The sequence below is a fragment of the Lepeophtheirus salmonis genome, chromosome Z (assembly GCF_016086655.4).
Source record: "Lepeophtheirus salmonis chromosome Z, UVic_Lsal_1.4, whole genome shotgun sequence".
In the NCBI taxonomy this organism is placed as follows: Eukaryota; Metazoa; Arthropoda; class Copepoda; order Siphonostomatoida; family Caligidae; genus Lepeophtheirus; species Lepeophtheirus salmonis.
In genome coordinates, this window is record NC_092584.1 from 8,703,119 (window position 1) to 8,775,207 (window position 72,089).

Here is a 72,089-nt window from a genome sequence, read left to right on the forward strand (position 1 = left end):
TTTTATTCCCACATGAGGCAAAAATATAAGGAATGATTGGATGAAAAAAAGAAAGAAAGGAGAAACATCATTTTTACTCCATTCCTTCAAGTAGTGTTGCCTCAGTCCTTATTCATTCAGTCCAGTTTAAGACTGGTCCTATCAGCCCTTATGACCGGTTCTTAGGACTGTAAGTAGTAGAACTGATTGAAAAATGAATGAATGAATAAGTTGATGTACGTCATCAGGGATGGACCTTCATAAATTTTTGGGACTGATATGCAGGACTGAACTGGACGTGACTCTGGTCTTCATTACTAATGAAGGACCGATACAACACTACCTTCAAGTGGTGGAATAAAATAAGAACAAACCAAGGTGCATGTATGATTATTCCATGTGTCTAGAATTCATACCTTAGTCTGACCAGGTCTAATCCTTATAACTCCCCACAGGGGCGTTAGTTTATTCAATGGTCTTCTTTAAGATAAGAAATCCTTCATTTTTTCTTCCATGTTTTCTCATGATCATTTATTCTTTCACGTCAGTAATTTTTCAAAAGTTCTGTTCCTTGATTTGCCTATTCCCGGGTTAATATTTTTGGGGGAGCACTCATTGTTACTCTCTCATCAGCTAACGGAATTGGTACTTTGATGTTCTGAAAAATGATATTGCCAACTTTGGAAAGTAAAATCCCTGTTTAGATTGCAACTACAAGAAATACTTTTTACAAGTAAACAGAGTCTTTTGTCTCTTTTTTAAGTATACTACAACCTACGACATTTTGGAATGAGAGATTCATTCTTCTTCATCTGTTTGAAGAAGAGCAAACAAACACCATCAGGAAAAGATCCTGGCGACATACTTTTCGCACAAATAAGGAAATGAGAGCGGAAATAACTCTATCTCTCGCTTTATTTCACATACTCTCCATTCATCAGAGGTAGAAAAACAACATCTCATATTGTTGTACAACATATGACCTTTAACTCCTTATTTTTTCCTTAAAAAATGACCAATAATAAGATGAACCCACCAGAAAAGAGCCGACGTAACTTTTGTCGTAGATAATCTATTCAGAAATAATTTCCACACTAAAATAATTTCCAATCAATTCAGAGGAATCCCTAGGTTTATATTTTTGGTAGAGCTTGGTTTATGGAAAATGAATCCATAAATTAAAATTTTTGGGGAAAAATTTCAAAAATCCATAATTATTTTCAAAAAATAACTTTTTGAAAAAAAAGTTCAAAAATAAATTTTCAAAATATTACATTTTTTGAATTTTTTTTTCAAAAGTCCAAAGCTATCTACCAAAAAAATAATTTTTTTTTGAAAAAAAAATCAAAAAATTAATTTTCAAATATTATATTTTATAAAAAAAATTCAAATATTAAATTTTTGGAAGAAAAAATCAAAAATCTATAGCTTTATACGAAAAATTTAATTTTTTTGAAAAAAAAAATCAAAAATGAAATTCTCAAATATTACATTTTTTGAAATTTTTTTCAAAAATCCATAGCTATCTACCAAAAAAATAATTTTTTTTTGAAAAAAAAATCAAAAAATTAATTTTCAAATATTATATTTTATAAAAAAAAAATCAAATATTAAATTTTTAGAAGAAAAAATCAAAAATCCATAGCTTTATACAAAAAATTTCATTTTTTGAAAAAAAAAATCAAAAATGAAATTTTGTAATATTATATTTTTGGAAAAAAAAAATTCAAAAATCCACATTTATTTCCATCAAATTAAATTTTGTGGAAATAAATTTCAAAAATTCATGGCTATTCACCATGCACACACCCTTGCGTCACCTTTGTATTTTACGTAATTTGGCTTTTAATTCTAGTGAAAAAGAATGTTCTTATTTGTAGGAATAAGAATTTCTGATTCTTTCAAATAATTTGCTTTTTTTTAATTCCTCAAAATCGAAGATGCTCATGAAAAATCCATCATGAACCTTCTAAAACATTGGCTAAAATGTCCAGAGCTTAACAAAGAAGTCATGTTTTTTTTGTTCAAAATTTGAATTTTTAAAATGATTATTATTATTTATTTTATCCGCTTGATGGAGTAAAGCCCCATAACCCTTTTCAATCCATTTCTTAGCTTGAAGAATGTTTTTTACCATCAAGAAGCAATGCCAAATCAAAAGACGAGATTGTTTTTGACGCATTGTTTGGGGAAAAAGTAGCGTATCACTAAACACAATATCTCACAAGCTAAAGAACAAATTGTCATGTAATCTTTGACAACTGTCTTTTGAAGGTTGGTACTAACTGAAAATGATGTGAATAAAAAAAGCGCCATCTATGTGTGAATCACGGGACTTTTCAGCCCATTTGTTATATTATTAAAGTAAAGTTTATCCGTTCGTCAACCCCAAATAACTCCAGACAATTTTGGGTACTATTACCAGTCTAAAGAACATACCATTATCTATTAGTTTGTATTACAAAACCTTTTCTGATGAATAATTTGCTCGTAATTCAAGGTTTTAATTTATAATATGTTTAGAGAGTTGTGACTCATAGCTTGAAACTTAGCATGACTAAATTAAGAAAAACGTGATTTTTTATCACATCATGAAAAAAACATCTTTAAACAAAAATGTGATATGTTCAAGTACTATATTCAGCTATATTTTCTATTCAATATGTCCTCCTTTACAAGCAATAAGAGTCTCAACACCCCGGCAAACGGATTGGTATCCCTTGACAATGAAGGCCGTGTCTATTACGTACTACTCTGTCATGATGACGTCACAGAGCAAAACCAAATTTGGATGAGAGATGTGACAGACATTCTTTTCCAAGACTCCTACATTTGTTAAGTCCAGTGGGTGAAGTCAGAATTGGAAGAGAACAACGTAAAGACATGCCAGAAGATAGGCATAATGTTGATGCATAAGTTTTGGTTCTTCTTAGCTGTGTGGGGTTATAATAGACTAGTTGATGTTCCAGAGAGTCTGGATGGAGATATCAATGGTATATGCAGCCTTTTCGACACTGACACTGGTGCAGAGGATATCGCAGACGTGTTTTCCGTTTTGTTGTTTCTCCAACATTTGTACACTTAGAGTCTTGGGATAAAAACACAACTGGTATAAGATCATAATTAAATCCTATTCCAAGTTTTGAGTCTCCAGTCAAAAAAATTCGCGGCCTCACGAGGAAAAATCTGTTTAATCTGATCCTGTTAAGCAGGTTGATGAACCTAATAACAATCACTTAATAAATATTACTTATTAGATCATTTTTTCTACTCTTTAAGAATGTTATCCCTTTAAAAACTATTATTATTATACAATATGCATTTATATTAATAAGGATCAGTGCTGCTAAAAAAATATTGGTTATAATACATTTATATGATTATGACAATGATTCAAATGAGTTAAACCAGCTTTTAAGTTTATCTGCTAAACGTAAATGATGAGGGGGGAGGAAATTTAAATGATAGGTTTTGCATAATTCTTTTAAAACTATGATTTTTTAGCAGATAAGTTTTTTATAGAGCAAAAAGGGTTAGAACGAGTTACGAGTATAGTTCATAATTCCTCGAGTATTTCTTTAGAAGCTCGAAAAATCTCAATATGAAAAATTTACTTACGGCACATTACTAACAAAGATCAACAACTACCTATAATGTACTTGAGGCTGAATATCTATCTATATATATATTTTTGAATCATTTAAACTATTTAAATAAACATACAATATACCTAAAACAAATATTTCATTACAAGCAGCTGTGTTCCCTTGGAGACAAATATATATATATATATCTGTTTGTTAATACAAGGTCCGGCAAATAAATTGTAATAAAAAATCATCAACTCAATCGAAATAATTTCCTTCGGAGTTAATGGCCTTCTCAATCCTGTTTTTTAAATGAAACACCAGCCTTCTTTGCAAGGCTTCTACAAAAGGGGGCCTTGGCCCCTTTAGTTCCGCCACTAGTGCTCAAATTCCTCCTTGTTAATCAAAATTTAGATCAAGGTGTATTTGCATTCTTGCACATTGAATTGAATTTCTTTTAGCTCTTTATATGTTACCAATACCATCGTGACAAACTAAATATCCTTAACTAAGGACCTTTGGAACCTACACTTTTTGACGGCATAATAGTTGGATGTCTACTATTTACATTCTAATATCCAATTTCGCCGCCGGACCCTGTAGCTAAGTAAAAAAAAAAAAAAATTCAACCAAAATCCAAAGGATTTAAATAAATGTATATATTTTTTAATTTCCGTATCTTATTGTACCTACAGTTTTTACTTTTAATCCCTCATAAGACAAAGCATTTTATAAAAAAAAAAAGACTAGAAGAAAATATAAGAAAGATTAGGTGGACCCTTGAGTCTTGACGTTATGAATAGAAAAATAACAAAAGCAGGTGATCATCTGTTGTTTTATTTCCCCCTGACTGTCTTAAGAGTTTTCTCTCCTATGTGTAGGTCTATTTAGATTCTTTTGTACATATGTTATGTACCTTGGCACGTGGTGGGTCAATTTACATATTACGTATAGAGTCTATATATCTATGTACAATGCATGGGTTTCCGCTTTTAAAACCAAAGATTTTGAGACAAGATTTTTAACTTTAACTTGTATCAACAAAGTCTTATTATTCATCCTTTAGAGTACCCTAAATTGCATTAAAAGTAGCCTCAAAGTATCTTCACAATGATAAAATTAGAAATTGATGGATTTTAATTGAATAGGGCCACATGGGGTCCATATTAAGTCTCATAAACATAGTTTGGGGACTCGAGACTGGCGACTCGACTTGATCTTATGATTAAAACCCAAACAACTTGACTTGGATTCGATAGCTACGACTCACTACTACACTTGGACTTGAAAGCTATTTTATATGGAATTGAAGAAACGCTTAAACACTATAGATCCTATGTTCTAATTGTGGACTCGAAATGAGCTCAAAAGTCATCTGATGACTCGAACTCGGACTTGATGACTTCTTTCCATCCTGCTCATAAATAAGTTTTTAAGCAACTTTCTTTTTGGGGGATTTAAATTTTATAGAGAAATTTGACAATAGAGACTATAATTCACCGGAATAGCGTGCTGATGAAATATTTGGCTGTACCAGTTAGAAATACGTTTAGAAAGATTGGTTTTAGTAGATACATTCAATATAAATTTATGAAATGAAATAAAATTTTGTGAAAATGATCAAATTGTAAAATAAATAAATAAAATAAAAAAACCTATTCTTCAAAATAGCCACCCTTTTCCCCTTTTACATTGCTGAGATGAAGAGGCCATTGAGCAGAGGCAGCACGAACAATGTTGTTCACCGTGAGTCCATCCACAAAACCTATAATGACTTTTTTTTAAACAAGACCATTGACTGCATCCCTTATGAGCACTGCATCATTACCAGGTGCCAGAAGCCTAGTGTGCAATTCCCTGGCCGAGTATTGTATCAGGTGGGAAGAAAATACCCTTCGTTTTCATTAAAGAAGGTGTTAAGATCAAGCAACACCTCTACAAGAACCTTCACTGGCTTCAGGACGCAGCAAAGACGGGCACCCTCTCACACTCTTAAAATTGTGCAGGACTGGTAAAAAACCTTTTTCTAGGGATTTTGGAAAAATAATTGGGATATTCCTAGAAGCTCTGGCCTTAATTCCATGGACTTTTCTATATGATTTATACTTCCGTCCAGGGCTTGTATCAAGCACCACTTCACTAAAGACACTCTGAAGTGGTCCCTTATCCAGGAATAGCCAGGAAAGGGGTGTATATCTCTAAAGGAGCTGTCCGTGCTATGTGTGTATATTTGTCTCCGCTTTGCAATCCTGGCAAAGGGTTTCGAACAAAAGTTTAATTTAATTACTTTTCATGATAATATTATCATTTTCACATAAATTTACGCTAATTCATAAATTTATAAAATTAAACATATCTTCACACTGTATGTATACAGGAAGTCCACACATAAGACGGTGTCAAACACCTCAGATTTTTCAAAACTGGAATTATTCTGACTCCCAGTATAGTGCGATATATCCTATCATATTGCGTTTTTTAGACTATAATCATAAGTTATAAAATAATATATTGTGGCAAATAGAATTTTCCTTCATACTATGGCTATATATATATATATAATAAAGTATATAATTTAGCATAGAGAGAAAGGGAAGTGCCTTGTATATATTTGAATTGATTTTCCAGACATTAAACCATTGTGTATTACACAAACTTACAATTAAAGGCTAATGAATAAAAAATGATTTAGTTTTGATTTTTTAAATATTACAGAATTGAAATTAACAAATTAAAAAGTACATCAATAAATTATTTAATTTTACTAGTATCTTGCCTGTCATACATTATTTTAAATAATTTCTGTTTCCATAAAATCTTTTTATCGTCCTAAAAACACTCAAAAACAAAAGAAAATAGTAAAAAGTGGACTTTGAATGATAATTTATCCCATTGGACGGATTTCAGTACTCAAAAAGTCCCTGTAAAACACTGATTTTTCTTGGCTGCAAAACTGCTATAAGAGACTGCAAAAAAACCAAAAAAAAAAAAAAAAACATTTCTTCTTTTATTGATTTCTTTTCATGATTGTGTATGAGTTAATTCACCATCACCTATTTGATTCTATATTTTCAAAGTTTCACATCGTAGATATGTTTATAAAAGTCGTCAAATCCTAAAAAGCCTATATTTAAAGCTCTAATCTTCTACATACCTACGTAGAGAGAAGTGAGGCAATTCCTTCACTCCCTACCTATGTAAGCACATATCTCATTAGGGGAAACGTTTTCTACCACCACCACGATTTGTAGTTGCTCAAGTAGCAACCTCACCTCTCCTAAGAAAGGTCGCTAAGAAAGTCTTACACACACACTCGAAAAGCCGGCGAGTCATTCAGGTTAATATTAATATATAATTATTTTTCCCCTTGAGTGAGCGCGTTTTCCCCCTGTGAAGATGCAGGTGAGATAGAAGCAGTAACTCCTTCTTCCACAAAGATAGGCACCCACCCACCCACCCACCACCACTACCACCACCTATGATGATGTATGGTGCAGGAGCTACATACACAGTAGCAAGAAGTCAAAGAAAAAGTAAGAAAATCCCCCCTGTAAGACTTTTTTCCCCTTAGATTTTAAATACTCATAATTATCAGAAGGAGCAGTACTCATTCTGCTGAGGAAAAAGGCACAACTCAAAAAATCTCTTCTTCGAGCTCTCCTTCCGTCTCAAGACACAACTATTTCTCATAACCATTTGTTAATAAATAGTTCAGCGCAAGTGGTTACATTTTTTGATGATGCCCAAGGCACATTTGCTCAAGTATCAAAAGGAGCAACAATTGGAGATGTCCCACGGTAAGGGATTTGAATTTTAAATATCATTTATATACATTTATTCCGAGTTTTTTTGTTTGTAAAGCTTTAATTATTCTGCAGTAGCCTTTTAGGAATAATATTAACAATATTAATGTTCATTCCCGGCCCAAAAATTTGGTCATCCCTTGCTCTACACTTGGCCTTAAAACCAAAATCAAAGTAGCTTTCAAACTTTTAACATTATACCAAATTTATCCACTAACATTTCAAATGTTCCGGCGCCCCCTAGCAATGGGTCTATCGATGCCCATGTCATGCTCTAAACCCTTTATCAAAACGACCAAGATCAAAGGAGCTATTAAATCTTAATTTCTGAACTAAACGAAAACCTACTTTTTTACCTTGACCTTCCCTCCTCAAAGTCTGAATCTCGGACAACGTAGGTAGATACAATAGATTTTATCTTGACCCCCAGTTTTGTCTCGAATGTTATTTTTTTATGTGTGTATGTGTGAGGAGGTACAAACTCATGGTGATTTTTTTTATTCATAAAGTACATTAAAATATATTTTCTTAGAACAAGTCGATTTTCTAAATTGTCTTTTGCACAAAATATTACAAAATTTCTTTTTATTACATAAAATTTACCTACTCTCATTTCAAATGGGGATGAAGGTCTTCCACCTTTTCAAAACATTGATTTTGACTTGCTCTCACCCGGTGTCAAAATGAATATGATCAAATAAGCTATTAAACTTTACTTTCCGTCAGAAAACAAAAACTTTTTCTTTTACCTTCTCCATGCCTTGATCCCAGATAAGGATTTCTAGATCCATTCAATCATGGACACATGGAATAATCATGTATGTAACTTTATTTCCTCTCTGGAAGAAATTGATTAACAATAGACGTCAAGTCTTTTGTATCCTTTTTTCCCCCCCGACCAATCCCTGCTTTTATATTCCCTACAATTCCCAATGCTTGATCATGCCGCTGCAATAATATATTAACCCTTGTATTTCATACAGTTCACGGATCCTTATAATTAATTATTAGCTAGACATTTCACAGTCATCTGTTACACTTATTTATTAGACATCAATTGCTTTTTGCAGCAAGTTGTCAATCGTAAGAATAAACAGTATAGTTGCCTTAAGGCACCCCCTTACAACTATCTATCAGGATCTATCAATTTATGATGTAACTTTTATTTGTAAAGTAAAAAAAAACAGGGACTCTTAAATAAAAGTTACAAATATATATTTTTTTTATGTAAGGAAATGTTCAAATAATAATAAAATAAAAGTTTATAATATTTCTTCTTTTTCGAATGTGGCTTAAGGGAAGATTCACCTTATTATAAATATATATATATGTGTATAAAGTTATAGGAATAAAAATAATTTGTATGTGGATCTGAGAGAGATTAAAGATCCAAGCAAGTGGTCTTCAGGCATTGAAAGACGTGTGAGTTCTTTATTCTCCCCTGCAGAGAGATTCGTGGACTCATATAATTATTAGTGATGTGCTTATTATATAAACAAAGTTTTTATTTTATTTTCTGCAAACCCCAAGCAACATTTGTCAAATAATAGTTCAATCAATCTATAGATATTCCATATCTATCTAAGTAGATAGATTATAGAAAATGTCCTTGAGTATGCACAGGTATTTTGAGGCAACATGTGCTCCATTTCTGAACTCTACTTTGTATGTGAAGAAAAAGAAGGAAAAAGAAAAAAAAAACTTTTTTATTTAAGAAAAAAAAAAGTGTAATAAATTGGGGAAAAAAAAAAAATATATAAAAAAATTACAATTCATTTCCGTACATCTTATATTTCATATATAGGTATATATTTTGATTATTTTTCCGATATGAAATAAAATAATATAATATGTTTTATTATTGGGGCAAATGGGAGTTGGAAAATTTTCTCTAAATTATTTTTTTTTACAAAAAAAAAAAAAAATTAAACAAGAATTTTTTTAAACAATATATAGATATAACATGTATAACATTGTTGCCTTCATTGTCTTGAACAAACCTTCCTCCTTAAAAAAAGAAAAGACTTATAATCAATTGTTAGTAGTTGCCAATAATGTTGCTTCAATCCTTTTTTAGGACCGCCCAGCTCAGTCTTGATAAGGTCCCGTTCAGTCCTGCATATCTCTACTAAAAACTTGAGGCCTTGATGATGTACCTAACCTTTTTTTTATTTATGAGTTTTATTATTGACAGTACGAAAGATCAGCTCAAAGAACTGATAAGACCAGTTTTAAGACTGAAACGAATAATTAGGTACTCCCACAACACTAGTTTTCCATTTCTTCAGTCGAGCTATGGAACTATTTTTTAAAAATAATTAAAGAAATTGTTGGAAAAGGATAATACGGAAGTGTATCATTTAGCTCAATATTTATTCAATATCTTGAACACCTATGAATGTCAGAAATGCTTCTCCAAAATATTTAATATTTTGTTTTCTTCCCAAAAATTAAATATTGGAAATTTTTTATGAATAGATGTCAAGTTTTGAATTTTTTAATGGAAAAGCTTAATATTGGGTATAATTTAGCTGTAGATTTTTGAAATTTGTTTTGGAAAAAAATAATTTCGTCTAATAGCTATGGATTAAAAAAAAAAATACAATAAATTTAATTTTTCAAAGTAAATTTTTTTTTTTAAATAAAAAAAAAAACTATAATAATTTTCAAATTTAAAAGAATTTTGTTATTAAAACCTAAATATATAATCTTGTGGACGCCACTGTATTTTGAAAAGAAACATGGAGCCCCGTCCAGTCAAGTCCTAAAACTGATAGAGTTTGTTCTTTTATGATGACAGTCAACTATATATATTTTTTTAAATCAGTTCTACTAATGACATCCCAAGGGACTGACAATCTTAAGGACCGTTCATAAAGGCTGATAAGACATTTCCTAGGACAAGGCCTAAGAAATGAGAACTGAAACATCACTAGTCATGACCTTCATTCTATATATTCCCTGGTACATCCAAAGTATGACCATAAAAGCTCCTAAAAATTTAATAGTCAGTGATATTGATTTTTTATTTAGTACGGCGTACAAAAAAGGTGTCTTCCAATCTTTTCTGCTAGGAGATAAGGCCCCAAATCAGTTGATAGTTACTAATTAGCCAACTCTACCTACTCAACTATGGAGTTATTGTTCTATAATGTTTTTTGTTCATAAATATTTACAGCATAACAACAAATCATCAACTTGACGGAATTAATATTTATTTATTTGGACAATGATTGACATGATTTTATACTTTATTTTATTATATATCAATACATTTTTGATATGTTTTGGTCATAGTACATTAATATAAGGGACTATTTTGACACTTTTTATTAATAATTTTTGGTAAAAAAAAAAAAAATAACATGACCTAATATTATTTTGACCTTTTTTTTCAAGAATACATTCTACGCATCACTATTTTGTGTAAGCTTTTTTTGAAGTATCTTTTTTTAATAAGTTATAAAAGGTTTTAGAGTGTGACAATCTACGGGAGAGATATTTTTTCCCCAAACACACCAGAGAGAGACCCACAGTAACATTCGTATGGGATTTTCTTCTTCTTCTTTTTTAATCCAATGGTACATTTAACTTCTTAAAAAATAAAATAATAAAGATACTTGTGTAAAAAAAAAACTACTGCTCACTGTTATTTTCATAACGAATTTTTGACATTTGTTAACTCACGTCATCTCATACAATTCATCATTTTTTTAATGACAATTCATTTTAACCCACTTTTCTTTCATCATTTCTATATATGGAGTATATCATACATTAATGTTTTAAAAAATATATATATATATATATATGACGTGTACTAGTTGTAACTTTGTACAAGTTGAGATAAAAAAAAAAGAGGCTTTCAATCCTCGTGTACCCCAAATATAATATAAGAAGTAAAAAAAAATATAAATGGGGATTTTTTCTTTTTCTCATTTTTGTGTTAGATTGTTTGTATGTTGACGCAACATTTCTTTCTAAATAAATAGACAATCTATTGATGGAAGACCTACTCACAAATATGACCCTGATTTGAATGATTATATGACATATATGGTATATAAATATGAAATATATTATAAAAAAGTGGGGTTTTTTTGAGGTTGTTCTTTGTGGTTTTTTAGTTTAAGAGTACAATAAAAAAACAAAGTGTGAATTCCATCACTTCTTGCTCTCTCTATATTTTTTGATTGTTACTCCATCACTCACTTTACCTATTTATAAATAAATTAATTTCTCATCTATTTAATGAGAAATATTTCTTTATGTGTGTATACCCACCAGGCTGATGTGTTAAGGAAGAAGTTATTAAAACGTTATTGGAAAAGCAGTTATCATGGAATGATTCAAGTAATAACCATACTATAAATATATATGTAAAAACAAATAAGTTTTATTAAGGTGGGAAGAATCAGGGGGAGATGGTTCAAGATGGATTCAATCATTGTGTATGTATGTTAGGGTGTCACATATAGACAGACAATTACAAATCCTTGTTTCTCATATCTACTCTCCTAAAAAAAAAGGGTTTTCAAAGAATCTAACGATTTTTGTAGATTACTGCTATATTTTATAGCTATATTCAAATGAGACATTGGCTAAAGAAGACACATAAAATTCTAAAAACCTTTTATAAAAACCCTATCACAAATATATTTCACGAAAATATTTTACGAACACAAAAAAATTACGGTTTATTTTGAGGTCTGCTCCTTCATTTCCCTTAAAAGAAATGTTTTTTGAACTTTGAGTCGTGGAATTATAAATGTCTCTTGTTAAGCTGACTACAATATACCTCAATTATTGAATAATAAATACATATTTCGGCGGAATGGACTTTAAAATAGCTACAAACTGATTTTTGCCCTTCTCCGCTTCACCAACCCCCTTTGTTTCTTTGTGGAGGAAAGATTGCGAGCTAACTTATTAGGCCGGACTCATTTAACGGATGGCTTTGGATAGAGCTATTTTTTAAAGGTACTGCTACTATGTGTACGTACAGATTGGGGCCCAGAACTTGCAGAAGGATGACGTAATTACAAAAACATGATTTTTATCAAATCAAGAAAAAAACCGTTCTCAAAAGTAATTTAGGATTTCTTTATCTATATTTTGTATTCAGTATGTCATCTTTCACTCCTTTGACAGCTCTATACTATAAAAAACGTGTCCATGACCACTGTCATGGTGGCATCTAGCACAAAATTTAAATTTGAAAGTCGATGTTTTTCCCACTTAGAGAGTTTGTGATCTAAACAAAACTTGTCTAATTATGAAACAGCTCTCGTTGTGATGCGTATTGTGTAAACTTAGCAACCCAAAATAACTGGGATGCATCCGTAATTAAATTCTACTGCAAGCTTTGGGTTAACACTCTGAATATGTTCAGTTCGTGTTGAAATTTGTTCAAGGGTTGTTTTTAATGACAATGGAACAGGGGTTAATTATTGAGAATAAACGTTTGATATTTTTTTTTGCATATTGGGATGGGGGTCAAGTCCCCCTGACCCTCAAGATTTATTATATGAAGATGCATATTTTACATACATTGTACCTCTTAGAATCAATGTCAATCTCTGAATGATTGAATCACCCTAATGTATATTTTACAAATATACATATGTACATTGTTAGTTGAAGGGGTGAAACAGATTTTTAATGAGACATGTTTCAAACGTTTGTATGTATAAAGGTATACATAAATATATTTGATTTGATTTCAATTTAAAGAGTTGAGTATCTCAAAAATTCAAAAACCTTAATACATCTCATATACCTATATAATAACAATGGAATTGAGATGAACAAAAATTTCATATAATATGACGGGGGAATGAAGGTTTTTCCTTTCAATGCAACGAAATGTCTAAAGAGAGAGAAAAAGATGAAAAAAGTCACGAAGCTTTAAGACGGCGAATGTTTTTTTTCTAAAAAGAATTTTTTTTTTTCATTTTTTCTCCGAACTTAATGTGTGTGCCTAAGTATATGTTTATTAGAGTGATCACTATTTTTGCAATTAAATAGTATGAAGGTGCCATATCTAAGGAATAATTTTGCCTTCAATCAAAGTCTTTCCAAAATGTACATGGGCAATTGATTTGCAGAGGCGTCCGCAGGGTGTGAGCTGGAGCACCCCAAATGAAGGAATTTGCCAAAAAATGTAGTATTTGAATTTTTGTTCCCAAAAGTTTACTATTTGAAAATGAATTTTTGACTTTTTTTTTTTTTAAAGTTGATTTTTTTGTGAAAAACTGTGGAATTTAGAACTTTTTTTCCAAATTTTTTCATTTTTTCTGAATAGATCTAGAGCTTAGATATTTTTTCTTGAAAAAATTTAATACTGAAAATTTATATATATATAAAAATGAATCTTAGAAATTATATTTCGTAATTTTTATCCAAAGTTTTATTTTCTGTGAATAGCTATAAATATTAGAAATTTTTTTCCTAAAAATTTAATTTTTTTTTTGGATAGTAATGGATTTTAGAATTTTTGTATTTTTTTTCAAAAAATAAAATTTACACCTCGAACGTCACTGAGGATTTTTATTTTTTAAATTATTGTGTCATATAATAGAATAAGTTATTTGATTAGTAAAAATAAAAGATGTTTTATTTATAGTGCATAATTTTTTTTGCAAATATATCTGCAATGTCAGGGCCGTTCTCAGATTTATATTTGCAGGATTAGGTGGGAGGGCTTAGCTAATTTTTTCTTCACTTCTGTGTTTAATATACGACTTTTTTTACCATTTTTCCCATTGAATTTTTTTCTTATAACCGATAATTCTTCCTTGATCAAGACCAAAATTACTTTCTTTGGGGAGGGGGGCTACAGCCCAAGAATGTTCTTAATAAAATCTGATATATCTTATTTGGTTGCAAGAGTATATGAACCGATTCCTTATGAGCATCACTAAGAAACTGTCAACAAACGATAATGTGCTACACATTATCAAAAATTCAATCATAAACCTTGAAAATGTCTAAATAAAGAAACATTTTGTGTATGTGGTTCAAATAAGATTGAAAAAGGGTTAGTGATCAATATTTTCCGATAAAATTGAGGATTGGGTGACCATTTGACAATGATTGACATAGTTAAATATCTACAATCAATATATCTTAATAATCTCATACTTAAATGTACCAAAATTTGTAATATGGGTCTGATCAGTTTTGGAAAGACTTTAAGTAAAGTCCAAACATTTCTTGTAGTTCTTTTAGATGGCACATTTATGTTTTAAATTTTCATTTCAAAAATAATGACCACCCTAATATATATATATAGATCTATTGTGCGGTAATTATATGGGTCCTAAGTCCCAGGTGAGTTCCACTCTTCTCCTCATCAAAAAACCTATTGACAAATAAGTTTTGAATGAGTGTAAAATTGATTTTTTTAATATATTTTATTTAAAAAAATTTTATGAGGGTGGGGGGATTTATTAAAGATAGTGATTTAAAAAATAAAAGAAATGCCCCTCCTTGGGGAAAATTGTGAATCGATAACTCTTTTAATCCACACACATAGGTAGATGGTTTATTTAATATTTTTGGTCTTATCCTCTACATAATTTGACTTATTGGTAAAAGTATGTGGACGTCATTAACTAAGAAATTGTCTCCCTCCTCCGCCCGACCCCTTGTTATATTAGCGGATCTTTTTTTTTCTTACTAAAAAAAATCATGTTCAAGAACCTGATTGGCTATATAGAAAAAGGCCTGCGCAAAAAAAAAAAAAAAGAATTATACTTACTTCTTAATAAAATAAAAAAAGGCCTTTCTCTTTGCGAATTTTGTTTAAAATTTCATACTTTTTAATTTTCATGTAGGTATAGAATCCGGTTTCAAAATGGAGAACCCTGGACCTTTGGACATGTTTATTAAATCCGAGCCGGTAGATATGCAGTCATGGAATCCCCTCACAACTCTAGCCGATATTAGTCTCGCTCTACTCCGTAATCCCTCTTGGATTCCCTCTGGAAGTAGACATAGACTCCTGACTCCAAGTCCTAGTCCTCCTCTAGCTCACAATCTTCCCATGAATCTGAGCCTTTCTTCTTCTAACATCATCAACTCTGCTTCCTCTCCCCAAGGCACCCCCTTTCCTCCCCCTGCTCATGAGAACTTACCCGCTTCTCGATTAACTTCACGTCGTAGCAGTGGAGGGTCCTCAGATGAAGAGGAAGAGAATAAATTCTATTACTCCTCCGAAGAAGAAGAGAAAGGGGGAATGAGAAGCCCTCATTACAAAAATCATCCTCAGAACAATTTTTTATTTAACGCGCGAAGAGATCTCCTTCTTTACTCTGTATTCCCTTCAGAGGCATTTGAACCTCAGAGCCTTCCACAAGATCTCCGAATACCATCAAAGAAAAGGGACTCTGACTGTATATCTGTTACTTCAACATCATCAAGTAGTAGCATCTGTGAATCCTCCATTTCCACGGATGGTAGTGGTTGTAACAGTAACAAGTCCAAAGTAGGACTTCAATGTCCAGACTGTGGAAAGTCTTACAGTACTTCGAGTAATCTTGCAAGACATCGACAAACCCATAGGTAAGGACGAAAATAAATCTTTAAAAAACACCTTTCCTAAATTAATAAACAAATGTAGTCAGTCCACTAATCCTCTGATCCTTCTTTAGATCTATCGAAGACAAGAAAGCTCGAAAATGTCCTCATTGCGACAAGACCTACGTCTCCATGCCAGCGTATTCTATGCATATCCGAACTCATAATCAGGGATGCAAATGCCCCTTTTGTGGAAAATGTTTTTCCCGTCCATGGCTTCTCCAAGGGCACATCCGTACCCATACAGGTAAGACTCAACTCCACTCCTCATGCCATAATTTACAAACCTAAATATCTTCATTCACACATCAATAGGGGAAAAACCATTCACTTGCAACATCTGCGAAAAAGCATTTGCTGACAAATCCAATCTCCGGGCTCACATCCAAACCCACTCCAATACAAAACCCTATGTCTGCTCCAAATGTAACAAGGCCTTTGCTCTCAAATCCTACTTGTACAAGCATGAAGAGTCTAGCTGCATGAAAGTAAATCGTAAAGGAACGAAAGTACGGAATAACGAAGGGCCTAAAGTAACTACTGATGTGAACATCAGTGATCTATCCCCCCCTCCTTCTTCCCCTCCTCCGTCTCTCCCACCCCAACAAATGTTTCTTGAAACATGGAGGCAAGTGGCACTCCTGAGTAATAAAGAGAGTCGAAACTAATCCATCCAATTGCCTGCCTTATTACGTATATATTTATCACATTATTATGTACATATATTTTTGTAAAAAAATATTGTTGAAACAACATAAAACAGCGGTTCTGTTCTAGTCCTTTAACTATTAATAACCCCCTCCCCCCCAACTCCTATTGTAATTAATTCATTGTTTTTTACACCCCCAAAAAAAAAATCATTTTATATTGCTACAACATAATTATTTATGTGGTCATTTCCATATACCAAATAATACTCAAAAAATCATCAAAGACTAAGCTGTGCCAAAAAACTTTTCATATATTTTTACCTAAATATAATTTAATTAATTAATTAATGAATGAAGTATTTGTAAATACTCAAATTGCTGAATCAAAAGGTGCTAACTTTGACTACAATTGTTTCTTTTTTTTTTTTTTTAAATATATAATAATTTTTTTTTATTATTATCAACACTTTACATAATCAAATTATTAATCCATATATGTTTCAACTGATTGCCTGATCTCATGCCGTTTACCAAAGAACCAAATTGCTTTGGTACATGCATTTTTAACGTATATTTGTATATATATATATATGTAAACCTTCTACACATATCGTGTATCTACAAAAACTAGTGTTGGTTTCGAGTTACACTTGAACTCGACAAAATAACTTCAGATTACTTAAAGAACTTGGGTTTTTGATAGATTGCTCAAACTTAGCCAAAATATGTATTGGTGTTGTGTGCGGATAATTCAATTTTATTTAAAGTTGAATTATAATCCCATTCGAGCAATGGTAATCAAATTTCTAGTATCTCCTCTTAGAAGAATACGAATTGATGTATTATAAAGAGGAAAAAGTTGAAAACGCTCAAAACATTACTCCTACGAGCTCGAACATTTTAATTCGAATCCAACACTACTACAGTATGAACCAAAAAACAAAAGGTGTGGACACTGTATTTAATTAGAACCCACACAAACACACCTTCACCGAACCTCCCATTTCCTTGTTACGAGCTTTTTTATTCATTTATAACATTTTATGTCAGTAGTGCTTTCCTTGCAACCATCGAATATTCAAATTCATTTCTATTCACATGTTCTGTTGGATAGATATACTATATTTAATGAAATAATCTCAACGTCGTTTGATCGAGCTTATTCGAGCTTAAAGTATCTTTGTCTCTTAGGAAAGATATCAGTCTGTTACTTTACTCTTTCTATTGTATATATTATTTAAAATCGACCAATCATTTAATCAGCCAATAATGATCTCAATTAATATCATCCTATATATATATATATAGAATATATATATATATATATGCATATGTATATACTTAATTAAATTAATATAAATTTCAATGCAATTAACTCAAACAGAAAAATAGTAATGGACCTTATTATAACAAAGCATTTGTCTACTTAATTTTAAGCATTTATTTTTATTTTTTTATATTTTTTATTTTTTTTTGTGTGAATTTGATTGAATAATTCATTTTAATTTTTTCTTAAATATTTATTGTGTTTTTTGTACAGTATTCTTCTGTCTTGTATCTTATATCATTTCTTGATGGCCGAGATGTCATTGAAAAAAAAAAAAAAAAAAAATACTCAAAAAATGTTTATAAGATAATAATAAAGTATTTTATGTAAAATTTTGATTTATTTCATAAATATTTTTGGTGCCTACAGTTGACAGACAAGGTTGGGGACTTTAAATCCGGAACAACTTTAGACTAATAAATAAATGTCCACCTAAGTACTACTTGCAGGCTTTCATTTTTGAGACAGAGGCCAACATTGACAATGGGTTCCTCGTCAAGGTATGTGTCAGGTTCAGAACCAGATTGTAGGATGTGGTTAAAGCTAGAGAAAGTTGGTTTGAGACTTGGGAATTGTTGAATTAATTTTTGGGAAAATAATTGTAATATACATTATCCGTCAGTTTTCCAGGTTTAAATTCCTCGCCATGTATAGAGTTGGGTTTTGGTCTAAAATGATAGACCAGTTTGAGATCTTTATGGGGGAGTGAACTAGATAGTTATTTTAAAGCAGTTTGGTCATTACTGATCTCAAGCAATAATTATGTCAAGATTGGTCTAATCGTTCCAAATCGATCCAACAAAACAAAAATATGTGTGGATCAGTTTCATTTAAAATTCGGCCTTGACCGGTTCTATGGATTAATAGTTGAGGATATTATTTCAAAATTGAGATCATTGGCTCAATTACATCACATGAAGTTAGATCAGGATATATTATAAAATCCGTCTTTATATTGTGACTGAAAAATTTAGTCTACTTTTTTTGAATAATTTGGGTCCACCATTTGAGATCGCATTCTAGAAAATCGTTCTAGAAAAATCACTAGAAAGACCAAGAGTCTCATCCACAAAGAGGACAGTCAATAAAGTGCAGTCTATCATTAAACATTTTCCCACAGTCTTTGCATGGCCTGAGATAACTTATGATATCATTCGATGTCTGTAACGGAAAGGTGAATATCTTCCTGTCATGAATTCCCTTACTTGAACAAGATATTTTCTTCTCTCAAGATACTGGCAGATGTAGCAATGATAAATACTTTTTACAAATTGTTCCCGGTCCAGAAGACTTCACCAACCCAGAATGAATTTTCACGTCTGTTTCAAAATTGAGATCATCGGCTCAATAACGTCACATGAAGTTAGATCAAGTTATAAGATACAATCGTTCTATACATGTATTGAGACCTATAATTTTGGTCTACCATTTTTAAATAATTCGGCCAACGTTTTGAGATTGCGGTCTATAAAAAAATATTTGACCAAATCGTTCTAGAAAAATTGCAAGAAAGGTCTAATTGAAAAAAACAAAAACATCAATCTTGGATAGAGTCTCACGGTAGTGATGTAGTTCTTGATATCGGTAATTTACCAGAAAAAGTTCTGCCACTCCACCACTGGTCTCGTTGTCCAGACCATAATTAAAGCTACTCGACTTTTTCCCAATTCTGAAAACCTTTTTTTTTTCTCTTAGTCTCGGGAGGGAGTGGTTTTGACCACAACAGTTGCTGAAGGTATAAAATGATTGATCATATTATTGAATATTGAGAAAATTTGGAATTTTTGATACAAATCTCGATGGTTTATTTATGCAAATAAGATATATTTTTTTGCATTCATAAACAATATAATATGACCATATTATATTACATATTCGTTATATAATTTATACTGTTATATAACGGAGTAATTAAAAAAAAGGAAAACACTCTCGCTGACGTCACGAGGGATCAATTTCACCTTCTTTAAGGCCAACAATGAGCTAGACTGGACTAGATGGGACCAAACTGGACTGCAGTCCTATATAAGGACCGACACAACATTTGTCATTATAGCTAACTTCCTCTCTGTTAATGTAGATTTTCGGGTTCTTTTATTAGATATTTTCTACAAACAACACCACCTATGATCGTTCTCATAAGTTGTCAAATCTACCCTTCAACGTATAGTTAAACTATTTATAGAGTATAGGGCTGAAGGTTTTTTTAGAGCACCACACATGTATGCAGCACCTATACATAGAGGCTGTATTGCTTCTCTGGGTAGATATGACCTCCTCCCTACGTTATTCTTTATTTTTTAGAGAGACAACGTTATGAAATAATAAGTGTGGGTAAAAATAAATAAAATTATGTATTTGTTATTCATAAATAAACTATTCAATTAAAGCATTCCGTATATCCCCATAGAACAAAACATTAGTCAACCAATGAGGCTTCCTAGAAATATACGATCGTAGATATTAATAAAAGTAGACTTATGAGGATAGGCAGCAATAAATGAGACTCTAAGGAAAAGTAAATACAAGACAGTTGAAAGAGTAAGGACATATAACACTTACAGTCACGCAACCTTAAAAAAAGAAAAACAATGACAAAGGACGGGAATTTATAGGTCGTTAGGAAAATACAACTATAATATTTCTTTACAAAAATACCATCCCTAAATAGATGAACATATAATTTTCTGAATGATCTGCCTGTGGTTCCTTTCCTTAGAGTCGTCTCTTTCCGTACTATTCTAATAAATAATTAGAAATGGTGAGCTCCATACTCGAATGACTTAAGGTCTTGAATCTTCTCGTAAATGAACTCCCCCTGGATTTGAGCTCTTGTGTAGACAGGTGGATTCTTCATGCTTATAGACATAGGATTTGAGAGCAAAAGCTTTCCCGCAGTTCTGACATCTATAAGGTTTATTTTTAGAATGTGTTTGAACGTGAGCGCGAAGGTTGGACTTGTCAGCAAACGCCTTGGGACAGATTGAGCACAAGTATGGTCGTTCACCTTTAACAAAAAAGAAAACATTAGATAAATAAATAACTTGTTGTTTCTTTGCTATATAGTATATCCCCCTTCAAGCACCACATGTGGATACGAAGAAAGAGAGAGAGAGAAGAGTCAGGAAGGAAAAAATAGGAAAGCAATACATACTTTTGTAAATAAACTTCGTTTTGTTTTTTACCTGTATGAGTTCGTAGGTGGCCTTGAAGCAGCCAGGGGCGTGAAAAGGATTTACCACAAATACTGCAAATACATGTCTGATTGTGAGTTCGCATATGCATGGAGAAAGCAGGCATGGACACATAGACCTTGGAGCATAAATGACATTTCTTGGCCTTTTTATCATTAAGGGATCTAAGAGAGAGAGAGAGAGAGATGAAAAAAAAAATCAAAAATGAAAAAAACAGACATATTTATTAGCTTATACAGAGTGGTAGAAAAACATTTAGTAGCATTTAATTACGATTTTATCCACATTATTTTTTTTATCCCATGTCTAGAAGGGTACAAATGTTGGATTAGCAACAAAAAGGCAACTTGTGTACGATCTTCTCCGCACGGGTATCAGTGCCGAGCAACATACAACCAAAAATAATCAAAACTTTTGGAGGAACAATACAGCTGACTTCTGTCCTGCTTCCATGTGACCCTCCTCCATCCTTGACCTCAAAATCTTGGACTTTACAGTTAAGGGCGTCTTAGAGAAGAATATCTGCTCTACCTCTCATCCAAATTAGGATTAGCTCCGAGGTGCCGTTATGAAAGTATGGTACACCATGAACATCTTTAAGAGCTGCTGATCTGTTCTCCGGGGTGTACAGCCTGTTATTTCTGGTGAAGTAGGAAATATCGAATTTAAATTATAATATTGTTTTGAGTTGTCTTTAAGGTTTATACTAATTTAATCGTGCTATTCCAAGTTTTGTGTCCCACTCTGCTTATGTGGTTCGTCAAGAGAGAAGCAAGCTAAATAGAGCTTGGATTAAATTTGTAATCTTTAGCGATGAATAACACTAGTAAAAAAAATTGCCGTTGGATTAAGATAGTCTCTTCCTCATGGCTTTTAACTAAGAAAACATGTCAAAAACATTTTTAAAGCAAAATAAATGAGGTTTTGACCTACATTGAGCAATATCTTATATAGACCATTGATAAACCTTGTTAGTTAAACAAATATACAAAAGCATTTTTTCAAACAACAAATCTTAAATAACTGATAAGTTGATGAAACAATTAATTACTCACAATTTTGCCAAGGTTTTTAAAATCCGAAAAATAATCCGTTGTAAATAATCTGAGTAAGACAAATTGCACCAATTTATTATAATTTTTATATAAGATTGGATTTTATATAATTAATTTAAAGTTCTCGAACATTCTTATTTCTAAAGTTCTCTGGATTCAAATAATTTTACAAATTTAAAATTATGAAAGTTAATTGAAAAACTCGTTTTTTTTTTGTATATTAGGAATTGTAACAATTAACTGAGTTTCATAAATTGCACCCATAATAACTTAGGAGTTATTATTGTAATGAGTAATATCTAATAAATTATGATGTCAAGCAATATTTTGGGCATGTTTAATCTATAGCAAAAGCACGTTCTTCACTAATCTAGCACATTATAATAGTGGAGAGGGGTGTTAAGTCAAATTAAGTTTTAGCCCAACTTTTCAGATGCAAAATAATGATATTTTAAGCACTCTGGAAAAAATAACACCTCTATAGCTATTTCAAAATGACTTTTTTTTAAAATGACATTCTTTCCAACACATTATAGCTACTGACTGTATTTCCAAGAAAACATTAGAATCTTGCCTCTGGAATTAAACCCTGCCAATCCTAAGCCTAATAACACTAACACCTAACATTTCTATAGTATGATTGAAATTCATGAGGAAAAATAACGCTATGTTACCACACACTGTATATAGGTTGTAAAAAGAGGATATTTTTTATGATTATCGTTCAAGGTTGTTTTTATGTTAACTCACTCCATGCCCACTTACCTATGTGTTTGTTTATGCCTTGCTAAATTACTGGACGTGCTATATTTTTTCCCACAGGTTCCGCATTTGTATCCAATACTCTTTTGATTCTTGATGAGCCAATCCCGTGCTTCATTGATCTGTTGAGTTAAATCTGGTCGATGAGCCCCAAGACATCCCTCAGCTGCGAGACTCACCTCAGCCAACTGAGAGAGATTAAAGAATTTGTCTCTCTCCTCATCAACAAAGTAATCATGATCAGCACGAACGGATTTAAAGCCATCACATTCCAAGTCATTTCCAAGGAGAATTCCCTCCTGTTCATTATGATCCTAGAAAAGATATTACAAGTTTGCAAAATATGATAAATTACAGTGTGGGGAACCAAAACTTGCAGTAGGTTCACTAAATTAGGAAAAACGGTCAAGAAAATATAACAGGGATTCTTCTCCAAGATAGCTATATTTTTTATCCAATATGTCCTCCTTTACAAGCAATAACAACCTTGACATGCCAGCGAACACATTGGCAGACCTTGACGATAAAGGCTGTGCCTTTGACATACCACATACCGTTGTTTGTTTTGTTTTTGCTCTGACATGCATATAGTTAGGTACATGGGATAAAACTTATTTTTGTTTCAACTGTCCTTTCGTTGCATAATGCAACCTAGTAATTAAAAACAACGTGTATAAAATCTTAGGATAAAGCTACTCAAGTCTTGGATTCCCCCTCTGTATGTATTTAAGAAAATATACCTCAGGTGTAAGACGATGATTTTCTTCTTGAGACAAAGAAATATTATAATTATCATCTGGGCGTTTGATGCTACTCCCATGATTTCTAACACACCTTTTCGTCCTCTTTACACCCACCACCGGAACAGTAATTTCAATATCAACATTTTCCTGAGTATCTTGAGTCGTCTTTATACCAGGTGCTTTAAATATAAGTCATAAAATAAGAAAATACAAGCTACATAATAACAGGTGAAGATAGTAAAACTTAAAATTAAAAAAAAAAAAAAAAAGCTGGAGAAGAGATGTGAGTTGAAGCAGAAATGCTTTAAATAGAAATAGATAATTGACGTAAAGAAGATTCCTGTTTTCTATTTCTCTACGTTGTAATATATGAATGTAAATTGGAGACTTGCTTCAAAACACTTCAAAGGGGTTGCTCCTACCTTAGAATGTTTTACCCCCTTTCTATCTAATACATATTTTTCCAGAAAAAAAAAACACAACAAAACTAGACAGTGTGAGTTATAACTAAATGCGTTTGGATATGTATGAAAATGTCATTTATCCTGGGTAATCCAATTACATCTTCTGGTATTTAGAAACACCTTTACAGCTAATGTGATCTAGGTAGAGTATCATATATTAAGGTTGGGGAACGAAAAACTTAACATAAATCAATCGTCAATACATATTTTGTATGTTGTCGTTTTTTTTTTTGTTAAGACAACACACACCTGAGTGTCTCTGGCCCCTTCTCCCCCTCACCCCATTAAATTCAATGTCTATTCATTATCTGCAGACCATATTCAGTTGACCCATTACAATTTGTTTCTATTATGTTATAGTCATTGATTAATTATTATACTTTGTTCGTAAGATATATCGGGTATCTAAAAATTAGGATTTATTTTTATTTGATACATAAGTGATTATAATCCCAAGAATTTTCATATCAGCTGCCTCGATGTGAGTAACATACTTTCATTTTATATACAATAATATTTTAATTAAGGGAGTTTTATTATTCTGCCACAAGACGGCGCCACGCTCTGGTGCTTTGTTTACAAACTAATATATGTAAAAAACGCTCACGTCCATCGTTAGAATAAAGATAGTAGTTTTTTCCTTTGTTTTTGCAAGTATATATCAATAGGCCTCCTTACAAAAGTTTGGAATACTACGTATAGTTGAATATGTCATGGAATTTTAATTATGTGGAAGTCTATCAAAGACTTGAGTCATACATCCTTCTTCTTATATCTGACCAAATGTTATTATTTAGTCTTTTCTATTATGCAAAAAAGTTAAGAGCCCTTTTTTTTACTCCTCGAAGAAGACGATTTACAATGTCTCTGGGCATGGGAAGCCTTGTAAATTGTCTTTCTGGAGGACCCAGTCTGCTCCCTCATTGCCTTATGGGACAATTCCGTGCCAAGGACTGTTGTTATCTCAATCCTTGTCTCGTACTGTGGCTTATGGTGCCAACTAGAACAATGTTTTTCTTAGCAATCGACAGATAATTATGTGTTATAAATCATTGATCATAGGAATATTATAAAAAAAGGGGGGGGGAAAGACTCCTAAACACTCAAAATTTTAATAATAGAGATGAATAAATAGTAAGAGTTGTCCCGGTATATACTTTGTACGCTTATAGTTCTTAGTGTATAATTTGTACTTAAATAAATTTGGCGTTGGTAACTCTTTGGACATAAACATATTAAACGATATCCATGATAAATCATGAGTATTGCATTTAAAGTTTTGACAATTAAAAATCAAAATATATATGATTTGGTTAACTCTTTAGACAATGGGCTTTAAAGCGTCATTGACATCAAAATGAACGGAACAGAATTGACAAATACCCAAATACAGCGTGATTGTCTGTAACAGTATCAAGACTTATACAACACGAGATAAACACATTACTAAAGCCATCTTTTGGACAAATAATATATTTCTTTTCACTAAACCTATTATCATATATAATGAAAGAGAGAAAAAAAAAGACTCATTTGAGAAAAGAACCAATGGTTGTCTTTATTTTAAGTGCCGAGTGGTCCATATAAATCTGAAGCCTTACTAATTCAACAATTATTGGAGGTTGAGTAATGGAAATTAATTCATATTTTGATATTAAAGTATAAACAATTATTTACAAAACAAGACAAACTTGAGCTCTCTGGTTAATTTACAAGTTGAACAAATGACACTTGAACGTGAACGATATATTTCCATTCGCGAACTCCAAGAACGTCATTTATATATTTAATGTAGATGAATTCTTAATCTTTTATCCACCTTAAAAAAATCAATACGTTGGTTTGTTTAGTCGCACCCTTTGATGGAAAATTATCATCTTAAGATAGCCATCAAAATATCTTATGAAGTGTAATAGATAAAATAACAGGGATAATGGACATTTGAAAAATTATTTTTCTATTTTTTTTGTAGAATTTTTAACTCATTTGTAAATGCAAAAGATATAAATTGTGATCCGACATTAGCATCTTCAATCTTTATTATTGCTCAATATGAAAGTACATTGCCTGTTTATTATTTTTTATTTATTTCAATTGCAGGTATTTAAAAGTGATGTCTTTTCCAAAATAGTGTATTATATAATTCCGATAAATTTGGTTCAATTATTTTGATGTCTAAGAAAGTATTTTTGTTTTATTGAAACATCATATTGGATCACAGATTTTAATGTACATAAAAATTAGGGGGAAAAAAAACCCCGATGAAATTCCGATGATAAAATGGTCATAGCTTCCTTAATATTGAAGCTAGGGACATGATTTTAGTATCAAAATATATTTTTAAACATTCTCTATTTGATAAAGTAGGTTTCAATGGAAAATAATCAATTTGAATTTTTTTTAGTACCATACCTACATTATAATCACAGAGTTGTTATAATTGCAATACAAAAGAAAGCCTTAATAGAGACTACTTGATAAAAATAACTATACAACAATAATCAACGACACAATCTTATTTTTTTTTCCAGATGGAGATATGAAGGGGGGGATATGAATCATATAAAATCACGTTTGGCACGAATCCCTATAAATACTCTTTTAAAATATTCACCTTACATACAAACATATGTACATACATATATAGTCCTATCTTCTTTTGTAGAATCCTGGTTCAACTCTTTACAATGATTATTATTATTTTAAATCAACAAGGATCAAATGGGGGTTAGTTCACATAAATCATGGTATATAATAATGCGTAGCTAGGTAGTATATACTACTTAATTGCCTATATGTTATAAAACCGATATAAATCATAAAAAGGAAAAAAAAAAAACCGATTTCTTTATAAATCCCTTTCACAAATATTATATATAATATTAGACTGTCCCTTTTTTGAAAAGTCCGTGCAAAGCAGGAGAGATGAAACTACTGGCGCGTATCGAGATTATGATTAGTTAGTATCATTTCTTGGAAGAAAACATACCAATTTTCAGGCAGATCGGTCGATTTCTTTCCGTTTGGCATTAGTTTGAATCGAGGAAGTGGTGTGATTTTCAAAAAAAGGAGGGAAAGACATTTCGTGTGTTGATTAAACATTACTTTATGAAAGACATACGCCTCAAGAGACTAAAAATAAGCTTGATATACATTATGGGGACTCTGCACCTTCGATTAGAACAGTTTATAAGTGGTTTTAAAATTTTGGGATTGCCCATATAGACACAAATGACGCTCAACGTTCTGGGCGCCCTGTTGAGGTTACTACTCCAGAAATCAATAATATAATCAATGATATGGCGATGAAGGACAGATGAGTGAAGGTGCATGAGATTTGTAGTGTTGTAGGCATATAGAGTTTGAACCCTTTTTCTAGTAATTTTGCAACCACAGCTGTATTGTCGTGATGGAAAATGATTTTTTTGTGGGGCAATCGGTGGCGTTTTTCTTTTATCTCGGTTTTCAAACGGTCAAATAACGGAGAATAGTTTTACCCTTTTCCGAATAGTCGATGAAGATTATTCCTTGCGAATCCAAACTAGAGAACCACTAATCTTTCCCACACAATTCCTCGATTCAAACAAATGCCAAAGATATATGGATATACCCATCTGACTGAAAGTTGGCGTGTGTCCTTCCAAGAGATGCTACTAACTAAATATAAGTTCGATACGCGCCAGTAGCACAATCAGTCGGACTTTGTACGGACTTTTCAAACGACCCTCTTATCTTTTCTGCCGAAAAAAATGAAAAAACTGACTGTGGTAAACTTTGAGGCCTCTTAACCCATTTTTTATCGAAATTGGCTATTTTGAAGCATTTTATACCGTCTCAAATATGATGATGCCCTGAGTCAAAAATTGTACTTTGCATATTAATAAACATTTATTTTATTTGTAAAAATACTGTAGGCCTTGTTCATAACAATTTAAGAGTCTAAAATGTACTCAAGGGTTTGCGTTTTCCCTATTTTATGTTAGATACTGATCCTCCTAGTGTTGTGTCGTTATATATTTAGAACTAATTACTAAATACTCCAGTTCAATCTTATCTCACTTTTCGGTCCTTCAAGAAGGTAAATTCGATTCATTTTGGGATCACTGAGGTCTTTCCCGTTTTTATTGATTGTTTTTGTACACATAAATTAATTAAAACAAAAGTAAAATATGATTTTACTTTTGTTTTATATTGGATTCTAAAGAAGATATGAATGGTTAATACTTATAATACAAATCTCTTATAACTTTTTATGAAGGACTCAAAGGACCGACAGTTAAGAACTAGTTCTAAGGAATTAAATTACTAAAGAATTGTTCCAAAAACCGACTGTCTTAAGGATCGAGAGTTCTAAGGGCCATTAGGACAAGTCCTAAGACTGAATTGGACCAAATAAATAAGGAACAATATAACATTGATTAATCATTTTGGATCAAAAACTATCACGAGAGTCGTGTTAGTCAAAACATTTCGGATTGAATACTGCTGTTCCGTCCAGTTCAGTCTCTGTCCGGTCCACTTAGATCTTGCATATCAATCCTAAAAGCGTATTACGTTGAACCCTTGATGACCTAACTAAATTTTATTTCTTCTTTTTTCAATCAATTCTAGTCCGCGAGTTGTATGATTTAGGTTAGTGGTTCTGGTACTGACAGTCTGAAGGAACGGTCCTAAGACTGGACTGGACCAAATAAGAAATGACTGAAACAAGACTAACTATCACTTCATCAACTAATATAGTTTAATTTTGATTTGTTAGTCTTATAAAATGGGGAAGCTACTGATGATAAAATACATTTCAGTCCCCTTGAATTATTATTAAAAGCAAGCTGCTAATATATTTTTCTCATAACCCATATACTCAGAAGTATAAACATAAGTAATTTCACCCTTGAATAAGTGCTATAGTTCTTGAGTGGAATGGAGGAACATTAAAATGGCGTTTACTTCGTCAAAAATAGCTAGAGAGGTGTGAAAATTTGGCAAAGTTGGTTTTTGAGTGTCTTCACTAGAAAAAGCTTATGATCAGGGGATATTCAGTCATATAACCTTGATATCTTGAATAAAGACGGCTTTGCTTTTTATTTTTCCCACTTATGTCAATTTTTTTAGGCTTAAAAAAATAATAATAGGTATGAAATAAGGGCTGAATATATTGTCTTTAACATTTCTAAAATGTCCATATTCACATTTCAGCAAAGAGGGATCTTCCTCACACTTTTTAATTACAAATTTTAATCTGAAACATTATTTTGAAGAGAATCTTTAGTTGTTAATTTTTAAAATTATAAACAAAATACCCCATTATTCATCACAATTGTTGTTTATTTCCAGAGAACTACAAATCACAAATGTATCTAAATACAAATTTATTTTGGAGTAAGAACTCTAAGTGTATAACATATATAGAGGGTGGGCATTTTAAATCCGGAACAACCCGTATAGTCCTTAATACCTTGGCAACCCTGAGAACTATATTTATTAATGTGTGCCCATCAAATTAATCCCACATGAATGTATAAGAATAAATACGGAATCCTTGAGATGTCATCGAAATACGAGCACTGTGCGGCCATTATTGTGTGCCTCCATACCTGGCACACGCCAAAGGACACAAATTATTCCATAGATCATGATGATAAAGAGCTAAAATTGATATTAAACGATCCTGTCTCATGCTAGAATTTAAAAAAAGTGTGGTTGGGCCATCCGAGCTTTTTGAACCGGATCTTTTATCATAATACAACATTCTTAAGACCTTTATGTCTTGAGCTAAGGAAATGTGATCTCCTAGCTCGGTGGATATGCACCCTTTGCAATACTATGTGTTGGGCATCTTGGAAAGAGAGTCCAATGAACGGTCTCAATAACACTCTTGACTCCTTGCGGCTGTCATTCTCGGGGTAGTGGGCGAGAGGGACAAGTAGTTCCTCATCAAGGCTCGTATCAGATTGAGGGTCAGACTGGAGACTGTGGTTAAAGCTAGATAAGTTTAGGCTGAGTGAATGTCCTTAAAGTTTCTGGATTTAAAATCCTCATCCTGAGCGTATGAGGAAAAGGATCAATGACTCAATTGTGAAGAAAGGGAAAGAAATGACGTGTATAGACTTCCTAACATTCCATGATTGACCCAAAAAAGGAACAGTCTAATATATAAATATAAAGATTACAGAGCAGACGAAAAAGTTAATATATCACGTACTTAGAGACGTAGGCAGGTATATCTTTTTTATTTTTAATTCAAAATGTATCATTATACTCTAATAAATGGAAATAAACAATAATTATTCTTTATTGGGGACATTTCATATATATATATATTTAATATAATTTAATTTGATGAATATCTCTGTGATTCCGTTTAAGATATTGTCGTTCGAAATTAATGACTTCCTTCTTCGGAGAAGATGGAAGGAAGGAAAAGAAAAAGAAAAGCACCTCTCAAAATGACGATGCATAATATAACATCATTCCCCAGTCCTTAAACGATTTTTTTATTATAATAGTTTGGTCATATTGGAAAAGTATATATGGACGCGCCCCTTCAGACTAAAAAGGTGATGAAATTATTTCATCGTCAATTGACAAAAAAAGTATATATAAAAGTTATGAAAATTACAAGTGATGTTACTTGATGGAAAAAAAAAAAACATATATAAAGTTATTGACATTTACTTAATAGTTCTGTTAGAACAAAAAAAAAGAAAAGAAAAAGAAGCAAAGAAGGAACATTTGGCATCACTTCTTTGATTATATTGCTTTTTTTTATACCTATTCATCTAATTCTGCTCAAAATCAGAGTTTGTTAATTAATCTAGATCCAAGTTGTCCAGTAAGAAATTGAGTTTTGTTGATATTATACTTTTGTATTAGTGTTGCGATTGAGTCACGAAAGTCTGGACCGGTCTGAACAAAGAAGATGGGTTTGATGAGCTTCGTATAAAATTGGATCTGATTGGATAATATTGGATTCAAGTGTTTTTCGACATCTGCCAACATCAAGATATTGAATTATACTTCATTTAATAAAAATACTTTATTACAATCTACTGAGTGGTCCATTAAAGTCCGAACACTTTGAAATTTAAACTTCAACAACATAAAATTGATTAGTCAACAATATAATTTCAACAAAATTAATACTATAAATAGTTGTATATCTGAGCTCTAGCAATAATTAATGCAGCCACCCTTAATGGGAATGATGGCTTCCAGACGGCGGCCTGTCAACCGCTGCGGATTTAGTCCCTTGCCATAGCATCCCAGTGCTGGATGACAGTGGCTTGGTGACACTCGATGGTTAGATGAGGGGCACTACAGACGTTTGCCTCGACATGTACCCGAGGGAGTTGACATCAGGGGCGTAGGGGACCAAAAGTATCAAAAAAAAAAGTTCGAAAGACTCATTCAGAAGAAGTTTTCAATGGAGGAGATGGGTTTCTTTCATTGCTGTTGTGAAAAGGGGCCTCTCCATCCTTAAAAAGCTCTTTCCACCTACTTTTTTTGATAGCTCCTTGGACAGGTTGGTATGAAACCCGGAGATATCTTGCATTGCCCCTCATGTATTTGAGGGGATTGACCTTGGTTATTTTCTTTAGGTCTTTGGGATCCATTTTGGCCTTTTTAACAGAGCTTTTCTTCCTCTCCAAAGTTTTGGACTTACTGATGGAGTAGATGACGGTCTTGGAGACCCCTAACTGCTTAGAGTCCTCGAATAGAAATTCGTCGATCACGCTTTTTTTGTTTGTTTTGTAACTAATTGTTTATGTTTTAATATATCGAACTATGAACTAATTTCAATCGCTCAACCTTAATTAATTATTGAATTAGTGAGTGCTCATATTTCCATGGACTACCCGGTATTTCGTATCTTGGAGATTTTCTTCTGCGTTGATGGAGGACGGCCAACAAAAAGGAGTCTTCCTTCTCAATTTCATTTCGAGTCCTCAAATTTCTTTGAGGTTCATTTCAATTCCATAACTATAATAATGAGTCATTATGTTAAGGGTACTTTTGAGTTAAGTATGAACTAGCTTTTGATTCCAAGTGGAATTATGAGTCTTTAATTGTGAGATTTAGTCCAGGAGCAAGTTTTCAAAATATGGATTCCCGTCCAAGTTGATTGACAAGTCTCGAGCCCAATTCCTGCACCAGTGGCCCCTACTATAATTTACAATTGTAGGAAGTATTGTGTCGGTCCTTATTCCGGAACGAGGACCGTGGTCTAGTCCAGTCCTGTCCCATCCAGTATACTCCTACTTGAAAGTCTTTAAAGAAAGTAAAATACATCCCTCATTACGTCAATTTTTTTAAATTATTCCGTTATATATTATATACATAACAAAGTAACAATAACTAATAAGTAGGATTAGTAACCGATCGAAACGGTCCTAAGACTGTACTGGATCGAACGAATAAGAGCTGACACAACACTTATTTCAAGGAGATTATGCTTTAAATCTTACTCCCGAAATCCACTGTGCCGATGGGACACATTGACGAATGAACACTTTGGCAAATCGTCATTTTGTCAATAGACTATTTTACTGATCGATAACTTTCCCACATAAAGCAATACATATTTGTGATTCCCATTCATGTTATTCTAACTTAAAAAGAAAAATGTCTAATTATTTGCTACGAATTACAATGATTAAGGGTTTATTAGATAGTAATTGACTTTTTGCATGATAGAGATGCTTCAACAGTTTTGTCCGAACTCTATTAGAACCCTTGTAACAAAAAATAATGACAATCCCCTAACAGCCAAGGTATTATCTAGCTAATACAAAAAGATACAGTTTATTTTATTATCAGCTGTGTATTTTTTTGATTTTTGATCTAGGACTGAGCCTCAATCCACATGTTGAAACGGATGAAATAATAGTCCAAGAAGAATAAAATATATGTCAATTCTTTGAACTTGCCGTCTCTATCGAAATATCAGTCTGAATATGTCTGGAAGGAATCAAAAGACTGTAAAGAAATCCTATTTGGAACGCGTCTTAATCCACAATCCGAGGAGACAGATGAAATAAGGATAACAGAACGAATAAATATCTTTCTACGGTCTGAAATAGTGGTTTCTACCTTAATATGGGTCTAGAAGGAACTGTCAAAAAGTTCAATCTCGGACAAAGTCTCAATACTAATATTATGTAACATGTAAATATATATATCATATTATAAAAAGAAGTGATTTCACGACAATTGTTTTTTTCTTCAGGTATCAAAGAATTGAAAAAAAAAAAAAAAAAAATGTACTAAAGGAAAGGAGATGAAGAAATGAAGAAAAAGAAAAAATTTCATAAGGGCTCTTCGACTAAGTGCCAAATATCTTGTTTCAGAGCCAAGTTCTTATGATTATTACATCTTGTAGAGGGAGGGGGAGATCTTCAAAAAATGGTTATAATTAAGAAATGCTATTTTTTTTTTCCTCTAACAAAAAAAAATCTGGACGTCGGTGAAGAAATGGGGGGCTGGTTGTCTAATTATTTTTATTGATATGTGGTTTTTACCTTTCTTATAATAAATGAGGATCTTTGGAGGGATGAATTCCCTAACTGAGGAAGACTGATTAAAATCTTGTATCTTTTGGGCATGTAAAAAAAAAGAATTCGAAAATCAACATGGTCATCCAAAAAATTCAAAAAAGAGAGCATCGTAGCTATCATGACGTTCAATAGATCAGCTACAATCAGCTGTGTCAAGGGAGGAGAGGGAGAAGGAAATGAACAAGGACTTGCGAGAAGGACTCCGATGTCCATCCCCAATTCCACACTGAATCCAACTAGGACTTGGATTCAAAAACTCTGCCACAAATATTAAACGTTACTCTCTGTGTTTTATGGCCGCGCGGAAATGGTCATTTGGTTTTGAGTATAATTGGATGGAGTAGAAAAGGAAGTCCACTACTCAGAAATTAAATAGCAATGACAACAGCTGTGGAAAAGAATATTTACTCTTTAGTTTACCAAGTCCAATAAAAAGGGCGAGTGGAAAAATACACTTGATTTTCATCATAAGTGATGGATTCAAAACGATTCCTCCTTGCCTCCGAGTCTTCCTTGCAGGTTTTCCTTACCCGTCAAACTCCTTGAAAGCCTTGGTATAATTTGGGCAGCTTTATAAAACTGAACAATAAAATTGGGCGTGCGCCCAAGCACGAATGCACAAAATCCTGACCAGACAGCGTAGGTATTTGGAGTACATCTCAAGGATTTTGTATTATTTCTTATACATTTTTGTCATCTGAATCTGATAAGCACACTTTCATACAAATAGAGGGTAGATTTGTTAAGATATTGAGAGCGCCTAATTCTCTTGTCCCTGAATGCCAGTATGCTGTTCGCTTAAAATATCTAATTTATTTTTGCAATGTCGGCGGGGCCCATTCTTGCTGAAAGACATCGTTGCACTCCAGAATATTTGTCTGGAACTAGGAAAACAGGTTGGGCTTGAAAATGTCGATGTACAGGGCTGCCGTGAGCCTGTAACCCACTTGGAACAAGATAAGGGGCGTCCTGTAATGTATCTTCATAAATTATGGGCTTTTTTCAGAGCCCTTCTTCCTCTCTATGGTGTCCTTCTGGTCTAGCCTGTTCTTAACATTGTAAATGGTCTAACGACCCAGTCCTGTCAGCCAGAACACCTCTGTTAGAGTGTGCCCCGCACAAAGAACAGTTGATACCTTAAGCAATGAATCTGACTACGATGACACTTCTCCTTTAACTTAAGAAATTCAAAAAGCTACTTGTGCTTGATATACATGGCTACCTATACAATTACAGACAGCTCTCATTTCTTCACAAGGAATCTCCCAAATCAATATAATACAAGTGTGTAAGTTTCAAGTTTTCCCCCGGTAAATAATATCCACATTTTTCACCCTGCACCTCCCTATATGTATGTAAGCCTGACCAAGAGAAATCCCTTTCTAAAGAGCCCCTTTAACACTATAATCCCTTTTTTTTAGAATCCCTTCCTTTCATAGTATAACATGTATACCTATATATGTCTATATGAACAATAGGGACTAAAAGATGAGGTACTCTGTATATACCTACAAAGAGAATCGGAAGAATAGACACTGACAAATAAAAAAATAAAAAGCAAAACCAAATTTTCAAATCAATTTAAATGTTCTTTAAATCCTTTACACAGGTTTTTCTTATCCACATATACATATTTATATAATAAGCATAATCGTATGTATACAAATGGTATATACTTATATAAATAGCTTCATATTGTTTCAAACGCTTATGTATTACTTATGCATATATGTAAGAAAAAAGGTGACGTTTTATCATTACTCATATGTTTGTAAAATGATTACAATTCATAGTCAAATCAGAGCTTATTGCAAAGATTATTTGAAGCAACAACTGAAAAATAGTTTCAATCAGATGGGGAAGATGCTCGAAATTATTAAATCCTTTTAATATACGATGACATACTTTTTTAAAAGGTTTTTGAATTCACATTATAATTATTTAACTGATCTATTGTTTTACATTTGGAGGCATTCAAGAACCACTTGAGCACTTAGGTGGAGGGGCCTAAAATCACGTCTATATTTGTTGAAGAAGGAAGAGAGATAATTGAAAAAACATGTGGACTTGAATAACACTCCAAAAGGGTAAGAACTATATCTCATAGTGAACATGGAAGGACTTTTATTTAAAAAAAACCCGCCATAAAATGAATTATGAACAACTATAAAAACCAACATAATAGGGTTTGGTCTTATTGTAAAAAAAATAACAGAAAAATAGGCTTGAAAATAAAAAAACAATGTTATTTTCAAAGAAACAATGCGCAAGTGGTTCTTCGGAGGGGGAAATCGACAAAGACCACGTTTCTCCAAGAGGGAGGGAGCTGAGAATTATGTTTAAAACTAAAATATCTTCTTTATGAAAGACTCGTTTGCAAAAAGATAAAAATTTTTTTTTGAAATTTTTTACAAAAAAATTTGAAATGTCTGAAAAAATTATATAAAGAAAATATAAAAATAAATTAGCTTGAATCAATCAGTGTATTTTCTCATTTTTTTATTGTGCAATTTCATCGTTTTCCAATGATTTTTTTACGCGGCCAGGGTGATACAGTTGTGTCTTAGTTCCAAATAGCTAAGGGCTTCTTATGGATCTGGAAAAGTGGTTTTAGGGACCACATTTTGTAAATCAAACAGGGTAGAGGGTGGGGTAAATTATGGATCCGGGTCCACTACTGTGCTTGTCGGGGCCCTATGATATTTTTTAAGCTATATTTTCCCAAACTTTACTGTGCCAAACCCCCCTACACTAATACAGTTTTAGCTGAGCCCCCTTTATACAAATCATGTTTTCAAAGTATGTGTAGACTGAAAGCTATCCTCAATTCTCCATCTCCCTGCACCCATCCCCTAGCCTCCCCACACGCCCCCACTTTGAAAATCATTGTCTTAAGCAACTTTAGCTTTGAGGGTCCCTGCTGGAACTTGGTGTACGACGCACTCTGCGTAGGAGGTAGCTTGTTTGTATCTAATATCATTTCCTGTACTTGAACTTTCTAGGGACGCTCCTTGATTTAAGTGCCTTATTACCAAACTGAGCCCTGTACAAAAAAAAACCAAGACTGAAGACCAGCCCCGAAACCGATAAAGCTGAATCGAGACCGAAACTGAAACAATGATATGAAAGAACCTGATCCCAGTCGGATAGAACCACTGAACCATAACTGGGCACAACCTTGTTCATGTCGAGGGGAGTTAAAGCGGTTTATGAAGGCCAAGAGCTTGATATTAAAATAAAATATGAGCTATATGTTCTTTGTACTTAAGATATTTTAAATAATTTTTAAGTGTCTATAAAGTCATAAATGTTCAAGAGATAACTACAAAAATATTTCATCAATCTAAAGTGTGTCAGAATTAAATTAACACCCAGTAATACAAAGAAAAATACAATAGTGAATTATATATATATTAAAGACATAACGTATATGTACATATATTCATATAAAAAGATTTTGAAGAATTCTTTTTGACATAAAATATAAAAAGTTATCAGGAGTGATAACTCAATGAAGTTGGATCTTAAAAGGCTTTCCCCCTTTGTCTTCTTTGTATAACATGAATGGAATATAATGTACTCATATGAAATACAGGTTGAGAGGTTACAAAAGGGTCCATTTGCAATTTTTTTGTTTATTATGAATATTATTGGCAAGGAACACTGCAAAAAATAACAACAGGAGGAATAACATCATCATAGTAAATGGTCATCTGCAAAGTATCTCTTAAATCAAGCACTTCAAAAAAGGTTCTTTTGCAGAATAATAGTTACAATATAGCTTCAACTTGAATTAATTGAAGGTTAGGTTGACAACAGAAAGAGGTCCTTATTCCTAGGAGGATATCTGCAAATAATTCCCTAATTCAGTGCTTAAAGTATATCTTTAGAGTAGGGACCTAAAACTTTACATATTCATCTATAAATATGATGATTTTTATAACCTACTAATGGAGTCAAACAATAGCAAACATATAAAGGCATGTTGTGTTAAAATTTGACCCGTCTAAGTCAATCCAACTCGGACTAATTGAGGCAAAAACAAAAATTGTGTTGTGAACAATTACTTTGAAGAAAAAAATGCGGAGTTCTATTTGCGAACGGGTTACAGAGATCAAAGCATCCCTGGGAGATGTGTGTAGATGACCAAGGTGACTATGTTGAAAAAATTTCTTCTTTCTTTGTTAGGTCAAAAACTTTTCAGTCCACCCTTGTAAGATGACGAAAGGAAATATGTATGAATATAGTAAAAAGCTACAAAACATGTCAGTTAGCCGATTAATATACATTATTGAACCATTTCGTATTCCCAGTTGTATATATGTTATCCACATGAAACAAAAAAAATACGTAGGACTCATCAAATCAAGAGGAAATTACCCATCTACGAACAATATGAATTATTAAATACATATTATGTAGGTTAAAATAATCACATAAATTCGTCGGAAAGTGATTCATAAAAAGGTTTCTTTGAATATACTAAAATGTGTATTAAAATCTAATGCAGTAGTTATGAACACTGAGAATGAATGACAAATGAACAATTCCAGTTTCTCCGGATGATTTGGTTCCTTCGTTTAGGTAGTAAACTGTCAGAGGATGAACTTATAAACTCAAAACCCTTTCATGGTCTCAGAACAAACGTAGTTCCGCTCCAGAATGGCTACTTACACCCTTTTTACTCATAAATATAGAGGCAAAGCGTAAGAATATTCTGTAAGTCTAGCCTATGTTGAAAGTTCTATAAATATCTGTTCTACAATTGCCCAAAAGTAGTTCACTTATTGCACATATCTACTAGGTTTCTTGAGGAATATTACGAGCCTTGCAATAAATTTGTCAAAATAAATAATTAGAAATCAATGACTATATAACAATAATATAACTGTGTTACATGTCAAAACGAACTTAATTTGGATGAATTGGGACTACCTGTCCGCTTGGACAGCATAAGTACTGTATTAACCTGTTTAAAAAAAATTCAATTTGCTTCTCCCAGGCGGTCGGGCTAGTGTTAATGTGAATGCCAGTAACTGTGAGCAATTTTCCTCAGATGACAATTTTATACTGATAGCAATTTTTCTGCACCTAATTTTTCAACTATGGCAATCTTCCTTTAGAATAATTTTCCAAAACAAAATGCCTGCAGACAATCTTTCTACAACTGCCTCAATTTGAAGTCTGTATAGTATTTAATTCATATATAATTCCGTCACATAAATAAAGTCACAAATTAAAAATCCAACAGATGGCTCTTTATGTTCACATCTATTTATTTTATTATATAGGCATTTAGAATACATTTATATGTATATACAATTTTGTATATACATATATATATGTATGTATGTCACACAGATTTTATTTAAATAAAGAAAAAATAACACAACTTTTCCGTTAAATGTTTACCTTTTAAATTAAATACAGACGTCTTGATTGAAGTCTTATGTATATTCTTGTGTTTGTAGGTCGGCAAATACAAGAAGGTAACTTTTTTTTTTTTTTTTTTGACATACGGAATACGAAATGAAATCTAAGTGGGTATTGGTGTTGGATTACGGTCTGAAAATATACTAGACCGATCTGATACTTCTTTGGTTTTTAGGTGATCGAACTAACTTTCTCCGTTTAAGAAGTTCGACACACATCGTTACCTATATATTGCATCATGCAATTTCCTCTGAAAATAAAAAAGGCCCAAAATCATTTGTTAGTTAGTCAATCCTTCTTCCCAATTAATAACTACTAGTGGTAGTACCTGACAATGCCCAGATATATTAGGCAACATGCTCACTTTTTACTTTTAAGTCACAACATAATGTCGAGTCCAGACTCTGTTCCTGTTGTTGAAATGGTGGAGTGTTTGATGTGTGAAAAATACGGGCAGGAACTTAGTGCATTGGGTTGGGTCGTAGTAAAAGACCACCTGAAGATTGAATTAAATATTTCTAGACTGTAAAGGAATATATATGATGCGAAAAATAAACTTGTGTCTATTCTACAAAGGCTGGAAGAGTATGTATTCCAGTCAATGGATATCATAGAAGCCGTCTTTCCCCGTCAGGGATTACAGATGCATAAAGTGATCGTAGAACTGTGTTTTGAACAAATTGGGATTCATTGTTCAATTTGATTTAAAGAGGAGGTATGGCGCTCTAGTGAGTTCCCATTTTAGTTCCATTTGTTCACTTTTGCTCTAAAGTGGCTTCTTTTTTAAAATGGTAGAGTGATTGATCCGTGAAAAAATACTGCTAGGACCTAAGCATATTGTATTGCCTCGAACCAAGTTCTTGACATACAAAGAAAACCTGAATATTGAATATATTTTTCCAAAAATCTGAAAGATAATATATGTTGCAAAAAATGAAGAGTATTTACTCAAGTCAATGAATATTCTAGAAGCAAATCTCGACCAGCCATCTTGATGAACCTGATGATCCTGTATGTCAACCCCATGCTCATCAATAGAACCATTGAGACGTACAAAGAGACTCAATCTATCAAGAAGAGACTCAGATCAGGCAGACCAAGGTCAAAAAGGACGCCTGGAGTTGTCAAGTTAAGGATTGCAAGAAATCCTAGGAGGGACCTCACGGAGATGGACAAGGATTTCAATATGGGTGCAACAACAATGAGATAACCTATCCGAGATGAACTTGGAATGGATCCCTACAAATTGAAGAGGCAACAGCACCTGTGAAGGCTAAAAGACTTGAGAGAAACAATGCCATTCTTCAGAAGCTGAGGACTGGCACGGTTCCCAAAATTGTGATCTGGTATGACAAGATTTTTACTGTGGAACAGGCTTTTAACCCCCAAAATGATCGTATTTTGGCCAAAAAAGGTAAGCTGGGTGACCATGGAGTGAACAAAGTGTAGAAGCCACAGTCTGTGATGGTTTGGGTGGCCTTGACGGAGACAGGGAAGTCCCCCTTGGTGTTTGTGCCCGTGGGGGTGAAGATCGACACTGCAGAATACATCAGCACCATCCTATAGGAAGTTCTTGTTCCTTGAGCTCAAAAGCACTTTCAGAATTAGCCATAGACCTTCGTATAGGATGGTGCTACAATACAAGATAATACAAATTTAATACAAGACAGTCTGACCTTAAATATCATGGATTACTCCATGTGGTCCATTCTTGAGAGCCGAACCTATGGGAACCCAGCAAAAATTTGGACTACCTGAAGGCCAAACTAGTGGCTGCCTATGACTCCATACCCGTGGACATGGTGTATGCCCCCATACCCCCTCCAAGTCCTTCTCAGAGAGACTTCGGTCTTTGGTCAAGGCTAAGGGTGACCATTTCGAATGAAAGTTATGCCACATGTTTTTGAAACTTCTGTCGACTTATGGTTATAATTGTATACAAATTATATAATTAATTATATCATTAGTACTACAATAAACAGTTAACAGAAGTTTCCATGGACCCTGTACACAATAATATATTAGAGGAAAATGGGTACCGAATATATTGTGTTAGCATTTTTAAAATGCAAAACAATAAATTTCAGCAAGGATTGGTATTCGTCATATTTAAAAAAAATTTTAATCTTAATAATTATTTTTGAAAAAAAAAAAATATTTTTATGAAAACTATTAATGTAAAACTCATTACTTGTCACAGATATCGTTTATTTCCAAAGAATACCCACCAAAAATCTTCCTGTAAAATAACTCCTCTGACATTTGAATGCCACTTTTAAAATGGATATTTAGTATCGATATACAGGTTCAATCAAGAGCTGAACTTAAAGCAGCTGAGAAAAAGGAATTGAGGGTTTCTGAGCAAACTTGCTATTAAAAAAAATTAAGTTTTTTAGAAAAAAAAATTTAAAAAATTAAATTTTGAATTTAAATGTTTTCAAAAGAATTTCAAAAATTCCCAAATATATACAAAAACTTAAGTATTTTACAGAAAAATTTCACAATTAAGTTTATGGAAAAAAAGTTTAAAAATGCATTGATATTTTCAAAAAATTTATTTTTGGGGAACATTTCCAAAATCTCGAGCCTTTCTCTAAAAATTAAATTAATTTTTTTGGAAAAAATTAAAATATTAAATTTTTCCTAGATAAATTTCGAAAATTCATAGCTATTTACATAAATTGAAATTTTTTGAGAACAAATATCCAAAATCTCGAACTTTTCTCAAAAAAAAAAAAGTTATTTTTTGGAAAAAATAATATTCAAAAATTAAATTGATATTTTAAATTTTTTTTATAAAAAATTCAATAATAAAATTTTTGTAGATACATTTTGACAATTCATAGCTATTTAAAAATTAAATTTATGGAAATTAATATTTAAAAAGTTAAATTTTTTGGAAAAAAATAGAAAAAGTAAATAAAATTTCGAAAATTAAAGTTTCTTGAATAAAGAAAAAAATCCTTTTTGTTTTGTGTGTGTGTATGTGTGGGTGGGGGATACATCACCTCCAGCCCATCCCTAGTTGACGCCCCTGGTCTGATCCAGTTCAGTCCTGCATATCCGTCCTACAACTGATCAATAAACGTAGGATTTGTGAGGTATCATTCAATTGTTCAAAAAAATTACTCTTTTTGTCCTTCTAGGGAAAAATTCCTCATTTTGCGTTGCGTTTTTTGTTTGAAAATTGTTCTTTGGTCCAGACTGGTATGAAATAGATCGAGAAAAATTGGATTCTTGTTAGATTACACAGCAGCTTCGATGATATTTTTGGTAAGAAAATGGACATGCAAAACCCTTCCTTCATGTTGCAGGAAAACAATAGAAAAAACACTAAAAGGTTGATAGAAATTGATTTTTATTAACCTCGAAGACAATCTATATTTTTGGAGGGTAACTATGTGTATGATGTAATCAAGTTTATGAGTACATAAATGAATATGTGAGGAAGCCAGAATTTGGCGCAAAATTGATTGTTGAATAGTTCCTTTTGAATCTTGTAAACAAACGAGAAATACTTTAACACCAAATTTTCCCTTACTTGAATTATGAAAAAATGATATAAATAGCACTAGTAATGAATTTTCAAATTACTTAAGCTTCTAACTAAAACAAAACAGGTCTAATTCTTATGAAAAAAAGAATCGAAGCTGACAAAAAAAATGCAACCTACAAAGATATTTGTTCACCATCGAGTACAAAAACATCCTTCAACTTAAAGAAAAAATAAAATCCGTCATACAGATAAATCTTGATCCTCCATTTATAAAAAAGGTTGGACTTATAATCAGGGGTCGTGATACTGAGATACCTCCGTCTAACATGACTCCTGAAGATATCACCAATTTCAAATTTGCTCCAATTACTCATGTGCACGTTGAGCGGGCTTTTAGTATGTTTAAAACTACAAATCTTCCAAGAATCTTAATTTGTCGTAACAATATTGGAAAATTTATGAATAAATAATCATAAATTTAAAATAACACTGAATAGATTATTTTATCCTTGCAAAACTGTTTTTTACTTTAATTTCAAGAAGCTCAATTTGGTATTTTGGATGCTCATTTTTTCTTAATTTTAGCACTCTTTTTTTTCTCATTTTGGCCAAGAAAATTGCTCCAATATCCTAAGTCCACTGATCATGTTTGGTCTTTGATGATGTCACTCAACTTTTTATCTTCTTCTTTTATTAGTGCTAGGTCTGAAAGTCCGAAATAACAGTCCGAAGGACTCATGGGACCGGTTCTAAAACTGGACTGGACCGGATAAATAAGGACCGACACAGCTCTACATAAATGACGTCATTTTAATCTTTAACCCGATCAATTATTCATATCCTTCTTCTAACCCTCACTAGTATTCAGTCATCTCCCATGACGGACTGCCAAGGCATCCCTGTTCAATCCTACACAGAAACCACTGACTAGTTTTGGCTGTATGACGTCAAAAAATATCCCTCTTCAAATTGGGAATGAAATGTTTGGAGATGTATTGTATAGAAAATGACAGGGAATGAATTTACAAAGAATGAAATTACTCTTCACGAATACGTATGTATCACCAATCAAAAAAACAAAAACAAAAAAAACTCTGACCAGTCTAATGAACTGTACTTTATTCTTCCGGCATATCCTTTATTTTGTATGATACGAAGAGTAGGATTTTATTCGTCAAATAAAAAATAGGAGACATCTTTGATGAGTAGGATATTGTGAATCAAAGACATTCCAACCTCCCTTCCCGTTCCTTTGATTTGAATATCACTTTATTATGATGACATAATATTATGTGTACATACGTAGGAAGGGATTTAACATGGGGTCTTATAGATAGAGAGGGTCTCTCTTCTAAGCCCCTTCTCATCCATTGTTGTGCTCCCCGAAATATAATAAAATATGTTTCTAAAGTCCTTAAGTTATGACTACAAATCACATCCATTGTGAGAGTCTACTACTCATCGTCATCATGAATCATTATCCAGAAAACTCATTACTTAGACCAGTGAGTCCCAACTGATTTTTCTTTTTGGAGTAGTGGTAGAATTTTCACTAGAGTGGCTATATTTTACCACCCCTCCGCATCAGATTTGCTAGGGCCTTTCAAAAATAAAATTACCTTTCATTTAGAGACATACTGGGTGGTACATTGAAATCTGAGCAATTAATAATTAATTAATACTACAATATATTAAGGCATAATCAATTAGTTACAAAAAAAAGTGCAGTGTCCTTTATTCAAAACACCAAGGCCCTCATAGCCATTGCCAGCTAGCACTGGGACGCCATGACCAAGGACTACTTTTGTAGCTGGTGTCAAGGCTTCAACAATCCCCTGGAAGATATAATTGCCCCTTAGGGCGGCTACATTAATAATGTAAGAGAGCTAGTATTAATTTTGTTGAAATTGTATTGTTAATGAATAAATTATATCTTATTGACAAATAATTTAAAAAATTAAAAGGTTTCATATTTTAATGGACCATTTGCTATTTGGGATTTTAAATTAATTATAAATCTAATTTACATAAAATTAATAAGGTATTTGTTCGTAAAGTAAGGTTTGACTGCCATTGTTTTAAACATCCTCCTATTTACATATTATCTACACGGAAAAAAAGGAAAAAAAAGAGTTGACTACAACTGACGTTTTTTAATGATAATTCATTAATTAAATCAAAGTTTTAACTTGTGAGTAATTGAATTAAATTGGGAACAAGGGGTCAGTCAAAAACTTTTTTTTCATTTAAAGATAAAAGCTGTTACAGTACTTCCTGTAAATAAAAATGAAAAAATAAAAAAGTTATCCCCCCCCTACATGGAGAGTGAAAAATGAGGATTTCATATATGTATATATACATATAATTTATAAAAACAAAATATGGAAGCAAGTGAATTCCTTTGAAAAGATGTGTCCAACATTTTTGCCATTTTTGGACCGTTTTTGTTTGTATGTTTGTCGGGGTTAATTATGAATGAGATGATCCATGGATTTATTCATTAAATCCCCCCTCTCGGTTCCCAAAGAGGGAAATGTAGGCTATGCTCATTTCAAAAAAGAGCAACACATTCATAATTTGTAAAATTTAAGAGACATTAATGTTTTACTCAAGTCTACTTTTTAACCAGACCACAAGAGATTGAGATTAGTGCTTTTTTTAGGGGAGGGATTAAGAAGGTTTAGATCAAAAGAATACCAAAGTCTTGGGAACAAAGTTTATGAAACCTTGATTAGGTAACGTGGATATATCACATACTGACATATATACAAATGTTTTATATTACATTGAATCTACATTTTACCTGTAAAACTTTATCAGAATGCTCCCGGAACAATAAATCAGAAAATAAGCAATTCTTGATTTATCTTGATAATTTTATTTCAAGGTTTATTGAATTTTTTTAACTTTCTTGCTTTGGATGCTTTTTTTTTCTTCAATTTGAGGACTAAGGCGTACAACAGTTGCTACAAAAATTTAATATTATATAAATCAATCAAGTAACGGGGGGATCGACTTTACCTTCTTTAAATACCTTCAAGTCTACCTGGACAGGATGGGATATCACTGGATCCAGATTCTCGTTTCTAAATAAAGACTAAGACAACACAAACACACCCTAAGGTTAATAGGTTAGACCATTATGTAATCAAGCTTGCTAGAAAGTTCCATATGATGTATTGTACCGACTCCTGGGCAAGACAGACAGATTTTGACAAAACATCCTACCACTCATAGTCTATGACATCACTATTGCTAGAATTTGAATTTAATATATGGCATCGACTTCTGGGCAAGAAAGACAGATTTTGAGAATACACGCAACCCCTCATAACCTATGACGTCAATATTAAAAGGGTGGTGGAAGTCAAACATCAGTCGTACATGCGTTATGGTACAACCTTGTATTTCTATTAACTTTGCTCTATACTATAGAAACCACTCTGTAATATTTTGTATACCCTATTTCACAACTGAAATTTTGACCGATATGCCTCAGGGTACTTTCTCTAATTTAGTATTTATAAGACAATGAAAACCGCAACTGTCTAAAAGGATTATTTTATTGAAGTTCGAGTCACCTTTAATTGGTCAAATGGAGTTGGACTTGGGTATAAGTAAACATTAGAGTACTCCATTTAGTCTATCTGACATAGGAATCTTCTTTGAAGTCCATATACATAAAGGGGATATTACATTTATGCCTCCCAGTTAACGGGGGATACAAATTTTAAGCTGTAGCCCCCCCCCCAAAGAATTTCCGTAGAATTTAGCCAGGAATTTAAATTTTTGAATTTTTCCAAAAAAGATCAAATTAAATCAAATTAACCCCCCTCCCCCATGCCGCCAAATATAATCTTGCAAACGCCTCTGATCTGTGATTTTCATGATAAAAAATATATTTTACTCAAAAGTACATACAAGTGGGGGGAGATCTCAATATTATGCACAATCTTGCATATTAGATCTATTAGTCCTAAAACTTGTAAAACTACGGCTACGGCTAGGTGGATGGGACTTCCATTAATTACTTTAAATTATATTTTTCTTTAAATACAAATTGCTCAATTTTGATGTTTAGGGTGCTGCTCTTTCTTTGCTTATTTTGGCGGAAAAAATCCCTCAAAAATCTACCAATTAAATATCAATAGTTATACCTAGTTATTTGATCATTCAATAAGTTTCTTTAATCAAAAGGTCAAAAACCTTTTGATCATATATATGTTCATAAAAAGACAATTGTGATTCTGAAAAGTCAAATCAAACAATGTTCGTAATTAATTCAAAGTAATTACAAATTCTCTTTCCTTCTCAAAAAAAAAAAAATATATATATAGAAATGGAGAGAGGTGGATGTCATGTACCTATTTGATGATGAAAGAATTCATTCTTTAATTACATATTTGTAGGGGTATAGACATATGTACATACATAATATGTAATTCTTCCAGAGTATGAGTGAGTAAGAAAAATAAGATTTTATGACTGCATTAAAGATGTTTTCCTACCGTGATTTCATATATATAAATATCAACCAACCCTTTCCCTCATTTTGACATCATGAGAATGTCTTATAACGATGATTGGAAAAGAAAGGAGGGTCGAAAGATTTTGTGTGACACGGTTATGACCCTCTAGTCTTTTTAAGGATAATTAATGGTTACTTACTTCTGCTTTTTCTTGCCCCCACATTTTTACATTGACTGACAAACGACATACTTTTTTTTTTGCTATCATACCATTGACAACACTCCAAAAAGTAAAGAAGAGAAAAAAACATAAATATATATTTTCCCCAACGGACAAACTAATTGTCTTACATTAGCATACTGTGAAACCATAAATTAGGGGCTAACTGTATCATCATTGATATATTTGTCAAAGGCAGTGGTCTGCTCTGGCTCTCTTTCGAATATGATGTACACAGATCTGTAAAAAATGTGTGTTTACATACTGTTTAGCAGAGGATGTGACTCGACTGATCAAATACAATCAAAGATTGGACACTTGAATCAGATACAAAAGACTAAAGAGTTGTTCATCTAAACGCATGCAAGCTACAAAAAAAAAAAAGTGAGTCTCTGTTACGACTATATTTCTTCAGCGATTAAATTAAAATGTGCTCAAAAGTCAATATTATAATAACAATTTGACATTCAATGAATAAAAAGCTCGAATTCTACGTTCACAATGTCTCTCTGTTTTCGTGAATGCTCTCCTTATCTCGGCTCACATGGATCTCGTGCTGTTCTGGGGAGCTTAAATGAAAACCAGCTCAACATTGTCACGACTATATAGTATAAATTGATACAATCTGGCTAGTTCGGAGGCCAAAAACTCGGTGGGACGTACATCAAGTTCTCATTTTTTTAAAAATTTTCTTCAACAAAGGAGTACTTTGAACGGGGTTGGTCGTTTTTTGATGACGATATTCGGAGTTGATTTATTGGAAATATATATGATTGTAAGTCTATATTTTTAGGTTGAAAAGAAGGTCGAGTAAATTCGATATTGATTGTGAGGAATGGATTATCTTTTAAATCACTCAAACTGAGCAATAATTTTGTCAATAAGGTCAATTCGTTGGAAGTACAGGCTCCAAGATTTCTGCCTTTTAAATCCCATTTAATATTCTGATCCTTTAAATTATATCTAAGTAATCAGATCTGATTTCTTTTGTTAAAAATGTAAATATTTAATTGTGAATGTCTTTCCGTTAACTTTATAAATACAAAAATATCATATTGATAGTCCTACTTTTATATAACTGGGAACCTTCCAATCAAAAACGTTCCTATAAGGGGTGGACAAACATTCAATGGATCATTAGAGTACCTTTTTTGCATTGAAAGAAAAATGAATTAGAAAAAAAATTATTAAATGAAATATGGTCCCAATTGATCAGACAAAGTTATTAAAAAAAATTGATGCGATCAATATTATCAATAAATTTGGTTACATTGTACAAGTTTGCACGTAAGTCATACTTTCTCCTTGTATCTCGAAATTGGAGATTACGACAACAACTTTTCATATTATGGAAATAACTACAGAAGATTGTGAGTTTGTCTCCAATGAAGAATAAATGAGATGGGGGAGGAGAGAGACTAGGAGGGGATCCGTGGACTGAGGAATGAGGCCAGGATACAAGAAAAATCGGTAGTACCTTACATAATGGGATGTTATATCCTTCAGCCTCATCCCTCAGTCCATGAATCGAGCTCTTTGAATACTCCATTAGAGGCAAATTACAACATCCTCTAAATAATTAGATCTTCCATTTACTTTCGTGATCCTTCAACGTTTCAATTGCCCATATATCTCCTCATACTTGAATAATATTTTATTCTCTTCATTTCACTTAGCCAAGTTATTTCCGTATTTTTTTTGGCCTTTGAAATAATTGAACTTCGATTTTCAATTTCTGCGGTCTCCGAGTTTGAGATAGAAAGATAAAGTATGACGTGCGGCAAACTTATGCAGTGTTCTCAAAAATTTTATTAAAAAAGTCCCAAACATTTTTTTGGGAGAAAAAATAAACTTAATTTTTGAATCTATATCCCCTCCTTACTTAAAAAAAACACACCAGGTTTTTAAGATGCACTCATTAAGAATTGCATCCATGCTATGCCTAATCCGGCCACATCAAAATATAAATGAAAATGATCCTTCGAACTTGTGTATCTGAGAAAAAAACAATTCCATACAACGGAATATTTTTTTCAGTTACATATTATATATCAATATGAAGCTATATAATAATTTTATATTATACATGAACAATTTTACGTCATTTTTCATTGCAAATGAGGAGTAAGGTCATTAGATTTAGAGCACATTGTATGTATTTTGATATCTTATGTATTTAACCTTCAATGTCAAAACGGCTTCATTTCTAATTAATTGTTATTATACACACTTAATATGTACGATGGCGTGTCCTGATTTTGCGTTAATATATTTCTCCCTACACAAAAAGCTTTTCTGATGGGAAACAATTAAAAACGTTGGCAATGTTTGATCAAGCCATTTCTATTTCGAGAAAAAATGGGATTTTGGGGTAGAAATTGGTCATTTTTCATAACAAGTAAAAAATATTGTACACATTGTTTTAAATATTTAAGCAATTGTCTAAGACAATGGTTTTCAAAAGTGGAGGACGTGTACCCTTTGGGGTACTTGGAGGCACTCAAGGGGGGCTTGAGATTTTGAAAAAATATACACAGGGTTGTCCAAAAGTTTTAAACTTAAAAGATTTTGTGCATGATATTTTGGCGGCAGAGTGTCCTATCCTTCATTTGATTGTTTGTAGCGTTTGTAGCTGTGATCCTGATTTAATTTACTTAAATATTATACAAAAAAGAAAAGCATAAAAAGGCCATGTGAGGAATTGATCTCTTGTATGCAGTAACAGCTGTCCATAGATGAATAATTAGATGAAGGAAAAGGATGTGGCCTATATTTAACTGGTCAGTAGTGATTTTGATGGTTAAGCCTGTCAAATCAAGAAAGTTTGAACAGATTGTTATCTTCCTTATATGAATATAATTTCTCCGTTATATTGACCTATTCCTAATTTATTTTTTAGATGAACTGCTAGAAAAAGCTTAAAAGGAGACAATGGCCTTCTTTTTATAAGGTCTACACCTCATTTAATACTTTTTCAATGCCCAATGTGTAGGAAAACGTTGACATTTGAGTGTTCCAGATGCAGTGTTGGTCAACATTCACATTGCTTTTTAGAATAATGCCGATTTTTACAAATAATTGGGATAATTTTCCTAGTAATTTTCTACATGTAAATTCGTATAAGTCAAAATAGTTTTAATTGATTTATTCTAATAATTTTATTACCATTATGTATTCAAATCATATATCTCTTCATACACCTTCATGGTATTGATACCATGGTTTAATTAATTAATCCACTCCTATCAGGGTCCTATTGATCTTTTGATATTTTTTAAAGTATTAAATAGATGAAATATATCTCCTGATTGTGTTGAAATGTCTTAAATAATTATCACCTGTCATGGTTTAATATAAGATGAGCATTACATCGTCAAAAATGGTTTGAGAAGACTCTCATTTTGTCAACGGCAATTTTTTTTGTGTAGGGGGGTGGGGTGGGATGATATGAGCCCAAAAACGGAACAGTCTAATTTACATACGTCTTTGTGAATAAAAATCACAAAAGTTACATGCAAACCCCATGCCAGACTCTGTTGTGCATATAAAAGTCAGAGAGGCGTAGAAAATCTCTGCATTTTTATGGATGATGAACATATGTTGGATGCAATTTCATGCGATTATTTACGGTTAATTTAATTACAAACAAATTGGGCGGGCAGTGGGGGTGCATAGGTTATTATGTTGTCAGTGGAACACAAAAAAAAACAACTAAATGTTTTTCTTAATCCATGTAAGATTGAGGCATCCCTCCTCCATTCCTTTACATCTTCTCTCCCCTCCACATAATTGAATTACACGTGTAAATAGTAAAAATCATTCATGCAGTCAAACAAAACAAAAAATACGTGAAGAAAAACAAAAGCATCGAATCACTTTTTACCTTCATCAAATACTTTATTCAATCACCCAATGAATATTCCATAAATAAGACACGCACTGACCAACTAGAGGCTATTTTTTTAATATTTATTTTAGGGGACATTCATGAACCATGTGGCACCTTTTTCATCGAATTTTTACCCTATCTATGTGGTTCTTTTCTTCACTTCCCTAGAACCATGTGTTTTTTTGTTAGTCCCTCCAAAAAAGTTCAATATAAGTTTTTGGGCACATAAAATGCAGGGACATTTAGAAGTTGAACGGATTATGTTTTCTTCACTGTTTGTCTATTGTTCATCAAGATTATGCAAAAAGTTACTGATCAATTTTGATCAAACTTGGTACTGACTTTTTAGTTATGGTCTCAGTAAGATCCAATAAAATTGTAAGAGGTCAAAGTAACATGAAACATAAGGAATGCATAATCGACCATGATTTTGTGAAAAATTGAGATTCATTACTCAATTTGATGTTAGAGAGAGAGATTTTAGGGGTCTACCATGTACCCCATTCTAGTTGGAGTTTATAACTGACCTTTTTTTTTTTACAATAGGCCAGTTCTTTTTCTGACCTTTTTAAAGTTGTTCCCTTTATAATGTAATAACGTTTTTTGATAACCGTACTACTAATTTATAAGCCAATCATTTTTCAAGAAATCTTAAAAAGACAATTATTTTAATTAAGTTTTTTTAATTCATTTAGAGTAGAATCGTGAGGAAACTGAATTAAACCAAACGTGAAATGAATGTATAAAGGAATTATCAGATCTCTATATTACTCACGGTACTAACGACTAAAAAACAAAGTTACCTTTAATAAGTACTCTCAAACATAACTACTCAATGCAATAATACTTAAATCAATTCATCCCTCCTCAAAAATTAAGCATTAATAATAATAGTTATAGGAAAAAATTAATACGATGGGATGACTAATGAGTACTTTAATCTCTAGAGGGCTCACTAACAAAAACAAACAGAATTCATTTGAATGTACCAGCGTTTATAAATTATTCAAATCTTAATATATACGAATATGAATTATGATATGAAGAACAATAATAAAGGGATAAAATACTCTTGTTATATATTGACAGAATTTCCTTTAATAATTATATTTTTATTTCTTAGAAAAGTTCTTAGACGATTGTTTTCATTACAATTTTCATTTTATAATATTTTACAAATACTCAGATTGAAAACAAAGGTTCTAGGACTATTTGTCAGAGGAAAATTTCCCAAGGGACATTTGGTCAAAAATATTATTGAATATTTTCATATCTGTGATTGAATATTTTTATTCAATCTCTATGATATTATGATCAACAGCTTTTGTTCCTATGCTATATAATTATGCCATATGGGTAAATTAATTAGTTTAATGTTCCTGAAGATGTTTTATTAATTATATTAATTCATGATCCTATATAAACACAACTCAGTAACATATGGCTCGAACGTAGTTTGAATCCTTTACCGTTGTAGTACTTTAAATACATTAAATCATATATTACTAGAGGGTTGGTGAGCAAAAGGTGGACTCACTCTCAAGCCTCCTGGCATTAATAACTCCTGTCCGAAGGTAACTTGGAGTCCCTGTGAATAAGGAAAATCCCAAGTTGCTCTTCACAGCCCTTCTGATGATCCTACCAGCCAAGGACATGCTATGTGATTCCTCGATTCGGTGGGATTCTCTTTAATCTTCTTTTTCAAACTGGAGAGAAACTCTGGATTTACACTACAATTGAGGTCTCCACTTCCTGCTTTCCTGGAGAGGTCTTCTTCATCATTTTTCATCTTTGGAACCTTGAAAAAAAGGCTCTTAGTGCACTTCACAATGTCCATAATCCTCGCTACCTCAACTACATCTCCTGGAAGATCTGAGATGCCCTGCCTTTTGCTCACTCATGATGATGAGATGACGAAACTTTTATTTTTGTTTTTTTATCCACAAGGGATGGTTGAATCCGAATGTCAAAAAATAATCACTAAACCTTCCTGCATTAATGAGAAAATTAACACTAATTAACGGTCCACATTTTGCTGCCCAGCCCTGTATATCTTCACGCATACAACCCTAGTTGTTTTTCAACTATTGGCCTCTCCATTTTTAAGAAAATTGCACAGATTCTGATATCGTGTATCAGGTGTGCTATAGGAACCAATTGAATATTGGCCTTCCACTTCTTTAAGGCTAAGTGTAATAGTTATATAGTCAAAATTATCAGGTTGCTTAACTATGACGTCAACGTTCTATAATTTGTTCTCTGAAACTAGATCCTGATTACAGGATCTTAGAGTCTTACGAGTAAATAAGAAAATGAATATTCATAATCTTTATTTTTCCGACTAACCCAAAAAGTTACTTAAATAATAAAAGGATTCAAACATGACTAAGTTCCCCACTCCACTCAAATTATATTCCATATTATTGTAAATATAAGCCGTCAATTTGAAAGTAGTTAAAATATGGAGTAATTAAAAGACCTCAATTTTTTTACCATTTTTTTAACTAAAAAAATAAATATAAATTGTCAAGAGCAGACTTACTTTTATTATTAATAAGATGAATCCCATCTCTATGATGATTTTGCGTTGATAAGGCTCTATGGATCAGAAAGCTTTTGGGCATGTCGAAGAGGTACTGTCTGTGGAGAAATGGAATGCTTGTCATTTTGTTGAGAATGTTAAAAGGAACATATGATTTAAAAAAATAGGATTCTAACATTTAAGTAATACTTCATTCATTTGGACATTTTGAGATAAGCTAAATATATAGCTGTAATTTGTATATGCTGATTGTACAAGTTAAAAAGAATAAAAAAATGATGAATTTATCATTCTTTGAATATTGGGCAATATATATTCTTGGCTGTAGGGGTTCTGTAGCTCTGGCCCCCAAAATTAAAGAGTTTTTGCTATATACTTGATTTTTTTGAGTTATTCAGATAAATTATGAAGCATGGCTGAAAATTTTAATATTTGAAAATTAATTTTTTCCCAAAGAAAATAATTTTTGTCATTAAATGTGGATTTCTGAATTTTTTTTGGAAAATTTCATATTAAAAATTTCATTTTTAAATTTTTTTTTCTTCATATAATTAACATTTATATCATTCAACTCTATATCTTTCTTTTCTATTAATAAATTATTTTTTTAAATCTTTAGAGGTACCACTAATTGCTCTGAAAGTTGCAAATTTTTCCATTCTAAATTAGTATAAGAAAAAAATCATACGCCCTCAACTAAGGATATAATTATTTGGGTATCTCAACCCATCATCTAAATTTAAATATACAAATATGAGGACTAAAAACTTGTGGTAGCCTGTCTAAATAAAACGTGGTTATAATAGGAATCAAGAACAGACAAATCAAAGCCAATTTGAAATATGTTCAAATACTATATTTAGCTATATTGTTTATTTAATATGTTTTACTTCAGAAGCAATAATGGCCTTGATACGCCAGTGAACAAATTTACAGCTTTCCACGATGGAAGCCCTGTACTTGGCGTACCAAAATGTCATGTTGGCAGCTCTGAGCGAATCAAAATTTGGAAGATAAGTGCAGCAGACACTCTTCTCCAAGATGCCTTAAAGTCCAAAGCCCGAGGGTTGAGGTCAGCGCTGGAGGAGAGCCACATGGAGACCAACCAGAAGTCGGCCATATTGTTACTGAATAAGTTTTGGTCCCTTTTGGCTCTCTAAGGCTAAAAATGACTTCTTGATGTAGTAGGCAGTTCGGAGGATAAAACCAACGGTCTCTGTAGCCTTTTCGCCATTGACACTGATGCAGAGAATATTGCAAACGAGTTGTCCTTTATACATAGCTCTGAGATATGAGATATAAAAGGTTGACTAAAAACAAAACTTGTTGATTTTGGTTTCAGCTATCCTTTGGTTGCATAATGAAACCTCGTAATAACGGTCATAAAGTCGTCCCTTAATGTTACTTCAAGTCTTGGCCCCCCTCTGACCTAAATAAGTCAATGAAACATTGGGTAATTGATATTTATAGAGTAAGGAAATTCAATTTTGGGATTTCTGATTTTCATTGTTCAAGATTGCTTTTGAGCTGACGCTGACCTATACTATTTAGATCTTCTTTTGACAATGAGTTGAAAAGAGAAGATTAAAGAAAATAATATTAATACGATTAACTTTTGTCAAAAAAGTTTGAGGTGGTTTTCTATTCAACAAAAGCTATAAAGGGGAAAAAATCGACATACTCAATACATAATTATAAACTGTTGATTCTTTTGACTCGAAACTTTTTTTTGTCATTCTGATAAATATGTGTAAACAAATAGAACAAAAATTAAATCATAACAAGAAGCTCAACCCTCACACAGCTGTTGTTTATTAAACATGATTCTTATAACAACTTCACGTCTCCTTGATACGACCATGTCTTACAAAAAAAAAAAAAAAAAAAAAAAAAATGGAAATCTTCTTCTGTAATTATCTTTTTTATGTGTGTAGACAAAAAGAATGGGGGAATATAAATCACATTGATTTTTACTGCTCAACATAATTTCATAACGATCTTCCACGTGTTTAAACCATTTGGGGATACATAGTAGAAAACTATCTTATTCCTTGACTTTGTGCTTCGAAGCACCTGCCTAAACTGTCATGTTGTACAAATAATATTTTCTGTCTTGTTATTCTATTGTTGTCTTTTTTTTTTTTTTTTAACTTGAAAAGGAGTCCCATGGGGTTTTCCAAGTTTTGACATTAAAAAAAAAAAAAAAAAAAAAAAAAAAAAAAAATGTAGTTGGTTGTTAAATACAATGTCTTACTCGAACAAGAGCAGCTTTGGACTTCCATACTATGTATGATGTGTTATTTTGACTAGCATGTCAAGTTATGCTTAGAAAAGAAAAGGGGTCCAAATATAACAAAGAAAAAACAACAACAACAGCAATACTCCAAATAGCCCGGGAAATTGATTCCCCCCCGTACACTTGTATCAAATAATATAAGACTTTTACCCAAAGTTCCGACGTGAATAAAATAGGGCCCAGATTACGCTTACAATTTAACTGACTCCCAAACAATGAATAACCCAATGTTACTAATATTGAACATCATTATTACTTATTATTAGAGTGATTGTGTAGTAACCCTAGTCACGTTGTTACCTTTACTCTATATCACAACCTCTCACATGAAAAGAAACACAAAAAATCCCCAAAATCAGTTGGTAGCTAAGCAATTCTTCCCAAATATGAAATTACTATTTAATTATAGCTCATTCTAATTCAACCAATCCATGTTCAGAAACCTAATTTGAGGAGGAAAAAACCAAGAAACATTCTCAGCTGACAACCAAAGACAGTGTAAACTCTTCTGTTAGTAAGGTAAGGCCGTGTTGAACAACCACGGGACTGCGTTTACTTGACATACAAACATATACAGCACATTTTAGGGTCAAAAGTGGACTTTTCTGCATCTTTACTCCGGATCAATATTATGAACGTTGATTGGTTGGGTTATAATGAACTATTTTTGAGTTGCTAACAATTCTCAACAGCTGCTGAATACTAATTCTAGAAGTGGAGTGAAGAAGCTAATAAACAAGGTTTTTTGTGCCTATTTTTCTGTTTTGTTTAGATGAAAGGATGAGCATCTGTTTATGTAGATGCCGTTCCAAGCAGTATTTACGATGGATAGTGAGGCTAATTTCAATATAGATAACATCTTTCTTTTTAAACAAGGATTAAATAATAATATATGCTTTTCAAGATCCGAAAAATCCCTCGGATCTTTTTTAAGATCCGTAAAAAGTTTGATTAACCAAAACCGGATCGGGTCTTATATTTTTGGGGACACTACAATTTTACTTATAGAGTACCCTGATATTTTGGATCCGGGTCCACGACCCGGATCCACGACCATTTGTACTTTTCCTTGGATTCTTCTCTTTTTGTGAAAGGTCCTTTTGACTTTGGGTTCTTGGGAACGGTCTTTAGGACTTTCAGTCTTCGAACCGGTCCTTAAATGTCAATCCTAGGATTTTTTCATAAAAATGTCGATAATTTATAATTTAACAATTTAAAGTAGTTCCATCCAGTCCCACATGCCGGTGCTTTAAAGGAGATAAAATGGATCACTCGTGACGTCATTGAATATATTTTTCCTTTTTTTATTATTCTCTTATATAATGGAATTAATTATATAATTAAGTAACTATCTAATATGTTCGTATTAAAATGAAAATAGGGATATTTTTTGACAAAATATCTCATAAATCTTATTTTGCTAAATCAACCATTGAGATTTTTAGGATAAATTTAATGACGGATCGCTTAGGACCGGTCCACAATAGAGATATTCCTATGGACCGATGGGACAGTTCCTAAGATACACTTGTCTAGACCAAATAAACTAGGACCGAAACAAAACCAGCAATAATCATTTTGGGATTGGGGATTCAATAAAATATAATTTAAAGGTGAAATTCAATAAGGATTTAGTCAATGATGAAAATCTATATTGAAATTGAATTGGTAGCTCTAGTACTATGAGACTTTTATATAACTGATCAAATGTACGGACATAGGGGGTATGCTCGTACATAAAATCCCTCCTAATGAATTATTTGCTTATATGTAGATGTTTTAAAAAATATTTTAATACATTTTTTCTTAGAAATAAATAAAGTAGATGGAAACATTGGGCTTTTAAACTACATAAATATACGTTCAAGGTAGGGATTTTAAATCCAAAAAATTTAAGGATAATGGGTGTTACAATTTATTTCAAGACCCCCCTACACACATAATAATCTAAGGTGTGCATATTTGGGTAACTAAGAGACAATATTTCCTTGGTCCTACAGGACCTTCAGGAAGTATGAAGTTCGTTTTTCTGCTCTTAAACAGATCATGAGTCTTCTTTGCAGATGTTTTCGATACATCAGACTCCTGAAAGCCTTCGTAACATCGTAAACACTTGATTTGGGCAACTTCTTTAACTCAATTATCTCATTTGGCGTGCTCTTGCCGCTGAGGAACATAATAATAGCAATCCAGTGATCGCATTCCTATGATACCTCAGGGATTTTGTAATTTTTCTTATAAAGTTTTGTCAGTTAAATTTGATCAGCACACTTTCATTAACATATATCTGAGGGTAACCTATATATTGAGGTCTAAACTTGTTCCGGATTTCAAATCCCTACCCTATATACTTAACCTTATAAAAGTCATTTAACTATATGTGTAATGCCATTAGGTAATAGGTAAATATATCATAGCTTTACTAGTAAATTAATTGAATAGTATTAATAAATTAAAATGTAATTAAGAAAAGTTAAAAATTCCATTTAACAATTTTGTAGCCTTGATACCTCGTTAAAGCAGTATTTGAATCTGGTATTGGCTTTTGTTCTCTCATAAAAGTTGGAGGGTTCAAAAATTTGGAGTACTATCTATGTACTTTAGAGAGGGTTTTTAATAAGTGAAGAGGCTGAAATATTCTTATATGTTTGCAAAATTTTATGTTATTTTTTGTTGATATGCTTATAGTTTTTATTTAAGGACAAAAATGAAATTGTTATGGACACAATTCAGAATAGATTGATTAGGAAGTTATAAATATATATAAATAAAAAGGAAACTTCAATTATTAATTAAATGTAAATTCGGGAACAAGATTTTATAAAAATTAATCTTTTTCCATGACATTTGTCATGCAAGCTCCATTTCTTTACATGAGCAGACAATTGGCGGAAAACATTTATTCCAAATGAAAATTTGAGTAAGGGATATTTGCCGAACGAACATTTCCCTAAAGAAAAATTCGCTGAATGTACATTTTGCGGAAGGATCATTTGGCCGAATAATGATATTTAATATATATTGATGTATATATGCACTATTTTTCTATTTTCCTTTTATTGAGCAACGAAGGGCAATTTTTCTAATAATAGAAAAACTATTAAATTAATGTGTGATTTTCAATTAAAACAATTATTCAATGAATTCCATAGATAATTATTATACCTTCATCTACAGGGTGAGCACTCAAAAATTAGTAAATCTTAAAAGCCATTTTCACCTCTACATATTTTTTTGGTACACTTTTGATGCAAAAGTTGGTAACTTAAAGTTTACTACATTTTTTATTCAATAAGTCCCCCTCCATTCTAAATGATTTAATAAGAGGATGAACAGAAGTACAGCTGGCCTTGATGAAGTCTGAGGACAAGTCGTTCCACTCCTCCGTGAACATCGAAATTTGGGTGAGAAGTCTTGTTCGTCTTACCCTCCAAGACACACCAAACATCAAAGTCAATGGAGGCCAGAAGGCAGCCTTGTTTTCCAACAGAAATGTTACAACCTCTTGGACACGTGTGTCGAGCACCGTCTTGGGTAAACACATAGTTGTCCCTGGGGAACGTGCTCTTCAATCATGACAAGACATGGTACCTCAGGACCTTGTTGTAGACAACCGTATTTACTTTCTTGTTAACCTTGAAGGAGTAAGGAGGGATCTTACTGCCGTCAGAAGCTGGATGTTTGATCCTGAAAGTTCCCTCGACCTGATCTTTTGACTCAGCCAAGAAGCGAGCAATTCTCCTGTTAAGAAGAGTGCCCACTGTGAAAATCTTCTTGTGGGAGATTGACTTGTGTGCAGAGGAGATTGCAGACCCTTTGCCTTTTTGCTTGCTGCTCAAACATGCATCGCACAAAAACAAAACAAGCATCAAATCCAAGTTTCTTGTTATCCCTTTCAAAAAAAAAAAAAAAAAAAAAAAAAAAAAAAAAAATCATACTTTTAGAACTCAGGCTGGAGGACCTCGAAGGTGATTCTAATTTTTGAGTCATCACCCTGTAGTGGATTTTATTATGTGCATAATATACAGATAGCTTAGATCCGCGTCTGACGTCAGCAAAATTGTATGTATTTATACATAATTCACATAAGAAAATAAAATAAAATGTAAATCCCAAAAAGAAAAATTATTTAATGACAAAAAAACAAAAAACTTTGATAAATTTTGATATATAATTTTTTTTTGTGAAGCAATGGATTGATGACAAAATAATATCGTCAAACTTTCTTACACCTGTTTCTTTCATAACTTGTGTGAAAGGAGATAAAAATGAAGAGGAGAAGAAAAAGAACATGAGACGATTTTTGTTGTTGTTATTGTTCCTCAAAGACGAGTCTTAAAAAGTACTCGAAAAGGATATGGATATTTTGTATCAAATCCCCTTCCCAGTATAGATAGAATTTCAATGAAGATTGATTAATATATATATAAAACATTATTTAAGTGACTCTATACTCACGTTTTTTTAATTCCTTTACAAAAATATTTCCAACCTGTAGATATCCTATTGTTTATAATAATCAACTGTTAAAACACAGAGGAACTGTTGCTTTTCAGGTGGGGGAAATTTGCTTGCCTTTCGCTTCCCCCCCTCCTCAATTCACCTCCATACTTAATTTCCGCCCATCTTGTAATAGCAACAGCCTAATACAACATTAACTACAGGTGCTAAAAGCCATCCCATTGGCTCATTGCATTATGAACAAAGTGAGGGATTGGATCTATGAGTTCTATGAGGATTTTGGCACAATTTCAAGAAAATACTCTGTGACTTTCATTTTTTTGAGAATTTATTAGGTAGACTCACTTTATTTGAATATAGTTTAATGGGTAGTTTGTTATTGCAAGTGTGCTCATACATTCGCCATGTGACAGCACACGTAGGTTTCGTGATGTTTATCTTCAGATTAGGGAAATACATATATATAGGGCGTGTCAATTAAAAAACAATCTTAAACAAAAAAGTGTTGAAAAACGAAATATATGTTCAGTAGGGAAATACATATATATATATAGGGCGTGTCAACTTAAAAACAATCTTAAACAAAAAAAGTAATGAAAATCCGAATATATGTTTAATTTCTATGTATCGATCTTTCCTTGGTTCCTTATTTGATTTGAATAACTTATATTCTGCCCGATAGGGCCCCTTTCATAAAAAATCTATTCATTTATCCCTCTTTTTATCCTGATGAACAATTTTGCTCACTTTAAGTGCCTTTTTCGCAATACAACCATATGTAAAGTTAATATGAATAACTTCTTGATCGAAATGGAAAATTATTCGCAATAGAATATAAATCTAATTCAATGTCAATTTTGAAAAAAAAAATCTAGCTTCATTTTATGTTAACAGACCACATATGTATGTATATGCTGTGTACAAGTTGGAATTGTGTACAAAATTGTTAGATGACGTAACGGTAGATTGTATAACATTTTCAAATAAATATTAGTCAAAGTGTGGGAAAACAATACACTCTAATGATAAACAATTTCCTACGTTACTACCCTTTTTCATAAAACTAAACATGTACATATTGTAGTGAAAAGGCCCCAAAAAGACTAACGGCTTCAGAAAAAAAGTTATTAAAAAAGTTCATTCGATAAATAAGAAATACAAATTTATTTTTCAGAAAGTCCTTTTCATTAGTTTTTCCCCCCTCAAATTTTGTTTTTTATTAATTGAGGAACAAACTGCAGAATATTAGTAAATATTTGAGATATAATTTAAAAAAAAAAGAAAAAATGTTTTAAGAAAAGTACGTTATAATTTATCAAGTTTTCATTTGTACAGCTTGCATTTATACAATTTCATTTGTACAGCTTGCATTTTTATTCCTGTGCCATCTTACGGGTAAAATTTGCTCCCGTTTTTAAACTATGAAAAATATTTCTCATTGATAATTATACATAGTAAAAAATTATATTGTATATAATTAATTTTTTGCTATAAATTACTTTTGTACAGAGATTGACCTATGGATAATTTATACCTGATAATTATAAATGATATTCTATACTATAAAATTCAAAACACACCAATAAACCTTATTCAATATATATTAATATTCTCTCGTAGACTAAATATGCCAATTTTATGCTGAAATATATCGAGAATACTACAAAAGATTTCGAGTTACGCAGTTATATAAAAAGCAATATTTATTTACATGAACGTTACCCAAAAATATTCTTCTAACAAATACAAAACATGCAATTGCATTAGTCTAAAGCCACATAATTTCAAAATAAGTACACATTTTAGATAAAAACATGAAAAAATGTTTTTGATGATGATAAAATAAATGAATAAAAAAGTAATTGAGGGTACAAATTGAATTCAAATGTTGCTAAAATATCATTGCTCACGAATAATTGAGGATCAAAAATTTGACGGAAATTTTAATCAAAAAGTTTTGCAATTTAATCTATGTATCAAAACTGTAGGATAAGATAGTCCTCAGAAATAAAAGCAATTACTCCTGGTCCTATGAAGTATGTCATACCCCATTCGGACATCCCTTCAAAGTTTTGTTTATTCACCTCTCCAAAGAATGAAATTGACAAATTAAAAAGGTTTTTGTAGATATGGCCAGAATTTGAAAACGTAGCATACGGTTGACTTTCAAGCTATATTGAGCTATTGATACTGATAGCCGTCAATAGATCTTGTGATGAGGCAAAATCTAACGAAAAGTGTGGAAGGTCTTTTTCCTACTATCCATAGAATAAGTAATTCTAAAACTCATAGAAGAATCCATTTTTTCATAACAGCTTAGATTTAACTTGATTTTTTTAATACTAATTTTATATTAGAAATTAATAGATATTTACCTAAATAAAAAGACTCAACACCCAATTGTGGACTAATTGAACACCAGCATAGTGGCTCCGTGGGACAACTTGTCTTAGCAGTTTGTCATCAACTCCTGCAAGGCCTTCTGGCGACGTGTAAAGGCTGTGATTTATGCTGAAGGTGGGCATATTTAATATACCAGTTTACATGGTTTGTAAAAAATATTTTCCCTTGTTAATATTGTAATTTTGACCAACAGCTATAAAAAAAACCTATAAAGGTCGACTTATATTTTTAGTGTTTATAAAATATCAAAACTATCATTCTTAAGAAAAGTGATGCATTTAAAGTACAAATATTGAAATAAGGTGACATTGCAAAAAAAAAAAAAAAAAAAAAAAAAAAAAAAAACTAAACATCAACAACAAATGAAATAAGCCACAAATAGAAATGATGATATATTGTCTGAAAATACGTGTTAGAAAAAAAAAAAGAATTAACTAAAATCTCTTCCCTGCCTAAAAGCCAAAAAGGTATTTTATTCCAAGGACCAGTCGATCTGTAATAAAAACTATAGTTAAAAATAATATCAATCTTTGGTTTTTGGACATAGATGGTGTTGTGAGCGGAGAGTCTTGTTTCGTAGAACAAGTAGCCTTTATTTAGTAGCCAGTGTGTGTGTGTGTGGGGGGGATAGGGTTCTCTTTTGTTTTAAATTCTGTGGAGCTAATTATAAATTATATTCTTAAAAACATGTATATCAGTATATCAGACATTTGCGAAGAAAAAATTTGAAGTCTTTTAAATTTTGCATTGATAGTTGTCGTTATCTCACAATGAAGGAAAAAAATACACTTACCAGGCTTTCACCTTTTCTAAGGACTTAATCAAGTAGTTTCGGGAAGGATTTCTAGATCTCAGAGCCGTGCATTAAAATTGGAAGGACATAAAGTTTTACAATGAACGAAGGATTATGAACTTTGAAACATCTTTTAATAGTTTCCAAGTTTCAATTGGCCTTCCTTATTATGTAGTGTATATGCCTCTTAAATATTTGATCACGAGAGATGTAAATTTATAACTCTAAGTAATCATCTAATACCTTAAGTCTTGGGTGGGGTCAACTTGGTATCGATATCAAAGACAGAGTTTAAATCCGAACAGATGATTTTCGTATCATCCGCGTGTAAAAATCTATCTTCTGAAAATTATCCACTATTATTGAAATTAAAAATATATTAAAGTACTTCTAAAGCCCCTCTCGAGTCCACATTTTGTTGCCTAACCTTGTAGATTGAGGACGTTCCAAGACCTGAATTTTGTTGTATGATGTACAATTATTGATAACCCCCTGTTAGTGAGCTTCCTTTTTTTAACGTAGATCATGAACTTGAGTTAAGTGTTCTCCCAAATATTAAGGTTATTTGATTTATCAATACAAAGTTGATATAGACTCAAAATTACACTAATTAATCATAATAATATTAGATTTAGTCATCAACAAGATATAATTGCTGATAATTTTATTTGAAATATTTTAATTTCATTTTCTATAGAAACTTTGATGAAATATTAATGACTTTTAATGAACTTTTGCTACAAAAAATGTAGTCATTAACTTTGATGAGATTAACTGTGATATATAAGATAACAGAGGTTTTGGAAAAAAGGACTTTGCAGAAAAAGAAACAACTTAAAAGTGACCATATTAATCAAATTTAGTAAACCTTGATTAAAAATTCCCTAATTTGCAAATTTTAATGCTGTTCCCATCATTAAAAGGTTTTTAAGGAGACTTTAAGCAATTATTATCAAAATTGGGGTCATAGAAAATCCCAGTTTACTAACAAAAAAGTAAAAAAATGTTGGATATGGCTTAAAGTGTAACAACCGTACTTAATTATAACTCAACGAATGGAAACTGATTAGGAGAAAACTAGCGAAAACAGGGATAGATGCCCACAAAATACAATGCAAACTTTTGTATTTCTGAGCTAACACCGTCAAATAAATCCTGAGCTATAACAATCTGGTTCTACAGGTTTCAACTCGTAGAAAAACGCAACCTTTACGTTCAAAGCATAAATATTAATATAAATATTTATTTTTTGTTAAAATTGTGTATAATAATTCTATGAGAACGATATTAAGTTACTCATCCCTTTCCTCCTTTTCTCAAAAACCAAGATGTTCATATTATATTCATTACGTGTTTTTTTATTTAAATAAATTATCCGGCAAAAAATATAAGATAACAAAACTCAAAGAACTTCCCCCATCTTTTCTTTTTTTTTCCCTCTAGGCTGTACTCCTTTTGAAGAAACTTGATAGGGTGTTATTCTTAATATTTCCCTCTCAATCCTTTATTATTGTACATACTTTATTCTAATTAAGTATCTCGATAATATTATTCATTCCTAACTTTTCAACACCTATTTTGTATGTACTTTTCAAATACATTTGAAATAATAGATGGATATATAAACAATGCTGCGAGAAAATAATGTACAGGGTACGCACAATATCAATGCGCCACTTTGCTGCATTCTCTTGGGCAAACAGGGGTACTTTGAACAGGGGTAATTGAACGGTACCCTCCTTGAAATCAGCGAAAGAGACAACATAACAAGGTATGGAGGGAATTAAGGCCTCTAACATTGATTTTGAGGTAAATGCAATGCAGGATGAGATCAAAGGTTGAAGACACAATGTCTGTGACTATTTGAAAAATAATTTAAAGAGAAACAACACAAAAAGTGAAAAGATCACCGTGTATTAAAATACCAAAGTAAAGTGTATACACTGTGGGGGATGTCCCCTGTCTGATATGATTTTTTAAACTCTTTAGAAAAAAGCTTCAACCGAGTATTATCGTTATGAAATAGAAATACAACTTTTCTGATTCAAAAAATTTGATTTATTGACTTCTATTTAAAAAAAAAAAAAAAGAATCAAGGACACTGCTATAAATGACTTAAGAAGGCATAACACTTCATCAGTCATTTTTTGATGGAAAAGTCTTTGTGATTTGGGTAGTGATGGGCACATTCCAAAAAAAAAAAAAAAATCCTATGCCGACTCAGATACGATTCTAGTCAAATTCCCTATAAAATTGCAATTTCTTAATATTTTAAACAATAGATTATATATATATATTTTTTTTTTGGGAGGTGAAAGGCTTGGTTTTTGAAATTTTTTGAAAAAAATCCAAAAATCAAAACGTTGATTGAAAAAAAAAAAAAAAAATTAAATTTTTGGAGAAAAATTTCTATAATCCACAGCTGTTTACAAAAATAATTTTTTTACAAAAAACTTTCAAATATTAAATTTAAAAAATGAATCTGGGTTCTTAAAAAAATATTCTATTTTTTTTCATATCTTCGAAAAGTAATCAATAAGAATCGAAATCGCAAATTAAACATTATTTTCCCGACGCTAATTCTAGAAAAAATAGCCGATTCACCAATTCCGATGAATTGTCCATGACTAGTTTTGTGGGAGGGGGGAAGTATTAAACTATAAACGGGACAGTCTAATGTATATGTATAATACTACGTCACTTAAAAAGTTCTGAGCGTTTTCGAAAGATGTCTTTAGTGAGTTATATCTCACAATTTGCATCAGAAGAGCAAAAAGGAAGGATTAAAGGCTAAGCGTATACTTAAGAAAAGTTCATTTACAGTTTTGTATTTCAATATCTCTACCAACCAAGTGAAAAGGCGGCGTAGGTAGCCAAAAAAATAATTGAAGTTCTTATGTACCCAATACAGTATGGAAGTCAACGGGAATGCGGTGGTTCCAACAATTTAGTAATGGACGTCAAAAATGTCAAAAAACCGTTTGGAACCATCTAAATGAGATAATCCTAAATATGTTCATTTGATTGTTAAAATAAAGGGAAAAACGCTCCCAACTTTTAACTTTACCTATTACATGAGTAGGTCATCCCACCATTTGGGTGCAGAGTGTACACAAATGTATGTATAAGTTCTACATAATATATATGTAACACTGCAAAGTATCATGAGGGGGTAGGAGTAGACTAGTAGACATGACATACGAGTACACACCTTCTAAAAAAGTAACTTTAGAAGGTGCTATGATGATGATGATCCGTAGATACTGCGGCTAATAAGTGGGAATGAGAACTCACTCAATCCTTCTTCTAATTAAAAAAACATGAAAAAATACTCCTCGGAGAAGGATTTGTTATTTTAAGTGGAAATATATATATATATATATACATATATAGTGAGTGTGTAAGGGATTTGAACTATGCTTTTTTAATGTTTTATCTCATGGCTTAGAAATAAATTAATGAGTAGACCTAGACGTTTTGACGGTTTATATTTAGGATTTTTTGAGAACATCCAAGTAGAGAGAAAATCATCGGATAAAATGTAGTAAAACTTACACTCCAACCAAATCCAATTTATTTTCAATCAAAAATAACTTGAGACTCGGTCCGAGACCGAATTTTTGTTTCGGGTCGGTCTTAAGAAAAGTAATAACATTCTTGTAAATCATTGGTTCTGAACCAGGAGAAATTTGAAATGTTTAGGCACAGGGAATTTTAGTCGTAAATGCCTACCCCAACTATCAATTTATTCATATTTATAAATGGAAAACTGTATTTTATCGAACACAAAGTCATCACGTTTCTTATCCAAAAAATCTCAAAAAATTGAGATGGGCTAATGACATAAGGGAGGTTTATGGGTTGGTCAGAAATTTATGAACCTATCTGAGACAATTTCCCCTTTGGTAAGACCGTTCTAATTTAGTTCTATTTCGGTCTATACCAAATACGTTGTATACGTTGTTTGGTATATATTTTTTTCTACAAAAAAATATCGGTCTGGATCATGGCCACAAAAGAATATGAACATAAAGGAAAATAATATAAGGTTGTACATCATTAGATAAAGTATCGTAACAAATGTGAGTATATACTACAAACGCTTTTAGTATAGTATTGTGCTTGAAAACTTAATTCGTGAATTACTGTGCGTCGACTATTGAGGTCTCAATGGAAGAAAATCGACATATTTTACATTATTACTGTCTGAAAGCGAAAAATGTGTCGAATCGACAAAGAAAATTTGTCAATGCATATGAGGCCAATACTCTTTTTCTGTTCGTGTTACAAAACAGTAGTTCGGGCAATTATTTTTTCCCGTTCAATTATGCCCTCTACTTTGAACAATTCCACTGTTTGAACCGGGCGATCGAAAATAATAGGACAGCATTGGTGAATAGGAGAAGAATCGTGTATCTTCAAGGCAACGCCAGACCACATACATTTTTGATGACGCGTAATAAACTCCGAGAGCTCGAATGGGAAGTTCTTATACATCCACACTATAGTCCATACTTGTCCCCAAGTGACTACTACCTGTTCCTGCCTATGTGCCACAAGCTTGGGGGTACAAATTTGGCCTCAATAGAGGCCTGTGAAAATTGGTTGTACCTATAAAAGAGAAAAAAATCCCCATGGTAATTCTCAATTCCAGTAAAGTTGATACCAAAAAAGATGAGAAAAAGTTGAATTTATGAGGATTTTTTACTTCTACACTAAGTATTTTATTTACTAAAAAAATTCTATCTGAGAGAACGTTAACTATAAGCATATTATTATTATATCCCAATTTCACCGTAAAATGTGGCACATATTTTTTTGTGCCCTTCATGATTAAGAATCTTCTAACGAATATAAAATGGTACTTTGAAAATATATTTTGATTTATTGGATATTATACATAAATTTACAGATAATTCAACTCAAATTGAACGACAGAGTATAATCAACAAGGCTCATATAAAAAGAAAATATTCCCCATCATAGCACGGATTACATTATAAGTGCCTTGAAGGTTGTCAATTGAAATAAAGTCTCACTCCCAGTTTTGGTTAATATCTCAAGTTCTATTTATTAACTCTGTACCTAATGTATCCTCTCGGGTTTTAATTAGTACTTAACTATTTAACTTATTTGTTCTATTCTAGTTGGACTTTAAATCGTTAGGCAAATTTACCAATACCCAGTTTATTAAGTCTGTATTTTGTCTATAAATTTTCCAATAATTGTTTAATATTATAGCAATTAAACCCAAAGAGACAATTAGATAGTGCATAAAATTATAAATATATAGACTGTGCCAAAGCAAATAATCTTACCTCGCCATTACTACTTAAATCAATGTATCAGCTTTTATACACTGTACTATTGTTTACAATACGTCAATAAACGACTTGAATGGAGGCGAAAAGGCAAGGGATTGGAGATCTTCTCCACACCCATCACTCTGTAAAGGATGTCGAAGATATTATAAATATATACGTTGAGGTTGTTTGTAAGGTCAGGAGGCTCACTTACAGCAATGATAACCTCTCCAGGAAGTAGAGAACACAACTAGTTTGTCACTTCTTGACTTGAAGGGGTTCAGGGAGAGGACCAAGGAGGGGATGGAAGAGGTTGTGAAGCCCTGTTCAGATGCCAACTGTACGGGATGGGATTACTGTTGTCTACAAGACCCAGAGCCTGGCCATAAAGTCATCACAACTCAAGCTTGGTTAGGGGAACCTCATCCATTTCTGGCCTTTAAATTTGTGGCCACCTCATCACTATACTGCTCACCACTGGACTATAGAATATTGTTAATAATGAAAATCGTTTGTACATATAAGGGGCATTAAAAAAAAAGAAACCAAAAATCAAGCTGGGTACTCAGACAATTTGATGAATGTTTAGAGATGATTAGCTACAATCAGCTGTGACAAGGGAGGTGGGAGAGAAGGAAATAAACTAGGACTTTGGCAAAGATCACTCGATCCCCAATTCTACACTGAGTAAAAAAGGACTTATAATTTTAATCCTTAATTGGCTACGCTCTGTCTTTTATTAGCAAACACAAATGTTTTACCAAGTTTTGAATATAATTGAATCTATTTAAGAAATGGAGTTAACTAATCAGGAATTAAATGATAATATCAACTACTAAGGAAAAGAAAATTTATTCTACAGATTACTAATTCTAAAAAAAACAAAAAAACAAAAAAAACGGACCAACTAAAAAATTTACACGAAATACATCACTAAATATGGGGGTTTCTGAAGAGTAAGGCCTGCAATGTCCCCCACCACAATGTTTATTCCCTGAAGGTCTCTGTTTTGAGATGGGGGTGGACTGATTTGTCCAATCAGGATGTACCAGGGCTTCAGAGCCAGACTGTAGCCCATGGTGGCCACAGAAGGAGAACATTTTGAGAAAAGATTGTTGATATTTTAAGGTATAAATATAATTAAAACAACTCCCGATTCTATATGTATGTTTTTCTTGATGAATTTGATTTAAAACTTACTATCAAAAGCAGTTGGATTTGCTTAGACACAAAGTAACATTGACTCCCCTGATTAATATTCAAAAATCAAAGCATCTGTTGTTATATTTTGAATCTTTTATTATATTTAGAAAAGAAAAATAGACGCACACGAAAGAAAGATGAATTTCTGTTGTAACGTTGGAGCAGCTATCTTCCAACCATAGAATATAAAAGGGGAAAAATCTAAAAAAAAAAATCGAGCATTGAAAGTAAATGAAGCGTTTGAAAACATACAGGGAAAAAAGTGTTAAAAAATTAACATTATTCTGTGTCAGATCTTTGATAAGGAGAAAAGAACGGTGGAACGAAAAAAAAAAAAAAAAATCATAAGAAGAAGAAATCTTTGAATCTTTATTTATGATTCAATAAAACACCTTTAAAATATTCATCCCCATCCATACATAGGATTACAAGAATTCATATTCATAAGGATTCCTCTCAGCAGTTTTTGTTTTGATTTGTTTTTCTTTGATCTATACTTTTTATCAGTCAACTTCTTGATTCGGAAATATATTTTTTGTTATATTATTCGATATTCATCATTAGAGAAGATTTTCTCAAAATATACATATTAGATATATGGTAATATCAGGTCATTATTCATAATAAAATAACCCTCTAGATTTGTCCTGCAATGATAACCATGGGTATGAAATATAGATATGTACTTGAAAAGTAGTTCTCCCTCTCGAATTGCTCAAAATATGACGAGTTGGTATGGAAAAGGAGGAGAAGAGCACAACCACAATTACATTTTAGTAGTTCAGCTGCAAGCAGGTATAGAAGAAAGGAATTAATCACAAACTGCATCTACTTTATAGACATAGATATGAACTCGCGTGTTTTTTTCCCCTTCCTTTTTAATATGAACCACCAAATTTTTACTATACACGCTCGTTACTACTACATTAATTTTCTTAGATCAAGTAAAAAGCTAGCTATTTACTAGTTCAACATTTAATGCAGGTTGAGGGATTGGAATTAATTCATATTCGGATATATTAGAACATAAACAATTAGTTACAAAAGGAAAAAAAAATCTGAGCTCTTTAGTTTACGTACAAATCTAGAAAATGCCACTTGAACGTGAGCGAAGAATTTGGAGTCACACTCCAAGCAGTTTAGAGTCTCTAGGATCACTGTTTATACCGTCAGCAAGTTCGAAATATTAAATTGCTCTCTCAATAAGGTCCAACTTGATCCGTAGGAGTTAAAGAAATCAGCCCAGGATAATCCCCTCAAGTCACTGACGGCCAATTCAAGATATCTCAGGGTTTCACAAAAGACCTCTCAAACACTATCAAAAAAAAAAAAAAAGATTGGAGAGGCTATTTTTGACACCGGCAATGAAAGAAACCCATCTCCATCTTTGAGTTCTTATGAACTCTTTTTTTGACACTTTATGCCCTTCTAAAACCCTGATGCTAACTCCCTTGACTACACCTTATGAGTGAATATCGAGGGGAAGGCATGTAGTGTCTGAAGTCAAACACCAAGCCCCTCAAAGCCACTGTCGGCCAGCACTGGGACTTTATGACAGAAGAATACATCCAAAGCAGGTGTTAGGACTTCTGCCGCTGTCTGGAAGTCATCATTGCCACTAAGGGGGCTACATTAATGATTAAGTGGCCTCGGACACACATCAAATTATAGTATTAATTTTGTTGAAATTTCTATTGTTAATTCCTCAATCACATCTTGTTGAATTTATAATTCAAAGTGTTCAGATTTTAATGGACCACTCACTCGCTATACATATACATTTGACAAACAAAGGTACTCCGCACATATTTCCTCATATGTGTCTACTCGCAATGACGTTAGATAGACTTGAGCTGTCTCATTTGTTGCTATCTATGATGCTC

The 72,089-nt window shown here is 32.2% G+C and overlaps 2 protein-coding genes across 3 annotated transcripts; one reads left to right on the forward strand and one right to left on the reverse strand.

Annotated features, from left to right (window-relative positions):
• Positions 1 to 7,159: 7,159 nt before the first annotated feature.
• On the forward strand, positions 7,160 to 17,544 carry LOC121130285 (uncharacterized). Its single transcript, XM_040726045.2, has 4 exons — positions 7,160 to 7,363; positions 15,208 to 15,934; positions 16,024 to 16,196; positions 16,265 to 17,544. Exons 1-4 carry the CDS (start codon positions 7,303 to 7,305, stop codon positions 16,615 to 16,617), a joined length of 1,314 nt encoding a protein of 437 aa, XP_040581979.1. The 5' UTR covers positions 7,160 to 7,302; the 3' UTR covers positions 16,618 to 17,544.
• Positions 17,545 to 20,261: 2,717 nt separating this feature from the next.
• LOC121130436 (uncharacterized) lies at positions 20,262 to 60,650 on the reverse strand. Of its 2 annotated transcripts, none has more exons than XM_040726184.2 (6): positions 60,502 to 60,650; positions 53,748 to 53,845; positions 23,678 to 23,859; positions 22,941 to 23,251; positions 21,112 to 21,284; positions 20,262 to 20,933 (listed from the first exon to the last, which is right to left on the reverse strand). In XM_040726184.2, exons 2-6 carry the CDS (start codon positions 53,827 to 53,829, stop codon positions 20,710 to 20,712), a joined length of 972 nt encoding a protein of 323 aa, XP_040582118.1. In that variant the 5' UTR covers positions 53,830 to 53,845; positions 60,502 to 60,650; the 3' UTR covers positions 20,262 to 20,709. The 2 variants fall into 2 exon arrangements, with proteins under 2 accessions (XP_040582118.1, XP_071749761.1); XM_071893660.1 differs by having other exon boundaries at positions 53,748 to 53,841; positions 60,502 to 60,631.
• Positions 60,651 to 72,089: the final 11,439 nt, after the last annotated feature.

Excerpts from the sequence above, each read along its gene's own strand:
- LOC121130436 (XM_040726184.2), bottom strand. The coding sequence starts at position 53,829 with ATGCCCAAAAGCTTTCTGATCCATAGAGCCTTATCAACGCAAAATCAT. Across the intron at positions 23,860-53,747 it reads TCATCTTATTAATAATAAAA|CACCTGGTATAAAGACGACT; the intron begins GTAAGTCTGCTC and ends TTATATTTAAAG. Across the intron at positions 21,285-22,940 it reads AGGCATAAACAAACACATAG|ATCCCTTAATGATAAAAAGG; the intron begins GTAAGTGGGCAT and ends TCTCTCTCTTAG.
- LOC121130285 (XM_040726045.2), top strand. The coding sequence starts at position 7,303 with ATGATGCCCAAGGCACATTTGCTCAAGTATCAAAAGGAGCAACAATTG. Across the intron at positions 7,364-15,207 it reads ACAATTGGAGATGTCCCACG|GTATAGAATCCGGTTTCAAA; the intron begins GTAAGGGATTTG and ends ATTTTCATGTAG. Across the intron at positions 16,197-16,264 it reads GCACATCCGTACCCATACAG|GGGAAAAACCATTCACTTGC; the intron begins GTAAGACTCAAC and ends ACACATCAATAG.